The sequence below is a fragment of the Ixodes scapularis genome, unplaced genomic scaffold, assembly GCF_016920785.2.
Source record: "Ixodes scapularis isolate PalLabHiFi unplaced genomic scaffold, ASM1692078v2 PGA_scaffold16__2_contigs__length_2301149, whole genome shotgun sequence".
NCBI classification, from domain to species: domain Eukaryota; kingdom Metazoa; phylum Arthropoda; class Arachnida; order Ixodida; family Ixodidae; genus Ixodes; species Ixodes scapularis.
In genome coordinates this window covers 948,063-1,020,151 of record NW_024609842.1, presented here as the reverse complement: position 1 = coordinate 1,020,151, position 72,089 = coordinate 948,063, and the positions used below count along the sequence as shown (strand labels likewise).

At 43.5% G+C, this 72,089-nt stretch overlaps 3 protein-coding genes across 3 annotated transcripts in view; all 3 read right to left on the bottom strand.

The window, feature by feature from the left end:
- The window catches only part of LOC115308514, an 11,568-nt gene extending 10,239 nt beyond the window's left edge, over positions 1-1,329 (bottom strand). The window contains exon 1 of the mRNA XM_029966442.2: positions 1,219-1,329. Within this exon, the coding sequence (XP_029822302.2) occupies positions 1,219-1,329 (111 nt within the window). The remainder of the gene's footprint in view (positions 1-1,218) is intronic.
- Positions 1,330-13,915: 12,586 nt separating this feature from the next.
- On the bottom strand, positions 13,916-15,016 carry LOC121835641 (the record flags this gene model as incomplete). Its single annotated transcript, XM_042290068.1, has 1 exon — positions 13,916-15,016. A coding segment is annotated over one exon (1,101 nt), but the record flags the coding sequence as incomplete, so codon positions are not given.
- Positions 15,017-35,073: 20,057 nt separating this feature from the next.
- LOC120842530 lies at positions 35,074-45,874 on the bottom strand. Its single transcript, XM_040213662.1, has 5 exons — positions 45,764-45,874; positions 44,316-44,470; positions 42,413-42,486; positions 39,954-40,031; positions 35,074-35,207 (listed from the first exon to the last, which is right to left on the bottom strand). The coding sequence occupies exons 1-5, from the start codon at positions 45,872-45,874 to the stop codon at positions 35,074-35,076; spliced, it is 552 nt and encodes a 183-aa protein (XP_040069596.1).
- Between the last annotated feature and the right edge of the window lie 26,215 nt (positions 45,875-72,089).

The window sequence follows — 72,089 nt, the reverse complement described above, 5'->3', positions numbered from 1 at the left end:
GGCTCCTGAGGACACAATATAACTCTGTATTGCTTGTATAAAACTTAGAAAAGAGGCGGTACATGGCGAGATCAGAACAGCTTTCTCCGAATACACGTAAATGTACAGGGCGTTTGATTCTTAATCCGAGCAGAGTTAGTATTACAAGAAAACACTCCCTGAAAGATTTACGCAGGTGAGTTATACAACCAGGGGGGCATAGTATCCAGGTCCAATATTCACCACAAGCCGAATACCTATCTAGATGTTCTTAATTAAATTCTAAATTGGTGGAAACAAGCATATGGTTCTTATTAAAAACATGCTGAGTGTCATCTAGAGCACCTAAATCAAATTTTTAAACAGCCGGAAGTACGTGGGAAGCGCGTGGGTGCACCAAAGTCACCTATCGCGCAACAGCCGCCAAGCTGGCGCTGGAAAAACGCGGATTATCAGATTATCATCGCAGTTGTTCTGCCACTAGCATCACGCCAGTTTGGTGCCACCCCCCCCCCCCCCCCCCCCCGCCAACCCGCAATTCCCACGTGCCTCAAATTGTCTAGAATTGAATAATTTGGTGGTTGTGGAAGACGCTCAGCAAATTTCTAATTGTAACCTTATGTTTATCTTAACCCATGTAGAAGTTAATTGGTATAGTTCAGTTAATTATCCCACTTATCGTAAGGATTAGCCATCTATATTATTATGTCCCCCTGGCAGCATAACTTACGTGCACAAACAGCATTAAACTACCATTCACAGATGTTTTGAAATAAAGCAGGTGGTATTAAAATCAAGAGGTCCATATTTTTTACAAGAATATACTTCAAGTTGTCGACTTCTTAGTCATCTTATTGCACCCGAAACACATTAACTGCTAGAATTTTTATTTCATAAAGGTGACTTCAATTCTATTTACAGCGTCAATTTAGGCATACCAAATAACAGGCTGAAGTTGACCGAGCTGGTACATAATGCAAAAGTAACCGGTCAGCTAGAACGATTAGCACAAAACACACGCAGTTGATAGTCAGCAGTGTGTATGTCTCTGTTTCTCCAGCCTGTGTTTTGTCCATATTGTTCTAGCTGACCGTTTACTTTTGCATTAGGAATACGATTAGTGCAACAAGTTACTATGTGCTCACGGGCGAAGTAAATTTCGCAACAAATGGTTTAATGAATATTCGCTTTAATTTATTTCGTATTAACGAGCGAGAAACTGCGTGTACCTCCACATACCTTTGATACGTCTTGGTAAATTTGGAGCTTAGGATTAAGCTCCGGGTAGTTCGGCGTTGCGCTACACCCCAGAAGAATCTGGAGGGCGGTCAAAGCAAAGACAGGCGACATCGTAATACCCCTTAAAACGCTGCGAAGTGTATAACGCCATGGGGCTGCGGTGGTGCTCTTTTTATAGCTAATGTCTAAAGGGAACTTGTAATTTAATTTTGTTTGATGCGCACCTGGAGTTTATTGTCTTGCCTTTCCGGTCGCAAAGAAAACAACTCGATATATTAAAATGACAGCCAAAAGGCATATTATTCATATTGGTAACATTACTCCGAGAGCTGTTCCCGTATGTCTCTGTGAACGATATAAATATATATATTAAAAAAAAACAAAAAAAAAAAAACGTAGCTTGCACAACGACCCGCATGGGAGCCGGTAAACTTGGGACTCACGCTGCTAGAGGATTACAACTTTGGTGTTTGCCTCCTCCTTCGTTAGGAAAGGACTGATGGACAAGCTTTTTCTTTAAATGCATTAGTAAATCAAGATAACGTTGCCAGGACAATTTCAATTAGTTGCCTGGAGACCAACCGATAAATTTGAATTACAATGTCGAGCGACTGGTCAGCAAACGCTTCAGGCTTGGCGGTATATCTTGGTCTGCTTCTGCCTTTCTCTCAATTCCCTTCTCTAATCCGCCATTAAAATTGCTCTCTGCTGATGATGGTACAGCGCTAGTCGCAATTTATGTACAGCTCCCAGTATTTTGACAAAAATATAATTGAGCGTCGTGCGCTCAATGATTACAAATCACTTCTGCGAAAACTACTTACCCCACAGGAAAAGACGTATATGTTGTAGTAGTTTATGCCGAAGGCCACAATGAGAAAACTTATTCCCGTTGATTATAATTGGGTCATTGTCAACATCAGTAATACATTTTTAAATATTAAAACGCCACCCCCAATCCCAAACTTTTTTAAGTCCGGCCGTGGATTGTCCGCATACTTTAGGGGGAAATAGACACCACGGGACTAAACGTCACGTGACCTAGACACCAAATGGCAAATTTGGTGTCACATTACATATATGTAAATCTAGTTTGCTCCTAAATTTAGCAAAAAATACACGTCTTGTGACCTAATCCTAATATCAAATTCCCCTCTAAATTTAGCGGGAAAATCAGCATCACATGACCTATGTGATGTTTCAACTATATTTAGTGGGGAAGTTGACATCACATGGGGACCTCTAGACCAATGCAGTTTCCCCCGCTAAATTTAACGGCAGAAATTGACGTTACGTGGGCTGATCCCTTAGCAAAAACTAAGACGTTTGAAATATACCACATTCTAATTTGAGTGTATTTGAAGTTTAGTTCATAATTGTAAGTACACAATAAATAGACCGAAAATATACACTTGTTTTTTTTTTACTTAGTACTAAAACATATTTCTGAAAATCTTTTAAAAATATGTTTATTTACACTACATTTGAAGTTCTATTCATGCGTTTTGAAATATGTAAATACTAAATTAGTAGGCCCGAAATACCTTTCACATATACTTTCTAAAATATGTATTTATTTCATGCAAAATATACTCCAACCCTAATAAAAATGCAGCGATGAAAAATATGTGCAGAATACTCTTAAAATACCTGGAAATTGTAAACACTGTTGTGTTATGCTCTAAGTATCTCTTGAGTGCAATACTTTGGTAGTCTGACTTAAACGACCAAAGTATTGAAAAGCTCGCCTATCAGAAGTTCACTTCAAGCAGATTTGGAGTACACTGAAGCGCCTAAACACAACATTTGGTTAGTTTGTCAATTGAGTTCAATTGAAAAAAAAATTAGATTTACCAAAAATATAAATCCTTGCCCCTCAAAATGCCATTTGTGCACTAAAAAGTGCACAAATGGCATCTTGAGGGGCAAGGAATTATATTTTTCGTATATCTAAAATTTTTTTCTGATTAATATTTATGATATATTTTCAATACCTTTCACACGTATTTCGAATGGGGACAAAATAATACAGAATGAATGCAAAATAAATATTCGTATTCAATATATTTCAAGTTCGTTTTGAGTACGGCCTCTTTTTGCTAAGGGATACCATGCGACCTATACAACAACTTAGTTTTCCCTTTCCCTATCCCACTCTTCCCTTCCCATGTTTTATCTCCACATTCATCCCTTCTGTGTCCCAGGCCCCCTTGCACGAACGTTCACCGCTTGGAAGCTCCAGGCTGACTGAACTGCACCACGATTTATGCACGTCGAACTCTACTTTTTGCAGAAGCTCTTGGTAGCGTCTTTCTGCATGCTGGCCTCTGCCAGTCAGTCCCTCCTGAGTTCCTACCGAAGTATTTTTTGAAACAAGGCACCTCAGCTGTAGGTTTGAAATGCGCTAAATCACCTGTAAACAAGAATTAGGTATGTATGTAGATGGCGGGCCTTACCGCCCCTTTTCCCCCACTATTTTTCTACTTTCCAACCAATTAAGAAATAATATGACATAAGCTGGCGTGTAAACAAGGTTCGTAAGCCGGCGGGAGCGAGGGGCTTTACCGTTCTCCACCGTCACAGGATAACGCCGACCCGTGGAAAAGCCAAGGAGAAACATCAAGCAAGGAAAAAAACTCCGTATTGAAAATAACCCTTCAGCCCGTCAAATCCCTTGAGCCCAACACACCCCTCGGCACTTCAAACCGTTTTTGCCCTCCAACTCCTCAGATCCTTCAGACCCTTCAGCCCTTGCGACCCCCACAGCCTTTCAACCCTAGACACCCAAATGACTGTGAACTATAGACCAAAATCTACGTTCTTTCAAACGCCATTCGTATTTTATTTTTTCTATTGAGTTTTACAGTCAGAAAGGCAATAAAATCCACCGTATACTTTAACATGGGCGCAAACAGCTGTAGACAGAACAAGGTTAAATATACACACATCTACGAATAAAAACAAATAAAACATGTCCCGTCTTTTAGCATTAGATCCGTTGTACTGTTTTCGTTCACAAACAGAAACTATACCATAAAACAACGAAGAAAAGCTGAACAGAACATGTCCCGTCTTTCGGCATTACACCCAATGTATTGTTTTCGTTCACAAACAGGAAATGTGCCGTAGAAACACAAATTGGCTATTTAATTAATGAGTATCGATTTTCTCCTTGACTCTAAAGCAGCCAAAACGCGCCAAAAAGTCATAATTTGAATCAAACTTTATTAAACCGCGAGAGCACATCACTACGCGAACCGCAGCATACAGCTTGCGGAGGACGACAGCCCCAACATCAGGCCACTGAAGGGAGTCGAACCTGCTCTTGCCGCTCGTTTGAAGGGAGTCGAACCTGAAGGGAGTCGAACCTGCTCTTGTGCCGCTCGTTTGAAAACGCATTGCGTACGGCGTGCTCCGGCTTCCAGTCTTTAGCCGCTGTTTTTCCAACGTGGTATGCATTCAATCCACTACTTGCATGAGACCGCACTGTGCATATGCACATCTCATCTGCAGAGCGAACTCACGCGCTCGCTCTGCAGAACAACAGCTGCACTTGGGCTCCGAAGAATTGCCTTTTTTGCCATCTTACGCTCACTAACACCCACGTGCTGGACACAAGAAGTTAAGCGGCTACCCCAATAAGTTTTTCAAAGCCTCCACAACAATTTCTAGCTCCGTTCAGAACTTTGACGCCCCCCCCCCCTCCCCCCCTAACCTAACCTAACAGGAGGGGCCCCGACTGCAGTAACTTAGCAAGGAACCTTTTCGCTAGGGGGGGGGGGGGGGGAGGAGTGGAGTGGAGTGGACAAAGGTGGTTGGGCCGTCCATAGATTTGGGTACGAAGGAGTTCAAGATGCATGTCTATATTCGCTTCGTTCGATTTGCCTGCAGCTCCTGCACCGTTTCACAAAAGCGTTGGGTGGTGTACATCCGGTCGTGTATGAATGCACACACCGGAACTACACTGCCCTACGCTTTTGCAGGAGGTGCAGGTCAACCAAACGAAGCTATTCTAGGTCTGTTTTTTTCGGTCAGATGGCGCGAGCGCGTCTTGAGGATGGTAGCGTCTCAGAGACGGGACCAGAAAGCCGGCGCTGTAGCGTCAGTTAAGGCACGATGTAGAATCGAATATCAAGCATCTGTCAGCTTCTGACTAGGCGTGCTAAGAGTGACTGGGAAAAGAGTAAATAAAAAAAAGTATACAAGTGGCAGCCTCAGCGTTCAACGGAAACGTTAAGCGTGCATTCCTTTCCGCTCCTTTGTTTTTATTTTTATAGCGTCCGTGATCTAGTTACAGGAGCATGATGGGATGCGAAGTAAACGAGACCTAAAAATATTATCTTGTGCTCGCCAGTAGCCCTACTAAATACAAGGTGTCACAAAAGATAATTTACACGGTCTTTTTTACGGCAAAAATAAACTAGGCATCGCAGAACGCTCATTCTCTGCCCAAAGGTAGCTCTAGAGGTCACAACCAGATCCCAAAGTTTCAGCCCGATCGAATAACTTAATCAAAAGTTATACCTGATTTTCTGAAAATTTCTATGGAAAAATGTCGACCGACAGAGTTTTCGAACACATGGGTCTCTATGGCAGCAGAAACTGAAAACGGGCAAAAATGGGCTCATTTTCCCATTGAAATTTTCAGAAAATCACTTATAACTTTTTATTAAGTTATCGGATCGGGCTGAAACTTTGGCATCTGGTTTTGACCTCTAGCTCTACCTTTGGCCGGAGAATGAGCGTTCGGCGTTGCATAGTTTATTTTTTCGGTAAAAAAGACTGTACATTTTCTTTTGTGACACCCTGTACTTGAAGGCCACAAGCCTATAAAGTTGGCTTGATTAATGTAGGGTGGGCAGGGTGGTTAAGCCCCATAAGCCTTTCCCATGGCTACACCATTGCTAAATGGGGGGGGGGGGGGAGGGGGGTGTCGAGATGTTCCTTGCTCCTTTGAAAGACTTGATGATTAACAGAGCGAACGAGACGAAGGACAAGAGAAGGCGTAGACAGAGAGAGCGCAGATTTTTCTACGTCTCCTCTTGTCGTTCGCCTCGTTCGCGCTGTTTGTAATCGCCAATATGCAAAAGTAACTGGCCCAAGTGTTCACCCTACTGCAGTGCCCGAACTCCTCATCGGCTGATCAGTGAGCTTCAACCCAAGAGACAACCCGTTCACTACCGACCCCAAGTAACCTTCACGCTGTGCCACGGCTCGATTTAGCACTCCGGATGTTTTGACTCTCTCTTAGTGTGGACCCAAAGGCACGACAACTCTGTTGGCAATCAGCTCGCCAAAGACGTTTAGTCGAAGGATAGTCGACATGCGATGTCTTGAACCGCGCCACGACGCAAGCATACGGCCAAGTTTTGCAGGCGATTTAGAGTAGCCAACGCCCGATCATGAAATCATGGCATAGCGCGAGCATACCGCGAAGCATGGTATTAGGATGTGAGCAATGAACCATGAAGCACACATTTACATTGGAATTCATTCATCACTTGCAAGCAGCTCAGGCTTCTTAAACTGTTCTGGCAGATGGGCAGCAGCCATCGTTAATCTCAAATATATAACGAATTAAAGAGAGTTGCTCTTCGATTAAAATGTATGCGTTGAATAAAACTGGTTAATACTTGGATTACATTATTAGCGCTTGGATTCAACTAGTGATCACTTAAATTGAATTGAAGCACCTAAAAATAAAATTCCAAAACGCTGAATTGTTTTTTTTTTTTGGCTGGCTATTGTTTTGGCTGGCTATTGGGTATTGTTGTGGGCGGGAAAACGTCGAAACTAAATGAAGTACTATTGTGAAGGCCAAGTGGCTCCGTGCCTGGCAACGCCAATTCACGTGCTCTGAAAGCAAAGCGGAAAAGAAACAAAGCATTGCGAGTGAAATGGTGCTTGTCACAACATTCTTCTTCGTGCGTCTATTGTTTTGGAGCATAACTAAAGATCTAGTTGACAGTTTGTGTCAATGACTCTTTTTCGAGTAGCAAGCGCAGTATGGCGGTTTGTCCGCTAACTACAGATAAGTGGCAGCCGATGAGGTCGCCGCTCGTCAAAACACATTGGCATTGTGGCGTTGTATCGGTTGTCATGCTTTTTATGCCCCATGCTACTGACACCCCGCAACAAAATTTCAAAAACGACGAAATGCGGAGAAAGATAGGGGCTGACAATGTTTGTCGTGCGGGATGGTGCCCTATGGAAATGAATACAGCGAGAAGCAAGGCAGGGGGAGAGGATGTTTTTCTCTCTTAAAAAATACATTACGCATCGCCAGATGCTTGAACGCCGGCCACATGCCCATATGTAAAGCTAGTGGTGGAGACCATTTGTAAAAGTTTTAGGTTTAACCGTTACCTTCCTTAAAGGAACTCATAAGTAATATTCTAAATCTTTCAATGCGACAATGAGGTTCATTGCTAGGTATCGACGTCCCCTCATCTTAATGTAGCCGTAGGCTTCTTCAGCAGTCATCGTTGTATTGAAAATTTACGAAAATCGCTAATAAATAATAAACGGTAACTACGAACAAACGTCGAATCGAAATAAATGACACATCACGTTACGGAGACTAAATACGAGCACTGCCAAAAGAATACTATAATGGGATACAGCGATCCAACCTAAACCAATATTAAAAGTCTACCACAAGCTTCTCAGCCAGGACATTCAGCTGATTTGTTGTTTGTCAAGCAACCTGCACCCCAAGGTCATACTAGTATTCCCTTCGTACATTCCTAATCTAGTTCCGCTTAGGTTACACTTAAGTTCAGCATAAGGCTGGCGTTCCACTAACTTTTACTGAACCGATGCAAATGTTCGGCAGATCAGACGGGTTTTTCTGGAACGCAAATTAATATGCGACTCTCTTCCACTTATCGGGTGTGTTGCGGAGAAGCCGAGGTTCCTTCTAAAACTAAACACGGGATGGTAGCGGATGAAGTCGAGGTTTCTGAAATTATAATTACAGGGGGGAAACTCAAGCCAAAACTATCTACTGGTCTCGATGGCATTCTCAGTTTTATTCGAAAAGGTTGTTGTAGCATATTCGCATCCGTTGTAAGATATAATTTTGATTTTCCTTTAAGGTCAAAGACATTTCCTGCCGCATGGAAAGCGGCTGATTTGTACCTGGCTTTAAATCAGGAGGCCGAACAGATAAAAGCAAAAATTATAGGCTTGTGTCATTCGTGTCTAACCTATCGGATGTTTTTCAAATTGTTTTTTGTAGACGACTGCATCGATTTTTCGAACAAATAATTAACCCTGCCCAGCATAGTTTCATAAAGGGCAGATCGGTAGAAAGAAACCTTTGCCAGTTTATGCAGTTTTCCGCTTCAACCATATAAAAGAAGACACAAGTCGATGTAATTTATATAGAGATGAAGAAAACTGTCGATATGGGCAATCATGAATTGTTTTAGTTAAGATGTCTGAATATATCGTAATGAAAGGTACAATTGTTTAGAAGTTATTTGTCGGGGCGCGCGAATTTCGCATGGATTCAAAGATTCATGTCTTCCCCATACGTTGCTACTTCTAGTGTTCCTCAAAGATCAAATCTTGGTCCCCTTTCATACATAATTTTTTTCCAACGATCGTTTAGACTGTATAAAGTTCACTCAGATGTCGCAGTATTATGAAGACGTAAAGAAATTCCACGAAATGGAGACCCCTGGAAATTGCTTGAAATTACAAAGTGATATTAATCAGGTCAGCGCGTGGTGCTCAAAGCATTGTCTTTTGTTCTATTCAAGAAACACCAACGTCATCACATTTAGCCAAAAATATGTTGTGCATACGTATTCTAACATGATGAACCAGTGTAAAATAGAACGAAAATCTGAATTTCGTGATCTCGTTGTGTTATGGGATTCAACCCTTCGAATGTAAGCACATGTCCATGCTCTGGTAACTTCATCATTGTGGATACTTGGCACGAGACTTTAAAAACCGGCGCACTGCAATAGTACTGAACAACTGTTTAACTGCTACGTCCGCTTGAGATTGGAATTTGCATAAACTACGTGGAATTCATTGGCTTTGTCTAGAGTTGAAGGCGTTGAAAGCATTGAAGGCGTGCAGAGACGCGTTATCCGTTTGATTTACGATTGACACCTCGTTGAAAAGTTTACTATGATTATAACTGGCTACTTTGTCAATTGAAATTGACCGCACCTGCTGAGAGAAGAGATGTTCGGGATTTGCTATTTTTCCATAAAGTATTGAACAACGAAGTAGCTTGCCTAGGTCTGCTAACCAATATAGGTATTCGCGTACCGTCCCGCTCCTTGAGATAAACTGAACGTTTTAGTGTTCCCATACATTCCAACCTCTCGCCTTTCACAAGAATTGTGACATTGATAACAGTTTTGCGTCACCTTCGAAAATATTTCTTTATACATTTGAGCGATTTAAAAAAAAAAACGAAAAAACGTAGTGGTAGCGAAAAAGACATAGGACTTGTACATTTCAATGTTGTCTTTGTATCTTCTTAATTGTAGTGTTCGCACTACTTGTTTCGTTGTGAATGTATTAAAGTGTAACACTGGTGAGGTGTTTAGCTGTTGGTGGGAATCTTCAACTCAAGAATAAATAAAATAAATAAGTAAACAAATAAAAACAATAATTTAGAGCTTTCCACTTCAAGTGCAAAAAGTTTTCCATTGAAAATTGCATACGTTTTAGTCGCCTGCTATATGGGCGAATCTTCGTCATATTGTATTAAAATATATAAATATTAATTTTATTTCGTTATAGCAGATTTGAGCTGTACTTTCTGTAATACAACTAATACATTGAAAAGCAAACTGCTGAAACTTTCAAATATGGAAAAGGATTTGAACAAACTGAGAAAGGGAACTCGCCAAACTGACGGTTTAACTGTCGAGACTCCTCAAATAAAAAGCAAACTCTACAAATTGAATATATATATATATATATTGTAAGATGGAGATAGCGATAGCTTTCGGTCAGGGCGCAGGCTGGATTCGAATATCCCGGTCGTGCCACGAGCAGCCCGCGATCAGTCCTTACGATGATGATCGTTGTAATGATGAGGGCGATGAATTTCGTTATGATGGTGTGTATTGTGACGATGAAAGAAGATGATGTCCTCGTGAGATTTGTCGCTCTTAGGAAAAGGCGACATCCTGGCGTCGTGAAGAGGTTATTGTGGTTCGGGTGGTGGGTAGTAGTTTTTGAGTCGGCTGACATGTACAATGTCGCGATTGCGGCGACGGCGGTCTTGGGGGACCTGTAAGGGTTCCACGATGTAGTTGACTGGTGATGTGCGATCGAGTATTCAACACGGACCGAGGTATTTGTCGAGAAGTTTTTGGGTCAATCCAATGTGGCGCTGTGGGACTGACAGCCAGATCAAGTCTCCAGTCTCGAAAGAAATATATCTCGGTGATGGTTATCATAGCGGCGTTTCTGATCATCTTGGGCGCGAGTAGTTTGGAGGCGCGCTAGTTGCCGGCATTCCTCAGCGTATGAAGCCATGTCAGAGACGCTCTGATGTTCGGTGAAGTCAGACCGGTAGGGTAAGACGGTGTCAAGTGTGCACGTTGCTTCTCTGCCAAAAAGAAGAAAAAACGGAGGAAAACCGGTCGTGGTGTGAGTGCTGGTATTGTACGCGAATGTAATGAATGGTAGGACTTTGTCCCAGTTTGTTTGATGGAGGTCTGTATACATAGCGAGCATGTCTACGAGTGTTTTATTGAGCTTTTCGGTTAAGCCATTCGTTTGAGGATGGTAGGCCGATGTGGTACGATGAATAACATTGCAAGCTTGCAGGAGTTCTTGCACAAGGGTGGATAAGAATACGCGGCCACGATCGCTAAGCAACGTCTGGGGGGCTTCGTGCCGTAGTAAGATGTTGGTGAGGAAAAAATGGGCAACGTGATCTGCTGTGGCATTAGGTAGGGCGCATGTTTCTGCATAGCGAGTAAAGTGGTCGCTCGCTACTAAGATCCAGCGGTTGCCAGAAGCCGAAGCATGGAGGGGCCCAATAAAGTCAATCCCAACTCTTTGGAAGGCACGCTCGGGGCACGGTAGTGGTTGTAATAAACCAGTAGGGGACTGAGGTGGGCGTTTGTGTCGCTGACAGTCGGGACAGGCTTGAACGAAGCTCTGCTTGCTGCGGTAGAGCCTAGGCCAGAAATAACGCTGGGAAATTCTGCGATAGGTTTTCAGGAAGCCAGCATGGCCACTTGTTGTTTCGGAGTGAAGTGAGTGAAGAACGTCGCCTCGTAGTTCTCGTGGGATACATAGTAACCAGCGATTTCCCTGTGGGAGGTAATTTCGTCTGTAAAGCAGACCGTCTCGGATTTGAAAGTGATGGACGGAGCGAAGGAAGGCACGATTCGAGGAGGTGTGAGTGTAGTTGAGGTGGTTCAAAATGCGGCTAGAATAGGGGTCCGATATTTGCTGGCTGGCGACACTGTGGAGACTTAACGGTAGGACGAAAAGTGGGTCTTCCACGTCAGAGGTATCGGTGAGTGGTAAATCCGGTAGTGGGCAGCGTGAAAGGCTGTCCGCATCTCCATGCTTCTTCCCAGACTTGTACAGCACGGTATAGTCGTACTCTTGGAGGCGCAACATCCACCTGCCAAGACGACCGGATGGATCTTTTAAGGATGATAGCCAGCAGAGGGCGTGATGATCAGTCACTACGTCGAAACGACGTCCGTATAAACACGGACGAAATTTCGTAATAGCCCACACGATGGCGAGTCCCTCTTTTTCTGTCGTAAATAATTTCTTTCTGGTTTGATTAGGGTTCTGCTGGCGTAGACGACGACGTAGGTGTCATAGTGTTGTTTTTTCTGAGTAAGGACTGCGCCCAACCCGAAACCACTAGCGTCAGTGTGAAGATCTGTCGGTGCGTTATTATCAAAATATCGCAGGATTGGGCCCGACGTTAATAGTTGTTTTAGTCGGTGGAATGAGTGTTCACAATCCGTGGTCCAGGCAAACGGTGTGTCCTTTTTAAGTAGACCGTGAAGAGGTGCTGCGATGCCTGCAAATCCGCGCACAAAGCGTCTGAAATAGGAGCAGAGGCCTAAGAAACTCCGAACATATTTTTTCATCTTGGGGTGGTGGGAAATCAGAAATGGCTCGAATTTTATCTGGATCTGGTCGGATTCCTTCGGGCGAAACGACATGACCGAGGATTAGAATTTGAGTACATCCGAAATGGCATTTTCGTGTGTTTAACTGTAGTCCTGCGTTTGCTACGCAATTCAAAACGGTGTTAATGCGAGATAGATGCTCTTCAAAAGTTCGTGAAAAATAACAACGTCGTCTAAGTAACAGAGGCAAATCTTCCATTTGAGACCACGAAGTACGTTGTCCATCAACCTTTTAAATGTAGCCGGCGCATTACATAAGCCAAAGGGCATTACGTTAAACTCAAATAGACCATCGGGTGTAGAGAATGCTGTCTTTTGTTTGTCATCTTCAGCCATAGGGACCTGCCAGTAGCCTGAGTTTAGGTCCATCGTTGAAAAATATTCGGCTCCCTGGAGGCAATCTAGCGTGTCATCAATTCGTGGCATCGGGTATACATATTTTTTGGTTATTCGGTTTAAACGGTGGTATTCCACGCAAAATCGAATAGTCCCGTCTTTTTTCTTTACCAAAACGACAGGAGATGCCCAGGGACTGCTTGACGGACGCACGACTCCTTTCCGATGCATCTCACTTACTTGATCGTTGATCATATTACGTTCGGCTAAGGAAACTCGGTACGGCCGCTGCCTTAGTGGTTGCTGCTCCCCGACGTCGATTCGGCGTTTAGTGGAAATCGCCTGGCCGGGGGCTAATTGACCAACACCGAAACATTTGCTGTATTTGTGAAGAATGGCGTAGAGCTTTTCCCTTTGGTCTTTGTGAAGGTTAGGATTGATAGTTTCAAGTAGATGAGGCGAACTAGGATAAGTCGTGGTTGTAATACCAGTGGTGTCGGTTTGCTGGGCCAGAGCGACTACTTGAAGTGTGTCAGATATTATTGCCGTTCCTAAGACAAGGCCTGGCGGTAAAGGACAATTAGAAAAAGACGAATTAGTGACCATGATCAACGCTTCCTTATTTACGAATGTAGCTAAACTGTATGGGGTGAGAAGCCCTGTTTTGGCAAACGTCGGTTTTGAAGGCGAAATTAAAACATCACTTTGAATCGGGTCCGACGAAGAAACTACTACACTCGTGGAGGAATAAGGAGGAATTACGGTGTTTTCTGCAACAAAGACCTTATAACTGTTACTGGGCTCAGGAAATGCAGGTGGAAGAACTTCGGATAATTCTATTGTGGAGTGGGAACAATTGATAATTGCTGAAGCCTTAGACAAAAAATCCCAACCCAAAATTATCTCGTGTGAACATGAGGCGAGAACGAAAAATTCAACAACATGGAAAACCCCGTCCCAAGAAAGGCGAGTTGTACACCTTGAAATGGGCATCAAATTTTGCTTACCAGCTGTCTGAAGGACAAGACCGGTACACGGGGTGGTTACTTTCTTGAGTCTTCTACAAAGATCATACCTCCTGACGCAAACAGCAGCACCGGTATCTACTAGAGCTTGAATACGTAAATCTTCAATGCACACTTCGACCATGTTGTTCGGAAAATGAGGGCTTTGAGATTGTGAAGGTGCTAGAGTTCTTGCCTCCTGAACCGCAGGTATCAGTTTCCCCTAGGGGTGGGGCTGACATTGCGGGGGAGCATTGGTGAAGAAGACCTACGGCGTGGCGATGGCGAGTGGTACCGCTCTGATGTACGAGGTCTGTCACGGTAGTCGTCACGGGGCGAGGGCGGCCTATAGGTGGACTCATGCTGGGGGGTCGAAAATGGACGATACGGGGCATCGTAGGTGATGGGACGGCGTCGGCAATATCTTGCAATGTGGCCCACCATGCCACAACTGAAGCAGACGGGACGTCCGTCAGGAGCCCTCCATTGCACTGATTTCGGGGCCTGAGGAAACGATGTTGGAGCTGCATATGGTAGAGGTGTGTGTACAGCTGGTCTACTCAATATCTCGGCATACGTTGGTCTTAAAGGTGGTGCGTTTAGGGAAGAAACGCATCCAACCGCAGCTGCGACCTCGTCCTGGATAATAGTCCGAATGCTTGCCGCAGGTAGTGGGGCTTGCGCTATCTGGGATGGTGGGGTGTCGTTCAAGGTCCCCAAGACGCGTGCTACCTCCTCGCGAACAGTGTCGCGAATGAAGTTCCGGAGGCTATCGCGAGTGCCGATGGTGTCTTCGTGAGGTGTGGTGAGACTCGCTATTTTGGGAGTCGGTACGACCCTAGCTGGAACGTGAAGTCGTTGATGCCTAATTTCTTGGAAGTTCTGGCACGCCTCGACGAGGTTTTCTACGGTTAGTGCGTTTTGAGTTGCCAGCAGCTGGAATGCATCTTCGCCGATTCCTTTCAGTATGTGATGCACTTTTTTCTTCTCGGGCATGTCGGAGTCAACGCGTCTCGTCAGTTTCAAGACGTCTTCAATGTAGGCCGTAAACGTTTCCTCGGGTTGTTGTACCCGCGTGGCCAGCTTGCGCTCGGCTGTGAGCTTACGCACCGCGGGTCTGCCGAAGACTTCCCTGATTTTCTGGGTGAACTCCGGCCATGTTGTCATGCAAGTCTCGTGGTTTTTGAACCACGTGTTGGCGACTTCCGACAGATAAAAGATGACGTTGGTTAGCTTGGTGGCGTCATCCCACTTGTTATGGCGGCTGGCCCTATCGTACGAGTCAAGCCAATCTTCCACGTCGTCGTCTCCAGCTCCGGAAAACCATTTCGGGCCTCTCTGGCGAAGGAAACCGGGACAGAAGGTTGTCTGTGGACTAACCTGTCCTGCCGCTGAGGTGGAGCCGTCAGCTGGTGGAGCGGTGGTCATAATGTGTCGGAGGGTCCGGCTTCGCAGCTCCAGTGCAGAGGGAACCTAGGCTTTGGGGCAGAAAAGCAGCTTGAGGTCTTCAATGAGGCTACCCCGCACCTCCACCACTTGTAAGATGGAGATAGTGATAGCTTTTGGAGAGGTTTATTATGAGACTGCTCAAGGCGCAGGCTGGATTCGAATATCCCGGTCGCGCCACGAGCAGCCCGCGATCAGTCCTCATGATGATGATCGTTGTAAAGATGAGGGCGATGAATTTCTTTATCATGTGTGTATCGTGACGATGAAAGAAGATGATGTCCTCGTGACATATGTATATATATTTATATATACATATGTATATATATATATATATATATATTAGCTCGCCCACCTGGTGGTTGAACCGATCGAAATGCCTGTTGAGCCGGCAAGACTGCTGGATGAACTGCTAAGCGGCTGGTGAAACCAAACTTGTAATCAAACTGAGGTACGGTAGAAGCCTGATATTTAGAAGAGCACGGGATATTCGCCCTATTTGCGTAAGTGGCCGATTGGCATCTGTCTCTAATCATGTTTGCAAAAAGAAAACTCAATCAGTCAACCAGTGTTTATTGCTGAATTTAAGTTAAACCACAGGACATCGCGCTGACGTGTTTAAATAATAATAATTATTATTATTTTCACAGCAGGCATCAGTATTTAAGTGACAGGTTCCTCTAAGCCATTATATGGTTGTACGACTGAACCGGGCAAGTTGGACAGGCCGAAAAAAGAGAATTTAACTTTCCCAAAACTTTGAACGAAGCCATCCTTTTAACATTGCTCTGCCAGTATAACTATATATATCCTCAGGAAGGGCATTAAAGACTACCAAAATATAAGAACGGCGCAGTCTTTTCCCATATCTATAGTCCGTTGCAACCTAAGAACGAAGGGCGATGGTAAAACGGGCAGGGAAAGAGGAAGGAGACGGAACGCTGGAGAAGAGAGGGGGAAACCTCCTTCTCTCTTTAGCGTTCCGTCTGCTTCCTCCTCTCGGGCCCGTCTTACCCTCGTCCTTCATTCTTAGGTTGCAACGGACTATAGTCACAAATCTCTGTACATTAAAGCGAAGAGAAACACGAAGAAGGCGTCCAGGCTTATGGAGCGTTTGAAAATTGTCATTCCAAAAATGTAGCAGCACTACTGTTTCCTTAAATAAATGAAGCAATCAAGGCACCTGCATATCACTAAACAAATTTTCAGTGGATGAGAAAATAGAATTATATACAACACTGCGCATGATTCCTCTGAGAATACTATCAATTTTAATCCGCGAGGACGTTGCGCAAAAGGCATGAATCGTAACTCCGTATCACAAAACGCTGTAAGCAAGTGCATGGACGATAATTTCTTATTAACCGTGAACGTTACAGACACTCATATTATACATCATGCAAGCCAATTTTCTCAGAGCGCCACATACGTGAGCCATGTGTTTATTCCAGGACATATCAAATTAAAAAATGAGTGCCATATATCTAGTGGAGTCTTCCCAGGCCACAGGCGTACAAGAGCATGGTTTACAAGCAGAACTGTGCACGCAAAAAGGAACATTAAAAAACCCGTTTTAAAGTATTTGAAAACAATTAATTTGGATATTAGGGGGTTAACCTTTATGCGATTAGAGTTATACCAATCCATTAGGTGGACAACATTTGATTGCATAATGTTTACAGCTTTGGGAAAGTCTACATGACGTGAAACAAGCAAAATATCATTCGCATATTGAAATAATCTACATTCATAATTAACAGATTACAAGTCATCAAAATAAATGTTAAGAAGCAAAGGAGACAACAGCGATCCCTGAGGAACACCGGTTTGAAAAAACTGCAAGGTACTGTTTTGGCCTTAAAATGACAGTCTTCAACTGGTCAGGACTCAGGCCCGACTCAATAAAAGTGTTCATCATGAAAACATCTTTAACATATGCAAAATTACGCTGAGGACTACCGGCAGTTATGCCATCTGCGCCAGGCGACCTGGTAGGTTTAATGCGGAAGGGCGAAGAGCACAAGTCATCTTCGTTCATTGGAAAGAAAAAAGGAGAGGTGTCATTATTTTCCATATCAGCCTCAGGTTCAAACATACATTGTGGGACACTAGTGGGATTTACAAAAAAAAAAAAGAATTTAAACATTCTGTTACATTCGTGAAGTTTTCACCGAAATTACACGTGATCAAGTCGTCCACAGTTCGCCTGCAATTCCAACCTTGCAGATAGTTAACAATAGACAGAGTCTCGGCAGAGCTGCCACGCGCCTTTGCAAACTTTCCCTTAAAATGTTGCCGTTTTGCGGAACGAATTAATGCGTTAGCTCTGCTTCTCGCGACACAGAACTCGGAACGAACTCGGCGACTATGGGACCATCAAACGTCTTTTTATTTAATGGCGGCGAGGACGTCCTCATTTAACCAAACACACTCGGGTGTCCGTTTTTTTTTTTTTTATCGTCACAGTACATTTGGATAAGCCGTTGAAGGATTTGGATGAAATGAGTCGGTCAAGTACTTTATTGTCCATGATTTGCATTATGTTTATTATCGCTATCTATCCTCGTCTCCGTAATCGTCCCAAACTTGCATGCAATAAAATAATGATCGGCTAGTTCTTAGGAGATAACTAAAAACATAACCACAGCATTTCGAGCTCCTACAAAAATATGGTCAATTGATAACGACACTAATTTATCTACTTAAATTCCTTCTGCCGTAGTAGCACTGATGACGCATTCCACGCCTTCACGAGCCAATATGTTGAGATAATCACATACCTCAAATATATACTGCTTCGCTACCCTGCTTCACAGCAGGCACGTTTCTTTCACAGAAACCACAATACGCCCACCTCCATTTTTGATCGCGAAAATCAGAAGGATTTCAAGGCCTTCAGTTTGAATTGGTTCCATCAGTCCTCAGATATATTATACTTTCGTCTAGTACAAAAACGTCCGTATTTACCACCACATCCTTCGTCAAAACTTTAAAGAGGTCCCAATATTTTCTTAAGCTTCGTATATTCACGTGCATTACCATGAAAATCTGTTGCTTAATATTTAGCCGTTTTGTTAACGGCACTGAAATACTCGCATTGTTGAAAAAGAGCTGTTACTCCTCTAGCGCATGCTTCCGACGGCGTCCACAGTGTTCACTCGAATAAGTGGCGCGCCTTCCTTCTTTTTTTTTTTGCAAAAACCTTCCCCCCCCCCCCCCCTGACCCAGTCAAATTTAAAATGTACTTCCTTCGCCTTTTTTCTGGTCATCCAGAAAAGTTCTCTCTTTAGACGAGTAATTTTTTCATTAAAATAAACCTTTGGTAGGTCTCCCGGTTTGTTAAGCGTCCGCAGCAAATCACGGCAACCCATATACGCTCTCCAGACCCTCGTGGATGAAAACCTTATTATGATAGCAGGCACGAAGTCGCGCTTTGACGATAGCCTGTGAATAGCAAAAAGGACAGTTTCTAGAAAATGAGGAAGGTTGAATTTCGCTGCGAGCTCGGCAATGACCGTTTATAAATATTCGTCACTGGTGTGTAGAATCCAGTTGATTTCCCAGTTCGTCGAGCAACTGCGTTGTTCCATGTAATATGCGTCGCTACGAATTTGCTGAATAATACACTCTTGGTATTTAAGAGTAGCGGCTACCCCCGCTAGTTCGACTTTCCCTTTTTCAACGTTTTCCCCATTTGTCGTTGATTTGCTGAGTTCCCAGTGATATTTTGTTGTGCGGTCATCCACTGTCTCGAAGTTTTTTTGAACTGCCTCCTGAAGATTTCGCACGTCAGGCTTCAGTGTTAACAGTGCGTCAACCTTAGCTGGGAGCGTAAGCAGTGAGCCGACACTTGCCCTCATAGGCAATAAAATGTCTAAATTGGCCACTACTGCGCTGAACTGGGTTTCCGAAGGGGAGTCGCTCTCAGGATCTTTAGCCACGCTTGCCGACGCAGATGCAGAATCAGCAGAATGGCAAGTGCGGCAACGCCATTTCGCTCTTTTCTCAGCACCCATTGTGGCGTAGGTGGACTCTGACTTCCCGGCAGGACCCCAGGTGGTAAATGGTCTTACACTCCACACAAACGATGTATCTGCCATCAGCCGAAACATCTTTAACACATACGAGGCACTCACTCGGGGCCTCCATGATCAATTGAAAAATGACACGTTATATCGGAGGGCAAAACAAAAAAAAAAAGCAAAGAAAATCGGGAAGGTATGTGTCTTCTCACCTGTACAAAGAAACTGTCATAAATGTTCGGTCGCAGAAGCCGCTGCCGACTGCAAGGGTGCGCGTCTTTTCCACAGTCTTATCTTTTGAAAATAGCGCAGCAAAGGGCGTCACGAAGCGGCATGTAGGCGACGAGGGAGCTGGTCAGCGGCGCAGCAATTGCGAGGGCCAAGGTGATGACGAGCCAGGATCAGACCAGCCCAGAAAGTGAACGGAGCGGAGCACGCTCGAAAGCAGCTCGGGCTTGTGAAGAGTAGGTTTCGTTAGCTTCCGCCAAACAAATCGTCAACAAATAATAATAATAATAATAATAATAATAATAATAATATTAATAATAAAGCATTTAGTGTCTAGTAAAGCGTCCAGGAACATCCATTGGTCTTCGTGCTGGCGCAGTTCAATAAAGCGCGCATATACACAAACACGCCCGCGTGCGTGCGCGTACGCATGCACGCTGACGCGCACACACACACAAGCACATACGCACACGAGCACGCACACACAAGCACGCGCGCGTATCCACACGTGCGCACACAGACACACACACATAAGCGCACGCACGCAAATATGACAAAGGAAACAGGGCTTCACATGGTTTCAGTTTCACACATAAAAATAAAAACTCAAGTTGAGATAATAATTGAGATTCATGAATTGTTGTTATCTTTTTTTAACGTTATGATTGTAGTGATATGAATCCTACCAATATAATATTGGTTTGCTTAGTTTTGCATTCAAAAATAATAAGAAGATACTCTTGAATGCTGCGGAAGACCATCGCTATTGTCAATCAACTTCCGTTGAGCTGCTGTTGGATAGCCGTTAGAGTACCGGAGGCTTCGGCAATCGCCTTCCTTTTTAGCTTTTAGCTGTTTAAGGGGGCACACCCCCTAGGGGGGTCAACTTTTGAACCCTTGTCTTAAATTTAATGAAATTTACAGGGTAGGCTGGGGGTCATGTTAGAGGGTGTATAACAAAATTTCAGGTCTGTCGGTTAAATGAGAAGGAAATAAGAGTAGCTTCTATCAGCAACACGCCTACGTTGTTTAGTTAATCTATCGTCAGAAAACTATTTCGATATTCAAGATTTTTATTTGCTAGATATGTAGCAGAATGCCTAGAGGGTGCGGCTATGGAATGTTTTTTCTAAAAAGTAATTCATTTTTATAAACTCATTTTTTACAAAAGACATCCGTAAAGTGACAAAAGAGTTCCATAGCCGCACTCCTTATTAAATTTCAGTCAGGAAAAGGGAAGAATGAGCTTTCCCTGTTTTGCCATTATCAAACGATAGATTGACTAAAATGAAATTTATACCAAAAAGTGGAACGGAGAAAAATGTGTTCAAAGTGCTCCAAACCCTACCTTTTCTATAGCTTTGGTGGACAGAAAATAATTTATAAAAAATTAACTATACAGTGAAAATTAATGAAACTTTTTGGGAATTCTCTCTAGATGTTGGTGGATGTAAAGATGTCATTTTTCAAAATCAACTTTTTTTGCAGAAATTTTTTTTTCTGGGCAGTGTCTCCCCTTAAGCGGATATTTTAGATATCTTCTCTACGAATACCTTCTTCAATAATGGCAAGCAATGATCGAGAGCTGGGAGACGCGGCGTTATGCCAACGACAGTATGTTGTGAAGAGCCATGGACGACTGGTCCAAAAGCCGGGGAGCAAGTTTCTTTTGTTTCTGGGAACCGTACCGCTGTTTCAAGTTTGTCGTGTACTGTGTGCTTGCTAAGCTATACTTCATCCTTAATACGCTTCTTCCCGGTGTTATTTTGTTATATGAAAAGAGCGTACCTTCTCCAAAACCTGTGATCAGATATATTCGCGTGCGGCGTAACCATTGGACTGTTCAGAGCGCCGTGCGACTACGCTCGTTTGACGACGCTTTTGCGGAGCGTTCGAGTGCCGCCTGACGGCAGTTCAAGCATTCAGTCGCCATCTGAAAGTGTTAATCACAGGTCATGCTAGTTGTGACGTGTGGTCCGAACAGCCTCTCACCGACGATTTGTTTCATAGAGCGTGAGCGAGAAGAACTTTACGGATGCTAGCAGCATGTTTTCTTGCCTACGGTTATGCATGTATCGTAGAGACGCGCGGTCCCTTCACGTTTACCGAAGGGGCACGCTATCCAATTTTACGATTGTGGAACGTAAAGGATATGAGATTGGATGTCCCGTTTTTTGGTGGCCGCGAAAGCCGCTACAAAACACAGAGCAGCTAGAAAAGCCGAAACATGAAACACGTCGAAAAAAAATAACAGGTACGCAATATCAAACCTCAATCCTCGATAGAGCTAAATGCTATCAATGTACCAACTCGCCGAGTAATCCATTATTTCAAAGAAGAATAGCCAAATGTAATACATCGAATAAATGTTAACTATTACTTGGTTCCACATTCGTAATTGATACAGTGCAGCCTCAAGCAGCACCAAAAAGTGACATTCGATCGGCCGACAGTTGACCAGTATCTGGACAGCTTGGCCACAGGCAAATTCTTGGCCACCAGAGACATAAACAAGGCTGGCAAGAGTCCGGCTACAAGCTAGCTGTTTTCAGCTTGGCCGCCGGAGACACTAACACTGCCGGCAAGTGTTGCTGATTTTCAGCTTGGCCACAGGAGACAGAAACGCGGTCGCCAAATGTCTCGCCATCAGTGCTGATAATGCCACGCCCGTCGGCGAGCGAGCGCGTGCGTGGCTGAGTATTTTCCGCGCTTGACTTGCGTGCGGAGCCCCAGGGTTCGATGCCTGGGAGTTACTCAGCGTTTATTTACTCTTTTAGTTTAATGTTCTGGTGAATTCGAGAACATTGTTGTTTATTTTTGGTACGAACGTTCTACGGGTCGAACCTTCTACGCCGATTATTCCAGAAGCTTACGCGTGTAGATAAGGGGCTTCGCGTGGCGAGACAAAGGCGGTTTCTCACCAGTGCTCGGTACTGCAGTTTCGCCGACATCGACGCCTGCGACGCTAACGTTCTTCTATTTTGCTTTGGGCACAAGTTCGCCCTATTAAACGTTGAGTTTCTCCAGTTAACTCACCGCCTCATTCTTTTTCTTTCGTGACAATATTCAGCTTGGCCCCCGGAGAGATAAACACGGCCAGAACGTGTATGGCCACAAGTGTTGATTTTCATTTGACAGCAGGGACACCCATAATCGAAACTTTCATCGCGCTGGCGAAACTTTGGCATGACGACGGTCAGCAAGAAAAGCATCATGAGCGAATGATTGGCAGCGTTGCAGTACGCGCATGGCACAAACACTGTTAGAGCAAGCGAGCGATCACCGTTTTATTCTGTTTTTTTCTTTACAACTCAAAAACTATTGTCTTAACTACCACAATAGCGCAATATTTTTATTTGGAACACTACCAGAAGTGAAAAAAATATGGTGCCCGTCACTGTTCTTCGAAAATAAAATACGAAAACAGCGCCGATGTCATCTTCGCGATGACTATATCGCTCAGCCGCTGCGCGACACTCTTTGCGGGAATACGATCCATCGACGATTATTCCGTTACTGCTCTATATATTCACTTCCCACCTGGCTAGTTGGTCTGACTAAACAATTTTGATTCGAGGGGGACAATACCACCAAAATCATTGACAATGACAGAACGTTTCTTTCGAACGCCCTTTCTCCAGCACGCGCGCCATGTCTTCTGCCGAGGTTTGGCTGCGTGCGCGCGCTTGAGGTTCATAAACAGAGCCTCGTATATACTGACGAAGCCTGGCAGATCGCCACGAGAAGCGGCCGCCGACATGAAAAATGTGAAGCGGCAGACAAGGAATGAGAGGAGAGCCATGTGCCTGGCGCTCCGCTGCGGTGAGACGCCGAAACACGCTTCTCCCGAGCGAACAAGTGTGTTTTTTGTCATCGCCGCTGCAGAAGCTGTAAGTTGGCTTCCAGGTTCCCGAAGAGATGGCTTTCAAGTCTCTATGCTACCAGATCCTCGCGCTCCAATAGTGCGATTGGGGACTCTATGGCTCCGTCGCCGAACGACCTCAGTGTTTTTCTTTTTCTTTTCTTAAGTCTTTATACGTAGTTACGCTGTTTAATATGTAATATCGCATGTCTCCGCATTTGATAGCTTCAGCAGTTTTATGCCCAATTTTTTGAGTGACACAATATAGCCGCCATATCTTCGCGTTTAGCCATTAGAGGTATGGAATGGGGGAGCTCGGTCGTTTAAGAAGTAGAAATGGGCCCACTGTCTCCATTCCGATGAGTTGAAAGGAATGAAATTGCAGAAAATTCTCATTCCCAGGAATAGAATTGGAATGAAATGGTTGTGCCCATTCTGTAATACATTGATCCCGATTTACATTTCCATGTGCACGCGGCTTCCCAGCTGTGCTTTTTCGTAAAAAAAAAAAAAAAAAGAAACTTGGCTGAATCTGTGACGATTAATGTCGAAGAATAATTGATTCTTATAATGACTACATTTCTCAATCTAGAGAGTAGACTACTTATTGCAAGCGCAAGTACTCATGTTTCCTTGTCAAAAAAAAAATCTACATAAACATTAACCGATACTAAAATAGACGAGATTACGAATTTCGCAAAGAAAAAAAAAAGCACATATTTGAATATTTTGGCGTAACATGAACGAGTTGAGTACTGTGTGTGGAACATAAACGAGTATCATACCAAGTACTACGAAAATATAATTCTTATTTGGGCAGTGCTCACGCACCCTTGTTTTACATTAAACAATTTTTTCAAGGAATATGAGCGTCATCTCAAAGTAAATATGTCGGGCAGAGTGGTAAATACTGAAAAGACAAAATGGAAAGCTAGGTTGGACATTGATTATGATAGTTTTTCCGGACAAATACTGTGTTTCATTGTTGAGGCCTCCCAGCAGCGGTCGCTTATCACTGGGTTGCTTTATTTCACTAATTACAGCGGGTGAAGAACTCGTACCCAGTTCGTGGTCTCGACAAAAAAAAAACTTTAACCTTTTATTTAGACTTGCTCTATGCCGAGTGCAGAACGGTTTAAGCAATTTAACAAAACGGAGCATGTTGTTGGTACCAAAATACCGAGACAGCTCATTTTCCAGAAAAAGAAAAGAATACTGTAAGTATTTTTATATTCGTATAGAATGTCATTGCTAATTAAATAAATATTCTGAAAATTTCCAAGCAATATGTTATATAAAGCTTTTCTCGCGTACAACAAATATGTTTGTATTAATTGAACTTAGGAAAGCGGTTTGTAATACATGTTGTGACAAAATGCGGCTCTGCCGCCCTTCAGACAACCATTGGTAATCATATGTTGACGCTAAAATACCCTGATTTTTAGATCGGATAAATTAATTATAAACGTCCCGAATAAAACCAGAATATATGTTAAATTTTTTAGTTATCATGACTCTTGTAAATAAAGAACATATAAAGTAGCTGATTGCTTCATTTCTTCCCCAAAAACATATTAGCCATATGTTTCATATAGAGAGGAACGATGTCCATGGTGTAAAAATGCAAAATCGCGTTTACATAACAAATATATACAACTCTCACCGCTGCCTCGATCCCCTCGATTTCCTCTGTGCACGCGCCTCTTTTTCCGGACTTCCTCGTCTTCAGTCCTTTTTCACGCGCACATTCCTCCTCTTCGTCTGCAATATTTAGCGCCATACTTTATATTTGTGTGCTTCAGAAGTATTATAAATACCAATATTGTGTATGTTATTTTTGTTTTCTTTTCTGTTGTAGCGGTGGCAGATGCTTGTTAATTGTAATATCTTATTTACATTTTTCTTAGCCTACCTACTCAACTAGAAAAAAATATAGTTTGAATATTAATATAAATTTCACCTTTAATTCGAACATTCTTTTTCGTAAATTTATCCCACTAAAAAGTTTGCTGTGACGCGGTCGTCTTCCTTATGCAGTTTTGTCCAGCGTTGTAAGGTATGCAGAAAACTGACAGTTTTTTTTTTGCAGCCGAATAATGGCACAAGGAACGCAAATAAGCAATAAGCATGGCTATTAAAAGAGCTAGTCCAGTTATTAGTGCTGATATAAACACTATGCAACTTTGAGAAGCCAAAAAGTAAAATTAGAAAATGAAACAAGAAATAATGGTGACATGTGGAGTTACCAATAGAGTAGTCGAGGTTCAGACTCGATGGCTCTTTTGCCTGCGAAAAATGCGAGAAATCTTGGACTAAGACCAGTCCTCCCGTAGCGTGATCAGACAATTCACGCTATATCCTTCCAATCGAAAATATCATTAAAAAAAGTCGCTATGCGAGCAAACAAAAAAAAAAAAAAAGAGAGTTAATTTTTTTTTTTGGTAGGAGGCAGTTTCCAGGAGAAAATCTCGTCCATATTGTAGCGGTCAATTGAAGAGCCCGAGCTGGGAAGGCCGCTCGCTTAAGATCGAAACTGCGGTAGGGTTCAGAAAATGCCCCATTTCACCTGCCGGAAATTTATAGGCACACCCGTTGCGCTACGTTGCACAAGTGTTTTCAACGGTCCAGCCGCGGATTCGACCTTTAGCGAATTCTCTCCTGCCTACGCTTTTCCCACGAGCATTACGTCATGGAGTAATTATTCGGCTGCCGCCAGGAGAACGCTCTGACGAGATAAGGCACGGTTTGCATGTTTCTGTTAAGATTCGTGAGCAGGTACTTACTGGCCTCATCTTAACATTTGCATGTAAGATGAGTTTGATTTATTTCTCGTGAAGTTTTCTTTCTTTGCCACTATGTGTCCCCTACACAGTATCTGGTAAACCGATAATATGGTCCCTTACCATACACAGTACGCGTAAACCGATAATATTGAATGGCAAAGTGCGAGTTGAATGAGAGCTTTGCTTAATTTAAAATTAGTAATTATCAAATGGTTCGTAGAGGCGGCCGCGAAGCCCTCTATGGAGGCGTTATTTTGTTGAGCACTACATTTTTGTTTTAATCAACCTGCCCAATTGCGTGAGAAAAACTGATGAAAAAGAATCCGAAGTGCGAAATATTATTAGTACGCTTTCGGAGTTTTACTTTGTCTATGGCACAGTCGTGGTGTACCATTTTTAATCTAAAATATCACTCTATTGAAGATATCAACTCTTGAGCGTACAGAGTAGAACTATGTATGTTCGGTCTGTTTTTCAGATCGTGTTTATCACAAAACACATATGGACTAGAAGAGCGGGTCACCTCATTTTACAAATTTTACCGTTCCGCTCACTTTATTTCAGGTTATAAAAATGACTGATAGTAGCAAGGCAGGACCTATAATTAAGCTCGTTAACTCGCTATCCATCTGCGCAGAAAACCTGTCGCAATTATTCATACGGGCGAAATTGGCTCGCCTTTTGGAGCAAAACAACTTTACTACAAACAATTATTGTTCCTTTAGAATGATTCTGCGCGTTTTCAAATAGGCTTGAGGCCGAAAAACAGTCGAATCTGACAAGTAATGAGTTAATTGGTTCGCGTTTCAGTTACAATGCTCGTGTAAGCTATGGGCTAAATAGAGGGTGTTTCCGGAAACGAAGGCAAAAGGGCCCCTGCGAAGGCTGCACATCGCACAGACGCACTACTAGATACATTAACATTAAAATGTTGACTTTGACGAACGTGTTGGGACAGATGTAACAGTAAGAAAGCACAAAACAAACAGATGGACGAGAACAGACATGTACTTTTGTTCTTGACATGTACAAGCTTTCAGTTTACAAAGACATATTTTTGACGCCACCGAAGTCTGCATCAACAACCGTCGGTGGGGAAGGGGGGAACGAGCAAGAGGGAGAAAAGAAGTGGAGAAGGTTGAGAGGCAAGAAAAGGGGGAGGGAAGGGAAGATAGCGTTTCCGCATGCGAAGCGGATTGACGGCCGAAGGCCGAGGGGGGGTCTTGTTGTTCAAGGTTGTGCAATTGGAGTCCGAGAAAACGCCGGCCTCAGAAACACCAGTTCTCGTTTTGTCAACGAGAGGGATGGAGAAGCAATGTTTTTCTTGGTGGTAGTCATCCTATAAGCTTCAATTATCTCCCTCCCATATCGCCCCCGTGCCCCCCAACCCCTTCGGTCTCGTTGAACAATGGCGTGCATGCCTGGCACTCCTTACCGTGAACTATAATAGGATCCAATGACCCCTCTGGATGTGACGCGCATTCAATGTGGTGTTCTCGGAGGCGATCATTTATGCATCGGCCTGTTTGGCCGATATATTCGGCACCGCAGGTCAAAGGAATCGAGTAGACTTTTTCTTTTGCGCATCGAACGAATTGAGAGCCGTGTTTTTTTGCACATGCTTGGGGGGGGGGGGGGGGGGGGGGGGCGGAACTGGCGTTGTAAACCAGTTTGCACATGGAACCCAGTTTGAACCTGCATTTGAAAATGACCTTGGTGCCAAAGCGGGACACGAGAGACTTGACCGGGTGCGCCATGTTATGCATGTAGAGAATGTAGGTTCTCGTCCATCTGTTTGTTTTGTGCTTTCTTACTGTTGCATTAAAATGTTATATGGCAATATTCCGATATTCCAATGTCTTAAAAGGTGTCTTAAAACTGAGTGTCTTAAGGGTGTCTTAAAACTGGCACCGATGTCAAAAAAGAAAACCTGACGTAACAGTCCGGATGCTTTATTACCTAGACTCATCTATGCGCGATGCGTGGCGGCGCACGGGCGTTGCGCGTTTTGAACATGGGGGTGGAATTTCTTGGGCATAGAAGCTTTCCGATAACAGACTGAAACCCAGAAACGCCTCCGATTTTGGCATTCTTTAGGAACGTCGTAAAATGCTGCGTGTGCCATATAACCTTTTAATGTGGGTGTATCTAGTAGTGGTCGCTTTTGCACAACAATATTCTAATTAAAACTCTACCTTTAAATCAATAATTATCAATGTATTTTCTAAAAATATACTACTTACCCGAATATATTGAAAGGCAATAACTTCCCGTAATGGTTTCTTTAACACACACAACCACGGGATCAACTTTGTCTCCGCGATGCTTAGATTTCGCTGGAGCGATTTTGCTGCCATTTCCTGAAACAACCTGTTTATTTGTTTCATAAAACAAATAAAGTGCCGCACACTTTCAAGTGGCATACACTATGGTTTTTGACAGTTGAAGGCCAAATTGGGTCCTAAAAATTATTAACGTGCAAAATAAATATAGTTTTATGTATTTTAACCTACACCCGATTTGCACCCGTTGCGTCGTTTTAAGGTTTATATTCATTTTGACACGTGCAGTAACTGGGGGTGCTATTTATTTGGAGAGGAGGTATGGTGACTTGAAACCTGAAATATTCTGCTTCCACCACGTGTGCGACTTGGCAAAGAAACTATGCTGATAACAACCTACAAAGGGTTATATATATCATGTATGTTTCGGCGTGTTGACTGAACTATTTTTTTTCCTTTCGAGATGCAATTTATAGAAACAAACAATGCCGCGAACATTGGAGAGAAACAAACCAAATTCAAGTATATAACACTTCTTTAAAAGTTTATGTTGGCGCGACTTAAAAAGAGTTTCCCGAAACTGTCCGGCGAGGTTGATCGCGGTAATATTCTAAACCATTTTAGAGGATAAATCACGGTCTTTAACGACGCAGTTGCTTTATTTGTTATTGCGAGCAGCATACACCCCACACGAAAGGCTGCACAGAGATCGTGGCCGCGCAAAACGACGGCTGGACTAATCCGTGACAAAAGGGCAAACCGCAAGGAAAAGACATGGACAAAGCAAAAGTGCACACCAGGACAAGTGCTTTCTTTAAAATGAACATATAAAAGACAACTTCGAGGACGATTAAGCTTCGCCTTTAAGAGTGAAACGGGATAGGCTTATCCGGCCCCGTTTGCATCGCCTTCTCATTCGCTTCTCAGTCTCTTCCTGTCAGTGAGCAGGTAGTATGTTCGATATGGCGAGTCAGTAGGGTGTCTGGTTCGCAAGCGAAGAGTCGTGTCTTCGAATTCTGCAAAAAATTCTTCAAATCTTCCTTTTACTCTCTAAAGCGAAATCATTCGAGACATGTGGCGACCTTTGATGCGCACTACACGTCATGTGTTTTAATCACTTTTATTACACGCGTCACGTAATGTTTCAGGTGAGCGTTGAGGGTTGTTTTGATAATCCCGCGCGAAGGGATTATGACGTCATGACTCTATCGACCAATCAGGAGTTTCCCGTCACGATGCCACCGACGCCAACACTGGCTTTTACGCGACACAAGCTCCTTAACGCTACGCTTTAGAAAAAGCAAAATTGGCAAAAAACAAACGCGTCTTACATCCATGCTCGGCAGATGTGCATATTAAAAAAAGTTATCAAAGTTCTCCACAGTTGCCGTTGGCGCAGAACCTTGCATCATACAACATAGGCTTTGAAAGTCAATATCTCTGCTGTGTAAATGTAGCGAGGTTTGCCTGACGCACTTTCAATCCCCTTTTTTAATCGCACATTTTTTTAACACTACCCTAGTCATTCGGTTTCGGTCCTTGCCCGCAATGTCAACATTTTTGAGGATGGGTCGACACCCAAAGCCACCCACAGCTCGTGTTTAGTGTTGCCAATGTTGATCTTATTTTATTTTCAGTAAAGAGTTAGTTATTGTCCTGTGTGCACTTTTACTCTGTCTTTATTTTTGGGCCCTGTTTGCACTTTTGTCATCATGAACCAACTAGCCCACATCGCCTATCTAAATCAGTGAGCCGCTGTAATGGAAGGAATCTCGAAGTGCACTGAAGGTGGAGCGAAGACACCTTCACTGCCTTACTAGGTGGAGATGGAGGGGCACATGTGCATTAATAGACGCCCATAAGCCCTCAACGAGACTCATGAAGGCGGATAGAGGGCTGAAAAAGTTAAGTGCTAAAAGAGTTATTTCTGCGCTCTGGCCGTCTCTAAGGACAACGCGTAGCCCGTAGCAACCGATGCTTTCAGCAAAAATAAAAAAAAACTGGTACACGTCAGCCAGAAGTAAGAAATCGTCTTCTCTAAAGGCGACCCCGCCTGTTTACTTTCGAAGCTTAGTTATGATATTTGAATTGAGAGCTCTTCGACATCCATCAGGAGAGCACAACTCACGCCTGTCCAGGACCGGGCAGAGCCAACTACATGGTATTGTCTTGTCTGGGACTACACGGATAGACTAAATCCTGCAAAAGTACAGCCTTTCATGGGGAGCCGGTCAGCTTACTGAAAGCCTTTAAAAAAGTGAAAGCCGTTTACCACTCCCTGTAACGCCGAATTGGAGCGCAGCTCTTGAGGAGGAGGGAAGTGTACTGAGGGCCACGGTTTCTCGGTGGTCACGTGACATGGGGGAAAGGGTCACACATGACCCCCCCCCCCCGAGGGCACGTGACCTTGTTGGGGTCACGTGACCTCAGGGGAGGGGGTCCACGTGGAGGGGGAGACGTGCCCCCCCGAAGTCACGTGACCTCGGAAGGGGGTCACGTGACCCCCAGGTCACGTGACCAATATTTCCCCGCTAGATTTAGCGGGGAAAATTTTCCGCTAGATCTAGCGGGGAAGTTTTTCCGCTAGATTTAGCGGGGAAATTTTTCTGCTAGGTTTAGCGGGGAAATTTTTCCGCTAGATTTAGCGGGGAAATTTTTTCCGCTATTTAGCTGGAAAAATTTTCCGCTAGATTTAGCGGGGAAATTTTTCCGCTAGATTTAGCGGGGAAATTTTTTCCGCTAAATTTAGCGGGGAAAATTTTCCGCTAGATTTAGCGCGGAAATTTTCCCGCTAGATTTAGCGGAAAAAATTCCGCTAGATTTAGCAAGGAAATTTTCCCGCTAGATTTAGCGGGGAAAATTCCGCTAGATTTAGCAGGGAAATTTTCCCGCTAGATTTAGCGGGGAAATTTTTTCCGCTAGATTTAGCGGGGAAAATTTTTCGCTAGATTTGGCGGGAAAATTTTCCGCTAGAAGCGGGGAAAATTTTCCGCTAGATTTAGCGGGGAAATTTTCCCGCTAGATTTAGCGGGGAAATTTTTTCCGCTAGATTTAGCGGGGAAAATTCCACTATTTAGCAAGGACATTTTCCCGCTGGGAAATTTTCCCGCTAGATTTAGCGGGGAAATTTTTCGGCTAGATTTAGCGGGGAAATTTACCCATAATGCACCGCGCGGTGACGCCGACGCCGACGGCGACGGCGACGGCGACGCCGCTCAAGCCGGGAACGGGCGCCTAAGAGCTGCGCTCTAAAAGTAACGGCTGGTTCTCGTTTTCAATAATTGCCGATTATAACCTTATAGTCAGTCACACCGGCCACGTCAGTTGCATCGCCAATTTAATGAAGCACAAGATTATCAATCACCTTTTGTGGTATCTGGATAATACAAACGCACTTCGAGAAAGCGACATTTTCCTCGTGTCTACAACGAAAGAAGACTTAATTTTCTTAATTATATAAACTTGCTTTTACAGCAATCATGCTTACTAAATATATTTTCGTTTTATAACGTTTGGTTTTATTCGTAAATTAACGTTTATGTACACCAGGCAATTGAATGCGATAAGACGAACTTCAACAGAGGTATGAAATACACTAGCTCTCTCATTGACATCAATAAGAAACAAAATCGGCAGTAATAGAAAGTCCTGAGGCACGCCGCTATTGACTGGAAGAAATGCCAACGATTAGAATAATGTAAATCATTTTAATTGTGATTTAAATCAGCACTGAAATGCTGGACCACTAGAATTTTTAGCATGTTTGCCTATATCATCTACATTGCTCTGCATGCGAGAAATCTTAATTTATTTGCACGCTCAACGCTAAGACCCACCTATATTAGTCGGCCATTTCGTCAGAAACACGCCGTTTCGTATTCCACACTGCAGCCGTGAACACAAGTATCCTGCGATTGCCAACCGCATGACTTTAAGAAAAGGCCGTAGTTCTTAACATTTTAGTAAAAAAAAAAAAAAAAAACCGAGACTAAGGCATTGACAGACGACGTCAGGGAAAAGAAGGAGAACGTCTCAAACACAACTAAACCATTGTTGAGGACAGAACCCTTTATATAGGGTTGAAAAGAAAAAGAAAAAAGGGAAACCTTCTTTACATCACCTCTCTCAACATAAGATACGACACCGCACCTCTAACGATTGGGTCAAACCAGCTGACGACACCAAAAATGATACATGAAAAAAAAAGAACACGCAGGAAAACCCCAGACTGCACTGGACCCTTCACTGAGGAAGTTAGCTATAAAACTAAAAAAAAAAAAAAAATATTTTTAGGTCTAACATTACTACTAGAGATTTAGAAAGCACTTCCATTCCGCTTCTAAAGACAAAGAGGGCTTGTCAACTGAATACTTATGCTTCGTTATCGCGATTGACTCTTTCAGGAGTCGCTTGTGGTCGTTTCTCCCCGTTAGATTTGTGGTCGTCGAGTTCCATTAGTGGCATGCTATTCTTAGATTCCTGAATATGCTTGGATACCTCGGAATATGGATATTTGTTTTTAACACATCGCTTATGTTCGTTTAGTCTATCATTAGGACAACGCTTCGTTTGACCTACATAACACGGGATGAGGACGATTCGTCACATGAGCACTCGTCACAGAACGATTGGTCACAGGACGATGCGTCACATAGGAACATTTGTCACAGGATGACTCGTCATGCGGGCCACTGGTCACATCGATCGGGCAGGGGACGTTAGTAAATCGGAAATTTCAACAACTGCCCACATTCCCTGATGAGGAGTTTCACGACTTCCCACTCTCACATATACCAATGGATAGGAAAACTAATCTTACAATACACCCCCGCTTTTACTTTCATTGTATCACGAGTCTTCAGCAGGTTGATCTCAGTTGCTGGCTTGAACGAGCAATAATCCGACTCGCAGCAACATCAGTTTTTACTTTTGCCTTGCATACACCTATTCGACAAAATCAATAATTATCAGAATTCTATCTGCTGACTGTGTACGAGTACCCCTCGTGCAGCATCATGGCTCTACCCTACTCTGTTGCGATAACCTCCATTATTTTGAATGTAGTTTGAGTTCAAAAATAGTTGCTCTTATATAGCCTCCGCATTCACCGTTCGGGACGGACCCAGAAGCTAAAACGTTTGTTAAAATTCTTTGACCTTGAGAAGCGAAAGACATGCTAGGGTAAGAGGTGACCCACTTTGTTAGGCCGAACCAACATTCAGTGTTCGGGACCGAACCAGAAGCTAAAACATTTGTTACGAATTCTTCGCCTTTCAGAAGCCAAACACATACTGAGATATGAGGTGAGCCTCTTTGTCCGCCCAAACCAAATTGAACAACACAATTTTGGGTGGACGAACTATTGTAGGACCGGTTGGCCACGTGACGAGTCATCCTACGACGAATGTTCCTGTGTGACGAATCGCCCTGTGACCAATCGTCCTGTGACGAGTGTGCATGTGACGAATGGACCGTATCTCTATAACACAAACCCGAATCAAAAGGTATCTTAACGGTAATTTGATTATATTTGCAAATTTGCTTCAGCTGTCATGAGATCACATCACTACTTGAACATCACGTCATGCACAGTATAATGATAGCTTAGACCAAAAGTGAAAGGCGACAATTTTCTGTTCCATACTCTAGTTCGCGGACGACACACGCTGTAAAAGCTAATATTTTACGTGGTGCAGACTCACTCTATGTGCGTTCTATACAAGGATTTAATTTTTCCATATTGCTTATTTTGACGTGTCAAAATATGTGAATGACAGAGCATGTCATATATAAATTTTGCTTGATTAAAGCGTTTTTGAAAGCTATTAAAACAACCCTCTCTCGTGATATGCTTTGTACAATATTTGTGTTTTTTTTTTCTGTGCGGATAAGGCGCTAGGTGCGGTATATGCGCCGGGTGCGAGCTGTGTACGAAAATTGCTAGAAAAAGTTTTTGTTTATTTCTAAATGAGATTTTCCACCGCGAACTGTACACCGGATGATGATTATAGATTAGAAACTACCTACATCTGGCGTCTTGCTGCAATTTCAAAATTTTATTTTAACCAGCCGTTTATCGTAAATGAAATGCCAGCAACTTCAGTAGCAACTTCAGTAGCAACTTCGGCTTTAAGAGGGAGATATAAACAGAGGGAGATAAAAGACGGAGTATATTGGAGAAATTAATTCCGGCCTTGACGTTGTCTTACACTGAGAACGCAGAAGAGTGATTGTGTTTTTCAGGTTACGTTACTACGTTAGCTTGAAATTAAACACACTTGTGGCTGTAAAGTATTTTTATCAGGTAGGTAGCCTATTCTTACCAAAACCAGTCAACACAAAAATGTACAAATGCACACACGAATGATTATTTGAACATTTTTATTAGTCATTGTGCACAACTCAACTTTAGACTATTTTCCACTATTTTCCACTATTTTGACAAAATAATCAAGAAAATGTCGAGTAAGAGATTGAAAAAAGTTATAATTCGTTTAGCTTTCATAAACAAAAACTTACATTTGTGTTACTGTTGCCAAAAAGAAGAAGATAGTGGCGTTAACTTTATTTAAACTACTCCATTCTTGAGGCATTAAAGGATACTCCGTTCGATTTTTCTTACTTATGCCTTTTGACTCAATGTCATCAGCGTCGCTCAAGTTGATATGAGCAATCATCACTGGTTTCCTAGTTGAGCGAAGTTGACTTTTAAGGGACATACACATAAAAAAAGTTGATGGTGTTTTCGTCAGTATTGGTTCTTGCAGCTGTTGTCTGATATCTGATACTTGTATGTACCGCAGAGCAGGTCGTAAATGAAATCGCAGCAGGTGGCACTTTTTCCAAGCTGGTCTTCGGGAACGGAGACACTGCATGCATCTTCTGCGTGGTTCAAAGGCATGTGTTAGAAACCCTCCTTGAATCTATTTTAAAGACGTAAACTGCGGTTGTTTTATTCCCTTTAGAAACAAAAGTTGCATGATTCGTGTAATGAGAGTCTTCACCTCCTCTAAACATACGGCGTTACACCCACGCTTGTTCGAGAACAAAGGAAAGTAGAAAAAAATATGTCAACTTCACATAAACAAAGTTAGTGAAGGCATCAAACTCCATTCACGTCTTTATTCCCATCTGTTCCCCCTCTCTCTGCTGAACAACCTCCTAAATGTAGTTCATTGGACGAATCAAAATGTGCGCCTTTTATGTTCTGTCTTGAATTGTATTATGCTCGCCCTTTCTTTTACAACACTTTTTCGGGGTAGCGAATCTGTTAAGCTAAAGTATTGTGAATTCTGTTTTCGCCCCCCCCTCCCCCACCCTAAATATTTGTAGCAGTGTTTCATAAAACTTTTATGAGTTGCACTGTTTAAATGACAACCAAAACAGTATTTGATGGTTCCTAAGAAATATTCACTTGAGGGATGTCTCAGGCATATGCTACAAATGGGGCCACTGTTGGGGATACAATCGTAAAAAGAACGCTACCTTAGGCAAAACGCTAAAGAGCAAAATCGTCATTTTAGCATAGTTACGTTTGTGAGCAAAAAGTGAGATGTCACTTCATAAGCGCACTCTGGTTTGCCGTGATAGCGCCCCAACGGTGGCGTGGGTGTGATGCCGCGCGAAGTCGTCGCTCTCTTGTTCTTTGAGCCCGCTGCCTGCAGCGATCGTATTCCGAATCGTTGTCGCTCTCAGTCCAGAGTAAAAGTTTGTTTGTCTAATCGTTGGGAAACCTACCCGCTTTGCGATTCTGAACGTGTGTTCTCACGAGATTTAACCCGTCGGAATAACATGAGTCCAATACTGTCCGCAGCAAATACGGTAACGCACCGTCATGGTATTTATTTTTATATGCGTCTGTTTCCGGTGAGGTGGTTCTTTAATCTGCTTCCATGATGTGACTGTGTACGTCTACAAGGAAACTGATATACCTGCGTCAATCGGGTCAAATATACACTGCATTATAATTACATTTTGAACTAATCTTCTTACACAAGTTGATAATCACGTAGAATTAGAATCACTACCTAACAGGATGTACATTAAAAGTTTATTATTTTGCTACTGTGATGAAATTATTTTGCAATTACTTCCGTTTTCGTGCTACCCCATTTAATGATATGATCGTACTTTTCGCCATCGAAGTGAAGTTGTAAGTTTTTCCCACGACACAGAGGAATTTGTATACTATGTAGTACATATTGACCAACTCAACTCTGTGACGTCACGCCACTGCGGTGGCGCTGCTGTCTGCACTGTGCCTGCGCAGATGCTTCGCCTCACGCGAATCTGATTTCTGCGTACGCGCAGTGCCCACTCCCGCTGTGGGTAAACACGCGGGCTTGCTTGTAAAAAGTGTATTGATCAATACGGAACCCTACCTTCGCCATATATTGGGATTTCGATCCACCTATTTTCAACTGGCGTAATGGGAAGATTAGTTTATAGCATGATTAATGACAGTTACTTTATAAACCCTTAAACAAAAGGCTCAAGGTACACCTAAGAACTTCTTATCAGTTGCGAATGCGAAAGCGTGCGTGCCGTTCTTCCGCTCCCGTGTTTCTTTGGCGGCGTATTTGCGACGGCCGTGCGAGAACTCTCCCAGCTCTTCCCGCAGCTCTGAACTTGGACGCTTCGTGTTACATTCGCGCTCGGAGCACGGACACTCAGCGCCGTGTTTCGGCGGTCGCTGAAACTGACCTGCGCAGCAGCCAATGAGAGCCTCGTCGACGCTCGCCAGCCGAAGGGACCGACGGCGAAATTAATTGTCTGTACTCCACGCCTTTGGGATCAAGAAAGCTAGGTGCCGTTGTCTCGGCTTTCTCGAGGTTTCATAGCTGGGAGCTGGCTTCACTTGAAGAAAGGATTTAAGGTGCCATTTTTCGCGTTTCATACAGATGACGTCGGCTCGCTCCGTGGGAGAGTTAATGCATCTGCATTAATAATGAAGGTCTTAGTATTTTTTTCCTTCTCAGTGCGTAAAAGTTAAGCTGCTTTTACAGTAACGTTTATATCCCAACACCGAATCGGATCCGCAGGGGTTCTTCGTCACATTCGCGTAAAACTAAACGGAATTCAAACCAATCATGTTTGCACACCTCGCAAATCTGGTTCAACCGACAGCGTGAATAAAACGCAAGAGCAATGCAACAATGATTGTCAGCGCTGAAATAGTGAAATACAAGTTATACCCAAAGTGAGACATACGTCCCTGTAAAATATTCAATCGAAACAACGAAATTATTATGTGTGCCATTCCTCTTCATCCTAAGAATAAAGGACTTTGCACTTCTACGCGGCACCTTTTATGTTCCCCTGTGCGTAATGTGGCTCTTAATGTTGGTCAGCTGTGCGCAAACGGTTATGGCTTATGCTTTGTAATTCACACGAGTTGGCAAAAACCCTACCGAAAAACACAGTATAACTTTTCCCTATCCGGATTAAGGAACTGGAAATCTGCTTCTGGAAACTCGAAATTCAAATTGCAGACAAAGAAATGATTTATAAAAACCTAAAATCCAGACACAATGTAGATAGATTTCCAGTTCCATATTCCAGATAGCGAAAAGTTATATTGGATTTTTCGGTAGGGAAGGCAGGGAGTCAGGTGCTTAGCGTCTTTATGTGTCTCAATGCTTTTGTAAAACTAAGCCAGCGTTACTCAATCATAAAAGCAATATTCGTTTTAGTAGGATTCATAAATTTAAATTCAAAATTGTTTCAAAATTGCGAAAATTGCCATCATTCAATTAAAGCAATTTCATTTCTACTGAAATTTGTAAATTACTAATGGACAACGTTCAACAGTCACAGGAGTGTATGAAATTGACATGAGAAGTAGTCCTCGCCACTTTTTATCGAGTAGCGTTTCACTTCATAGTGGAATGAGGGTGCATAGCAGCGAAGAGAAGGTCGCGGCTGTTCCCGTGGCTTTCAAAAGCGCATGAAGTGGTTGTGTGCTTTCCATTGTCGTCCATAGTGTAGAAGGTTACGCACAGACTGTATCACGAAGCGTGGTGTGTTGCACGGTGCTCAGCTTAGCTGACATTTGTTTAAAGAGCTTACTACAGCCGATCCGGCCTATGCCGGGATTGCGAAAACTAATTAATTTGTACGGCTACTTGTTTTTATTAACGCAATTGAAGTGACTAAAACGATAAAAAAAATTCGTCACTGTAGGGATATTTTTGTACTGATTTGCTCAATTACCAACGCAGTATTTCAGGTAACAGATTTTTCAAAGTTTCGCTTTCTGCCTACTAAATACTCTTGCTGTATGTCGAGTCGTCCAAGTGGCGCCGCGGTGTGGTCCCTTAGGAACAATGCCGCGGCGGCACTTGTTTTGCGCACGCCTTTTAGAATGCATATAAATTATTGATTCAAAAACACAAACCCGTTTTGCGTGATGCTGTGTACGTTTTTTCTGTCGTCAAGTGGCTCGGGACGTTCAGTATGACAAATTCACTCAGCTGGCCTGCACACTAACTCGTCTCACATGAAGGCTTAGATACAGAGCGTGTAATTTTATTTTGAACTTATTTATTAAAAGTAGTCAAAAAAGATACACAAGCAGGTTTGTCTAGGTGAATCATACGGTCAGGGGTACAGAATCTAAGGGCTGATCATTACAAGTTTCATAATTACCCAAGATTTGTTCAATAAAATAAATAATAAAAATAAACCAATGGTTACAAGCACAAACTTGCTGCGCCTCATCAAAACCAGTAAACAAAACGTTCTAATGGTTTGGTGGAAATAAGACGCGCGGATGTGTGCCTAACTAATTACATGTCGTGCAACGTACAAAAGGCTAGTGGTGCAAACCACACTGATAAAATATTATCCTCCGCGTTTTTGCACCGCGAGCCTTGCGCCTGTCGCAAGAGTTGTAACTTGAACGCACCTCCGCGCTTCTTTCTTAAGTTTGCTGATTTATTGGTTTGCGATGACGCTCACCAAGCTTTAATTAGAACGATAAGGTCATTTGCATTTATTTAAATTGTTAATTTACAAACGATTTCTAATTATCACTATGAATATTACACATGGAATCTCCCCCCCCCCCCCCCCCCGCGTAAAATGACCCCCTAGCCAAATTACTCACGTGCAGATACCGAAGTAGTTATGATTATAATGCAATTAAATGCAAAGGTGCAAGCGAGCTGGACAGTAATGATGAAAATAATCCCTGGAGAAGGGGAACAAGGGGGACAAAGGACAAACATAAATCTCCAAACACAGCTAGGTGCTTCACCCTTGTTGGTGTACGACTGGTGGCGGCTGATAAAACCCGTTTGCTCTACTGACGTCTAACCCCTGCTAAGCTCAGTTGGTAGAGCGCTCCACCTGTTATGGAGAGGTCCCGGGTTCGATACCCGGACCAGGCGGATTTTTTCGGTCGCGCACCAGTCACCTAGCTGTGTTTGGAGATTTATGTTTGTCCTTTGTCCCCCTTGTTCCCCTTCTCCAGGGATTATTTTCATCACCGAAGTAGTGTACTTTTCACGGTATATTTTAAAGGAATAGGTTGGAATTAAGATATAATCCTGTACACAAAGATTGATTCGCATGTTCCATGCAGCGCAGATACTGAAATCAAACCCCTACATTAAAAAGTTGTCGTACCATTGACGTAGATGTTCCTGGTGACTGCGCATGTTTTCACATCCAGAAAAGAGATGTACACAGGAAGCGTGATATTTTCTGCAATATACGGGTTGAGAAGAGCTTATTTTATATTCACCATATAAATTGTTTTTGTTTTCTTTTTTTAGCTCAAAGTATTGTTTCCAACAAAGCCATGAAAGCTAAACTTATGCTGTTTTGCAGACGGGTTATACGGCCACGGGGACATAGGATGGGTGCTAATCGCAATGATCAGTCGGCTACTTAAATAAAACTTGTTGGTTAACTTTTAATGAGTAAAAATGATCATAAATGTTTAATTAGAACTTTGCTGAGCGTCATCAAAAAACAGAAAATCAGTTTTCAGGCAGGCATTTAGAGCGTGAAAGGCACAGCTGTGCTCTTAAGTTACCACAGGTGTAGGATAAGCAAGGCGACCGGTGCGACAAGGCGCCCGAGTGATTTCTCTGTCTTTTATCATAGCCCCAACTTGGTAACTGTTGCACCAGTGGTAGACATAGCGCACTACTGCGCTTCCCACGCGCTCAAGCTGTATATCAAATCTATTATTTTATTGGTTTCGGATGACGGTCAGCAAGTTTCTAACTGGAACCATATGTCTAATATTACTAATTTAAATGTTAATTAAAAATTACTTAATTAGCCGACTGATCGTTACGATTAGTCGCATGTACTATGTCCCCCTGGCCGTATAGCTCAGCTTCACAAACCGCATAAATGTAGCTTCCACGGCTTTTTCTAAACATATCTGAAAAGATTAAACCAAAAAAAGCCTGTATATTAGGCGAGCCCAAAGCAAAACACTTACTCAGAAATAAAATGCATCTTCTATGGCAGATTTTCTACTAAATGTAAGCATAATTCAGATAGGCCTGAAGAAAATCACTTATTTTAATGCATGTTAGATGTTCAGCTAACGCTAGTATTGTATAGCAAATTAAAGCAGACAGCAACCACATTAAACCCGATCCCCAGTAATGCTGTTAAAGGTTAAAAGGTTGACAGTCACTGTGCTCTTTCTATCCTCCAATCAGAGCAAGCAATTTCGTGTGCTTGCTCTGATGCCCTTCCCGATGCACGAGACACTTTTCATTTTTTCTGTTCCTTAAATAACATGCTCAAAAGGACTCATTTCGGTTGACCTACTTTTAGTGAGGGTACATTGCGCGACCCTCTTAAAGCAAAAATGTAATCGGCGTTTTGTTTTTTTTTTTAATTTTATGTGGCAGGCACCATACTCTAACCCTCATGTGAGTGCACCCAACGAAAATATTCCACCCCAAAAAAATCAGCAACAACGTTCCCATTCCAAGAAGAAGAAAAAAAGAAAAAAGAAAACGACAATCGCTTATTGGAGGTTGCAGTTTTGAGCTGTGTACACTCGATCCCACGATTAACTTTAAGTACTATCGCAGCCGACGCTGCAGTTCAAGGGAGCGAATCAAGATGAGCGAAAAGTGCATAACCACAGCTTTCGTTGTCTTTATAGGGTCGCTATCACAAGCCAAACCAATCACACAGACCAAAAAAAACGCAACGATGTCCTTTTGCCGCTTCTTCCTTGGCTCCAGCGGATCAAAGCGTCGGCTGTTCTTGGACTTGAGAGAAAAACCGAAGCGGTCTTGAATTTGAATAGAAACACTCAAATCGTCTTCATTTGTCAATTTGGTGCACGGAGGTTGCAGCAAATCGTTTTCAGAGTACCGCTGACGTCACGCTCCTTCCGAAGACCGCTACTTCATTACCACAGTTTTCGGAATGTCCACTCTCTCGCATCTGCAGTGCCTATAAAATCTATGTCCAAATCCTTTTGCTATGTTCAAAAAAGGTCAGAAGAAGTGACGACTGGTGTCTGTGCGGAGGAATATGCCTGGTAAGCTTGCAATTTCACGCGTTGACCATACGAGCGACCCGCGCTTAGCGGCCGAAAGATCTCGGTATGAGGCAGCAACTTGTCGGAGGTTTTTCGTGCATTCTCGCGTTTAGTTATATCTTGGTAAAAAACAAACCTGATATCCAGATTCACGGGATAAAAATACTCTAGAATTCATCTCAAACACTTTTTTTACAAGAACCTATTAAGCTTACATGTAAAGTAAAGAGAATCCGAACAGAGACAATTGCAAGCACGGCGCCCAGACTGGTGCCCCATGAGTGCAAGCACGCGCAGCTTGCTCCTAAACATAGCTTTGGCAAGCATGAAATTGCACGGGCTTGTCCGGACGCGCCGAGCGATGGCGGTGGCCAGTGGCCTTGCTTGCAGTCGACTATATTATAGGCATACACAGAAGCACCTTGGTTGTTTTGTGGTTCAAGTTTCAACTTTCAGTGGCGTAGACAACGGCGCTAACCGAACCTCGCAGACACATTAAAATAACTCTGTTATACTTGGTTTTACTCAAAAACTATCTAGAGGTTCATAATCGGCGAATACTCACGGCCGTCGGGATGAATGTTTACCACATTCTTGGCAGTATATCCTTCAGTGGACCCTAGCGTCACCCGCTCCTTACTAAAGAAAAGCCAGATATATTAAAACATGAATGAAATTATGAAATGATAATCATCCGTAGAGTGAAACACGAAAGTTGTAGTTTTTACAAACGTCAGCGTTTTCCCATTAAATATAACGTCTTTCGCCTTTCAATTTGGATATGGCAAGGTGCATATTCATTACAGTGTCCTAATTATATTTATATACTTTTTTTTACATTTCAGTCAGCATATTTATTTTATTCAGCGGCTCAATGAAATATTTTAATATTCATTCATAATAATGACTTGGTGGTAATTGTTGACTTTACATTCCTGACAAAAGTTGTAGTTCGTTAATTGCGTAATGCTGACGTCAGCTAAATTTCAGTATTGTTTTATGATCCCAAAATAGAACTTTCATTAACTAGTCAGTTGCTTCGTATCAGTTGACGTTTTAGTTGAAAAATTCCTTACTCGTTACAAGCATTTAATTTCATTTTTTTAGAAACAGAATAGTAATATAAAGGATATTGTACGGAATCGCTTTTCCCACCCAAGCATGAGCGTCGTCGCCATTTCGACTATGCTTAGTGATTGCGTTTTGGGTGCGCATACTATTTTTGAAAAATATCGTGAGAGCTAAACACCCAAAATATAACTTCCATTGCTCTCGCGATGCGCGAGAAATTCGGAAAGACAGGGTATCCTTGGCGTGTGTCAATCCCCCCCCCCCCCCTCTTTCCCCTCTGTATTGTGGGGATTGGATTTGATCTTGTTCAGAAGATGGTAGCAATTCTCATTTTTGAGTGCGGAATCCCCTTACTATGCTAGAGTGAATCTTGATAAAAAAACAACTATACCCAAATCCTTTAAAAGAACACACAACATCGACGACACCAACGTTACTAAAACACTCAGTTGGGAAACTCCCATAGAGACAGCTTTGAAAAAGTGGCCCCAATCTGTCTCCGAGCACCGAGCTAATGACGAACACGACGCCACCATTTCTCCCGCAGCGGCCACTTGAGAAACTGCACGTGACTTCTATTTTGGCTTTTAGAACAGATATGGCGGTAGAGGCAGTGGAGGTTACAGGCGTGCCACCCCCGTCTCCCCGGCGGACGCGCCGCGTTCAACTAGTGAAGTTAAAATGCACCTAGGGCGGGACGCGCTACCTGAAAGGCCCGCTGAGGCATGGTTGTATAAAAACAATATTAATTGTGCCGCAAAACCCTGCAAACTAAGGATTTTAAAAACATAACGCGCCCCTCTTTTTGTACTAATCTCCAATAAATTTCATACAAAAAGAGTCTTTTTCGTGTGTTTTTACGCAAAAACAGGCTTTCAAAAAGCTCGAGGTGACCACAGTACAGACAAATGATAAAGATGGCGCTGTTGTCGCATTTAGCTCGGTCTCGGTGGACGCCAGCGGCCCAGGTTTCGACGGCGAGTTTCCCAACTGAGTGTTTTAGTAACGTTGGATGACACCCTTATTTTCTTCTTCTGGTCTCCGGCGAAGGGACATTATTCATATGAATTGGGAATTCCGATGACTTGAACAATAAAATGGCTATACTTTGTTCGCTCCTCTGCAAACTGCTCACTTGAAGATTATAAGCCACAGGGTGCGTTGGGGCAAAGACGAAGTTGGTGTTGTGTAGATTCTCCGAAAAATAAAACGAGGAACCGTAACTCGTTACACAGACAGAAAGTAAATGAATCACGTTACCTCTTACTTGCCTCCACGGCAAACTAAATGTATTTCTTTGTCGCAAAAAAAGCTATTTAGCCGCAAGGAGCGTGCCACTCACACTGTGCTAGTTATTCGCGTGTTAGAGAGATCAACGCAACACAGGATTGACTTACGCTGAATTGTTTTCTCCGTACTGAGCGAAGGTTCGATATTGTCCATCCTTTTCCGACTTCAAATAATTGTGCTTTAAACACTTGGATGTTCCAAATGCCGGGTCCTTCTCATAGTTTCTGTACAACACGTACCAGGTCTGAGCTAGCGGGAACGCCTGTACGCGTAGGTGGCCGTTTCAATAACAAAACCTTGGTTCAGTACTCGGAAGAAATAACCTTCCTGCTGTAGGCTCGTTAGGACACAATATTACACTGTATTGGTTGTATAAAACTTAGAAAAGAGGCGGTACATGTCAAGATCAGAAAAGCTTTCGCCGAATACACGTTAATGTACAGGGTGTTTGATTTTTAATCCGAGCAGAGTTATTACTACAAGAAAACACTCCCTGAAAGTTTCATCAATGCGGTTTATGCAGGTGAGTTATACGACAAGGTTGGCATAGTACACAGGGCCAATGCTTTCGATAGATAAGCCGAACTCATATCTAGATGTTCTTAATTAAATTCTAAATTGGTGGAAATAAACATATACCTCTTATTAAAAACATGCTGAGCGTCATCTAAAAACCCTAAATAAAGATTCGAACAACTTGAAGTACGTGGGAAGCGCGTGGGTGCACCGTAGTCACTTTGCGCGCAACAGGCGTCAAGCTGGCGCTGGGAAAACATGGATTATCAGATTATCCTCCAAGTCTTTCTGCCACTGGCATCGCGCCCTGTTTGGTGTCACCCCCCCCCCCCCCCCTGCAATTTCACGTGCCTCAAATTGTTCTAGCATTGATTAATTTGGTGGTTCTAGAATACGCTCCGCAAGTTTCTAATTGTAACCTTATGTTTATTTCAACTGATATAGAAGTTAATTGAATATTTTAGTTAATTATCCCAGTAATCGCGAGGGTTAGCCATCTATATTATGTCCCCCTGGCAACATAACTTACCTGCACAAACAGCATTAACCTACCTTTCACAGATGTTTTAAAATAAAGCAGGTGGTAGTAAAATCAAGTGCTTCATATTTCTTACAGGAAAATACTTCAAGTTGTCAAGATCTTAGTCATCTTACTGCACCCTAAACACATTAACTGCTAGAACTTTTCTTTGATAAAGGTGACTTCAACTCAGTTTACAGCGTCAATTTAGGAATACAAAATAACAGGCTGAAGTTGACCGAGTTGGTACATAATGCAAAAGTAAACGGTAAGCTAGAACGATAAGGACAAAACACAGACAGTTGATAGTCAGAGGTGTGCATGTCTCTGTTTCTCCATGCCTGTGTTTTGTCCCTACTGTTCTAGCTGACCGTTTACTTTTGCATTTGGAATGCGCTTAGTGCAACAAGTAACTATGTGCTCATGGGCGAAGTAAGTTTCTTTACAAATATTTTATTGACTATTCACTTCAATTAATTTCCTATTAACCAGCGAGAAACTGCGTGTACCTCCACATACCTTTGATGCGTCTTGGTAAATTTGGAGCTTAGGATCAAGCTCCGGATAATTCGGCGTTGCGCTACATCCCAGAAGAATCTGGAGGGCGGTCAAAGTAAAGACAGGCGACATCGTGTACCCCTTAAAACGCTGCGAAGTGTATAACGCCATGGGGCGGCGGTGGTGTTCTTTTTATAGCTAATGTCTAAAGGGAACTTGTAATTTAATTTTGTTTGATGCGCACCTGGAGTTTTTTGTCGTGCGTTTCCGGTCGCAATAAAAACAACATATATATTAAATAACAGCCACCAGGCATATTATTCATATTGGTAACATTACTCCGAAAGCTGTTCCCCTATGTCTCTGTGAACGAAATAAATATATATATTAAAAAATAAAAAAAACGCAGCTTGTACAACGACCCGCATGTGAGCCGGTAAACTTGGGACTCACGCTGCTAGAGGATTACAACTTTGGTGTTTGCCTCCTCCTTCGTTAGGAAAGGACTGATGGACAAGCTTTTTCTTTAAATGCATTGGTGAATGAAGATAACGTTGCCAGGACAATTTCAGTTAGTTACCTGGAGACCAACCGATAAATTTGAATTACAATGTCGAGCGACTGGTCAGCAAACGCTTCTGGCTTGGCGGTATCTCTTGGTCTGCTTCTGCTTCTCTCTAAATTCTGTTCTGTAATCCGTCATTAAAATTGCTCTCTGCTTATGATGGTACAGCGCTAGTCGCAATTTATGTACACCTCCCACTATTTTGACAAAAATATAATTGAGCGTCGTGCGCTCAATGATTACAAATCACTTCTGCGAGAACTACTTACCGCACAGGAAAAGACGTATATCCTGTAGTAGTTTATGCCGAAGGGCACAATAAGAAAAATTATTCGCGTTGAATTTAATTGGGTCATTGTCAACATCAGTAATACATTTTTAATTATTAAAACGGCACCCCCAATCCCAAACTTTTGTAAGTCTGTCCGTGCATTGTCCGCATACTTTAGGGGGGAAATAGACACCACGGGACGAACCGTCACCCGACCTAGACACCAAAAGGGGAAATTTGGTGTCACATTACATATATGTGTAAAAAATACACGTCTTGTGACCTAATCCTACATTCAAATTCCCCTCTAAATTTAGCGGGAAAATCAGCATCACATGACCTATGTGATGTTTCAACTATATTTAGTGGGGAAGTTCACATAACATGGGGGGGGGGGACCTATAGACCATTGCAGTTTCCCCGCTAGATTTAACGGCAGTAATTGATGTTACGTGAGCTGATACCATGTGACCTATACAACAATTTGGATTTTCCGCTAAATTTAGCTGGGTAATATACGTCACGCGACATACAATTCCCTTTCCCTATCCCACTCTTTCCTTCCCATGTTTAATATCTCCATTCATCCCTTCTGCGTCCCAGGCCCTCTTGCACGAACATTCACCGCTTCGAAGCTCCAGGCTGACTGAACTGCATCGCGATTTATACACGTCGAACTCTACTTTTTGCAGAAGATCTTGGTACCGTCTGTCTGCATGCTGGCCTGTGCAATTCAGTCCCTCCTGAGTTCCTACCGAAGTATTTTTTGGAACAAGGCACCTCGGCTGTAGGTGTGAAATGCGCAAAATCACCTGTAAACAAGACTTAGGAATGTATTTAGATGGCGGGCCTCACCGCCCTTTTTCCCCAGTATTTTTTTGCTTTCCAATCAATTAAGAAATAATACGACATTAGCTGGCGTGTAAACAAGCTTAATAAGCCGGTGGGAGTGAGGGCCTTTACCGTTCTCTACCATCACACGATATCGCCAACCCGTGGAAAAGCCAAGGAGAAACATAAAACAAGGAAACAAACTCCGTATTGAAAATAACCCTTCAGCCCTTCAAACCCCTTGAGCCCGAGACACCCCTCGGCACCTCAAACCAGTTTGGCTTTTCAACTCTTCAGAACCTTCAGACCCTTCAGCTCTTGCGACCCCCACAGCCTTCAACCGTAAACGCCCAAACGACTTAACTATAAACCAAAATCTACGTTCTTTAAAAGGCCGTTCGTATTTTATTTTATCTATTGAGTCTTACAGTCAGAAAGGCAACAAAATCCAACGTATACTTAAACATGGGCGCACACAGCTGTAGACAGAACGCTGTTAAAAAAACAAATCTACGAATAAAAACAAATAACACATGTCCCGTCTTTTAGCATTACATCCATTGTACTGTATTCGTTCACAAACAGGAACTGTACCATAAAACAACGAAGAAAAGCTGAACAGAACATGTCCCGTTTTTCGGCATTACACCCAATGTATTGTTTTAGTTCACAAACAGGAACTGTGCCGTAGAAACACAAATTGGTTATTTAATTAATGAGTGTCCATTTTCTCCATGACTATAAAGCAGCCAAAGCGCGCCAAAAAGTCTTCATTTATATCAAACTTTATTAAACCACGAGAGCACATCACTACGCGAACCGCAGCATGCTGCTTGCGGAGGACGACAGCCCCAACATCACGCCACTGAAGCGAGTCGAACCAGCTCGTGTGCCGCTCGTTTGAGAACGCATTGAGTACGGCGTTGCTATGGACGTCCCAACCAACCATACAGCGGCTGAAGACTTGAAGCCGGAGCGGCTTCAAGTCTTCAGCCGCTGTTTTTGCAACGTAGTATGCATTCAATCCACCACTTGTATGAGACCGCACTGTGCATATGCACATCTCATCTGCAGAGCGAACTCGCGCGCTCGCTCTGCAGAACAACAGCTGCCCTTGGGCTCCGAAGAATTGTCTTTTTTGCCATCTTACGCTCACTAACACCCACATGCTGGATACAACAAGTTCAGCGGCCCCGCCAATACGTTTTTCGGAGCCTCCACAACAATTTGTAGCTCCATTTAGAACTTTGACGCCTCTCACCCCTCCCCCCCTCTCCAATCCTAACCTAACCTAACCTAACCTAACCTAACCTAACAGCAGGGGCCCCGAGCGCAGTAACTTAGCAAGGAACGTTTTCGCTAGGGAGGGGAGGAGTGGAGTGGAGTGAAGTGGTTGGGACGTCCATAGCTTTTGGTGCGAGGGCGGGGGGGGGGGGGGGGGGGGGGGGGGTTTAAGATGCATGTCTATATTCGCTTCGTTCGATTTGCCTGCAGCTCCTGCACCGTTTCACAAAAGCGTGGGGTGGTGTACTTCCGGTCGTGTGTGAATGCACACACCGGAGCTACACTGCCGTACGCTTTTCTGCCCCAGTGCAGGAGGTGCAGGTCAACCAAACGAAGCTATTGTAGGCCTGTTTCTTTCGGTCAGATGGCGCAAGTGCGTCTTGAGGATGGTAGCGCATCAGAGACGTGACCAGAAAGCTGGCGCTGTAGCATCAGTTAATGCATGATGTAGAATCCAATGCAAGTATCTGTCAGCGTCTGACTAGGCGTGCTAAGAGTGACTGGAAAAAGAGTAAATAAACAAAAATGTACAAGTGGCGTCCTCAGCGTTCTGCGGAAACGTTAAGCGTGCATTCCTTTCCGCTCATTTGTTTTCATTTTTTTAGCGTCCGTGATCTACTCACAGGAGCATGATGGCATACAAAGCAAACCAGACCTAAAAATATTATCTTGTGCTTGCCAGTAGCGCTACTAAATACAGGGTGTAACAAAAGATAATTTACACGGTCTTTTTTACGGCAAAAAATAAACTAGGCATCGCAGAACGCTCATTCTCCGCCCAAATGTAGCACTGGAGGACACAACCAGATGCCAAAGTTTCAGCCCGATCCGATAACTTCATCAAAAGTTATAACTTCGGAAAATTTCAATGAGAAAATCGCGGCCGACGGAGTTTTCAAACACATGGGGCCACCAGAAACCAAGAACGGGCAAAAATGGGCTCCATTTCCCCATTGAAATTTTCAGAAAATCACTTATAACTTTTGATTAAGTTATCGGATCGGGCTGAAACATTGGGATCTGGTTGCTCTGTCTGCTTGTGACTTCTAGCTCTACTTTTATTCGGAGAAGGAGCGTTCGCCGGTGGCTAGTTTATTTTTGCGGTAAAAAAGAACGTGTAAATTTTCTTTCGTGACACCTTGTACTTGAAGGCTACAAGCCTATAAAGTCGGCTTGATTAATTTAGGGTGAGGAGGGTGGTGAAGCCCCATAAGCCTTTCCCATGGCTACACCACTGCTCAAGGACGGGTGTTCCGACACGGTCCTCGCTCCTTTCAAAGACTTGATGATTAAAAGAGCGAACGAGACGAAGGACAAGAGGAGGCGTAGACAGAGAGAGCGCAGATGTTTCTACGTCTCCTCTTGTCGTTCGCCTCGTTCGCGCTGATTGTTATCGCCAATATGCAAAAGTAACTCGCCCAAGTATTCACCCTACTGCAGTGCCTTTCAGAGACGCCCAAACTCCTCATCGGCCTATCAATGAGCTTTAACCCAAGAGACAACCCGTTCACTACCGGCCCCAAGTAACCTTTACGCTGTGCCACGGCTCAGTTTAGAGCTGCGGATGTTTTGACTCTCTGTTAGGGTGGACCCAAAGGCACGACAACTCGGTTGGCAATCAGCTCGCCAAACGACGTTTAGTCGAAGGATAGTCGACATGCGATGTCTTGAACCGCGCCACGACGCAAGCATACGGCCAAGTTTTTGCAGGCGATTTAGAGTAGTCAACGCCCGATCATGAAATCATGGCATAGCGCGAGCATACCGCGAAGCATGGTATTAGGAAATGAGAAAGCAATCATGAAGCAGGCATTTGCATTGGAAATCATTCATTACTTGCAAGCACCTCAGGCTTCTTAAACTGTGCTGGCAGATGAGCAGCAGTCTTCGTTAAATCACATATATAAGCGAATTAAAGTAAGTTGCTCTTCGGTCAAAATGCATGGCGTTGGAATTAAATCGGTTATTACTTGGATTACATTATTAGTGCTTGATTTCAACTAATGACCACTTGAATTAAATTAGAGCACATAAAATAAAATTCGAAATCGCTCAATTCTATTTTTTTTTTTTGGGGGGGGGGGGGGGGGGGGCTGGCATTAGGATTGTTGTGGGTGGGAAAACCTCGGAACTAAATGCAGTACCACTGTAAATACCAAGTGCTCGTGCCTGGAGACGCCAATTCACGTGCTTTGAAGCAAAGCGGAAAAGAAACAAAGCATTGCGACTGAAATGGTGCTTGTCACAACATTCTTCTTCGTGCGTCTATTGTTTTGGAGCATAATTAAAGATCTAGTCGTCAGTTTGTGTCACTGAATCTTTTTCGAGTAACAAGCGCCGTATGGCGGTTTTTCCGCTAACGACAAGGCAGCCGAAGAGGTCCTCGCTCGTCTAAACACATTGACATTGTCGCGTTGTATCGGTTGTCATTGCTTTTTATGCCCCATGCTACCGATACCCCGCAAAAAATTTTCAAAATCGACGAAGTACGGAGGAAGATAGGGGCTGGCAATGTTCGTCGTGCGGGATGGTGCCCTATGGAAATGGAGACAGCGAGAAGCAAGGCAAAGAGAGAGGATGTTTTTCTCTTAAAAAATACACCACGCATCGCTGGATGCTTGGATTCCGCCCACATGCCCATATGTAAAGCTAGTGGTGGAGACCAATTGCAAAAGTTTTGGATTTAACCCTTACGTTTCTTAAAGGAACTCATAAGTAATGTTCTAAACATTTCAATAGGAAAATTATGTTCATTGCTGGGTATTGACGTCCCCTCTTCTTAATGTAGCCGTAGGCTTCTTCGGCAGTCATCGTTGTATTAAAATTTACGAAAATCGCTTATAAATATTAAACGGTAACAACGAACAAACGTCGAATCGAAATAAATGGCATGGCAATTTACGGAGACTAAATATGAGCACTGCCAAAAGAATACTATAATGGGATACAGCGATCCAACCTAAACCAGTATTAAAAGTCTACCACAAGCTTCTCAGCCCGGACATTCAGCTGATTTGTTGTTTGTCAAGCAACCTGGCACCAAACGTCATAGTAGTATTCCCTTCGTACGTTCCTAATCTAGTTCCGCTTAGGTTATTCTTTAGTGCCGCATAAGGCTGGCGTTCCAGTAATAAGTAGTTCCAGTAACCGATGCAAATGGTCGGCAGATTATACGGGTTTATTTGGAACGCAAATTAATATCGGACTCTCGGAAGCCGAGATTCCTTCTAAAAGTAAAGGCGGGATGGTAGCGGATGAAGTCGAGATTTCTGAAATTATAAATACAGGGAGGAAACTTAAGCAAAAACTATCTACTGGTCTCGAAGGCATTCTCAGTTTTATTCCAAAAGGTTGCTGTAGCATATCCGCATCCGTTGTAAGATTTTTTTTTATTTGCCTTTACGGTCAAAGACATTTCCTGCCGCATGGAAAGCCGCTGCTTTGTACCTGTTTTAAATCGGGAGGCCGAACGGATGAAAACATTAATTGTAGGCCTGTGTGATTGATGTCTATCCGATGGAAAGTTTTTGAAATGGTTGTTTGTCCACGACTGCATTGCTTTTCTGATCACAGAATTGACCCTGCCCAGTATGGTTTCGTAAAGGGCAGATCGGTAGAAACAAACCTTTGCCAGTTTAGACAGTTTTCCGCTCCAAACCATATAAAACAAAGAGAAGTTGGTGTAACTTATATAGACATGACGAAAACTTTCGATATGAGCAATCATGAATTGCCTTTAGTTAACATGTCTGATTATGGCGTAGGTGAGAGGCATAATTGTTTAGAAGTTATTTCTCGGGGCGCGCAAATTTCGCACGCATTCAAGGTGTCATGTGTTCCCCATAAGTCGCTACTTATAGTGTGCCTCAGGGATCAAATCTTAGTCCCCTTTCATACATATTTTTTTCCAACGATCGTTTCGCCTGTATAAAGTTTTCTCAGATGTCGCGGTATTCTGACGAGGTAAAAATACTCCACAAAATTGAGACCCCTGGAGATCGCTTGCACTTATTACAAAGTTATATTAATCAGGTCAGCGCCCGGTGCTCAAAACTTTGTCTTAAGTTATATTCAAGAAACACCAACGTCATCACATTTAGCCAAAAATATGTTGTGCATGCATATTCTAACATGCTGAACTAGTGTAAAATAGAACGAAAATCTGAAATGAAAGCACATGTCAATGCTCTAGTTACTTCATCATTGATGCTTGGCATGATGTCCAGAATTACACGAGACTTTAAAAACCCGCGCGCTGCAGTTGTACTGAATAACTGTTTAACTGCTACGTCCACTTGAGATCGGAATTCATTGGCTCTGCCAACTATTCATTCATGGCTTTGTCAACTAAAACATCAACTACGTGGAATTCATTGGCTTTGTCTAGACTAGAGCATTGAATGCGTGCACAGACGCGTTATCCGTTTGATTTACGATCGACACCTCGTTGAAAAGTTTACTATGATTATAACTGACTACTTTGTAAATTGAAAATGACCACACCTGCTGAAAGAAGAGATGTTCGGGATTTGTTATTTCTGCATAAAGTATTGAAGAACGAAGTAGTTTGCCCAAAGCCCGTTTGCTCCAAGCGCTAACCGCGGCTAAAGTTAGCCGCAGTACCTAGGAGAGGGATTTTGAAATCACGTGACTGGCTCGGTAGCGATGCGGGGAAACATGCGGTGCCCCGATGAGTGAGCGCCGCTCGCTTTAAAGCTATGTCGTTGTAGCTGCAATATTGGCTGCGTTAGTAAGCAACAAATGGAGCAGGAGGCTTTCGCTTTGCCTTATCTTTCTTAAATCGCAAAGCACGAGCAGTGACCTCGCCTCATTTTTTAGACAGTCTTTCGATTCTGGCCATTCCTAAACATAAATCAACGCGATAATTGTCGGCATGGCAACGTCTTTGGAAAGTGGATTGGCTTGACTCAGTCGGCCGGGTATTGATAGCACACAAAAACAGACAGCGTCCCAATAAACCTTTTTTTCTAAATTTCCGAAGCAGCAAGGTGCATTCTACGAGTGTAGTTACACGCATTGCAAGTGCTGGCGTCTGCAGTAATAATTGTTCTAAAGCAAAACGTCTAAAGCAAATGTTGCCTTGCACGCACGTTCGTCAAAGGCCTATTGTGATTATTTAATTCGAATCTTTTATGAGAAGGAGGCCAGCGCGCGCGGAGCGTAGAATTACACTTCCAGCGTTCTTCTCAATCTTATGGAGAATTTAAAAAAAAAGGTCTATTGGCACGCTGTCTTCTTTTGTGTGCTATCTATACCCGGCCGATTGAGTCAAGGCAATCCACTTTCCAAAGACGTTTCCATGCCTACAATTATCGCGTTCATTTAGGCGTAGGAATGGCCAGAGTCGAAAGACTATCTAAAAAATGCGGTGAGGTAATTGCTCATGATTTGCGATTTAAGTAAGCTAAGGCAAAGCGAAAGCCCCCTGCACCATTCGTTGCTGACAACCGCGCCCGATACATATCAGTTCCAAAGCGAGCGGCCCTCACTCAACGGGGCACCGCCATGTTTCCCGGCATCCCTACGGAGCCAGTCACGTGATTTCAAAACCCTCTCCTAGGTACTGCGGCTGACTTTAGCCGCGGTGAGCGCTTCGAGCAAACGGGACCAGGTCTGCTAACCGATATAGGCATTCGCGTACCGTCCCGCTGCTTGAGATACACTGAACGTTTTAGTGTTCCCATACATTCCAACCTCTCGCCTATCACAATAATAGTAACCTTGTATAACAGTTTTGCGTAACCTTCGAAAATATGTCTACGATATTAAAAACATAGTTGTAGCGAAAATGACATAGGACTCCTACATTTCAATGTTGTCTTTGCGCTTCTTTATTGTAGTGTTCGCACTACTTGTTTCGTTGTGAATGTATTAAAGAGTAACACTGGCGAGGCATTTAGCCGTTGGTGGGAATCTTCAACTAGAGAATCAATAAATTAAATTACTAGAAACAATATTTTAGAGCTTTCCACTTCAAGTGCAAACGTTTTCCATTGAATATTACATACGTTTTTGTCGCCCGCTATACGGACAAATCTTCGTCATATAATATTAAGATATATATATATCAATATTAATCGGTTATATCAGATTTGAGTTGTAGATTCTGTAATTCAACTGAAAAATTGGAAATCAAACTGCTGAAGCCTTCAAATATGAAAATGGAATTGAACAAACTGAGAAAGGAAACTCGCCAAACTGACGGCTTAACTGTCGAGAATCCTCAAGTAAAAAGCAAACTGGACAAACTGAAGAAAATATATATATATATATATATATATATATTAGCTCGCCCAACTGGTGGTTGAACCGATCGTAATGCTTGTTGAGCCGGTGAAACTGCTGGATGAACTAGTAAGCGGCTTGTGACACCAAACTGCTAATCAAACTGAGGTACGTTAGAAGCCTGATATTTAGAAGAGCACGGGATGTTCGACCTATTTGCGTAGGTGGCCGATTGGTATCTGTCACAAATCTTAACCGACAAAAAAGAAAACTTAATCAGTCAACCAGTGTTAAGTGCTGAATCTAGTATGATTCACAGGACATCGCGCTGTCATGCTTAAATTGTCATAAATATTATTATTATTGTCACAGCAGGCATCAGCACATAAGCGACAGGTTCCTCTAAGCCGTTATATGGTTGTACGACTGAACCGGGCAAGTTGAACAAGCGGAAAAAGAGAACCATAATCATTTACACTTACAAGAAATCTTTCAATAAACACCCCCAAAACAAAACGAATCTTAGCAACAACAAAGCTAACAAACAAAAACATGAACAAAACCTTGCAAAGACCAGCATTTCGCAATTTAACTTTCAAAAATATTTGAACAAAGCCATTTTTTTAATATTGCGCTGCCAGTATACCTGTATATATCCCCAAGACGAACATTAAAGTCATCTGAAACATAAAAACGGCGCAGTCTTTTCCCACATCTAGTCACACATCTCTCTACATTAAAGCTTAGAGAAGCACGAAGAAATCGTGTAGCCTTACAAAGCGCTTTAAAATTGTCTTTCCAAAAATGTCGGAGCACTACTGTTTCCTTAAATAAACGAAGCAATGAAGGAATCTGCGTGTAACTAAACAAACTTTTAGTGGATGAGAAAGTAGAATTATATGCAACACTGCGCAAGATTCCTTTCAGAATACTATCAATTTTAACCCGCGAGGAGACTGTGCAAAAGGCATGAATCGTAACTCCGTATCTCAAAACGCTCTAAGGAAATACAACGGCAATAATTTTTTTTTTTAAGAGTGAAAGGTACAAACACTTTTGTATTACACATAATGCAAGCCACTTTTCTTAGAGCCCAACATACGTGAGCTATGTGTTTATTCCAGGATATATCAAATTAAAAAATGAGTCCCATATATCTAGTGGAGTCTTTCCATGGCTCAGGCGTACAAGAGGAGGTTTTACAAGTTGAACTTTACAAGCAAAAAGGAACATAAAAAAACCCGGCTTTAAAAAATTTGAAAACAAATAAGTTGGGTTTTTAGGGGGTTAACCTTTATCTGATTAGAATTATACCATTCCATTAGGTGGACAACATTTGATTGCACAATGTTTAGAGCTTTGGGAAAGTCTACAGGACGTGAAACAAGTAAAGTATCATCCGAATATTCAAATAACCTATATTCATAAATAACAGTTTACAAGTCATTAACATAAATGTTAATAAACAAAGGAGACAACGACGATCCCAGAGGGACACCGGTTTGTAAAAACTGCAAGGTACTGTTTACCTTGTTTACAGAGACGTCCTATGCCCCTCTGTCCAACAGATTCGCTAACTATGAATGGAAACAACCACGGAAACCGAATTTCCATAGCTTTTTTAGTAAACGTTCGTGGTTTACCGTATGAAACGCTTTACTAACATCTGAGATTACCGCACAAGAGAACATGTTACCTTAAATGCCAAATATATCTCATCAGCCACATCTTCCAAAGGTTGCTGTGTACTACTTCCACAAACAAAGTCGCACTACCTGCTAGATAACAGTGAGCACTTCTCAAGTAAAATTATTGACAATGTGAAAAATGTGTTTCTCAAAATTTGGTCCAAGCACGGGTAGAATCGAGATTGGGCGGTAATTTTTTTATATTTTTTAGATTGGCCACCCTTAAATATGGGCCTAACAACAGCAGTTTAACTGGCCAGGAATTAAGCTGTTCATCCTGAAAACTTAAACATATTCAAAATTACGCTGAAGACTACCGGCATTTATGCCATCTGTGCCAGGCGACCGGGTATGTTTAATGCTGAAGGGCAAAGAGCGCAAGTCATCTTCGTTCATTGGAAAGAGAAAAGCAGAGGTCTCATTATTTTCTATATCTACCTCAGGCTCAAACGTACATTGTGGGACGCTGGTGGGATTTACAAAAAAAGAATTGAAATTTTCCGTTACATCCGTGAAGTTTTCAGCGCAATTACACTTTATCACGTTGTCCACAGTTCGCCTACAATTCCATCCTTGCAGATATTCAACAATAAGCCAAGTATCCGCAGAGCTGCTATGCGCCTTTGCAAACTTTCCCTTAAAATGTTGTCGTTCTGCGGAACGAAGTAATGCGTTAGCTCTGTTTCTCACTACACGGAACTCGGAACGTAATTCGTCCCGGTGCTCGGCAACTATGAGACCATCGAACGTCTTTTTATTTAAGGGCGGCGAGGACGTTCTCAATTAACCAGACACACTGGGGTCTCCGTTTTTTTTTTATTGTCACAGTAGGTTTGAATAAGCCGTTGAATGATTTGATAAGCTCTACGAATTTTGCGTGAACATTGAATTCAGAAACTGACTCGCGGAATGACCTAGAGTAAAAGGAAGAAATGAGTTGGTCAAGTACTTCATTGTCTATGATTTTCATTTTATGTTTATTATCGCCACCTATCCTTGCCTCCGTGATCGTCCCAAACTGGCATGCAGTAAAACAATGATCGGCTAGATCTTGGGAGATAACTGAAGACATAACCACATCATTTCGAGCTCCTACACAAATATGGTCAAGTGATAACGACACTAATTTATCTACTAAAATTCCTTCTGCCGTAGTAGCATTGACGACGCATTCCACGCCTTCACGAGCCAATATGTTGAGATAATCAAATACCTCAGATATACCCTGCTTCGCTACCGTGCTTCACAGCAGCCACATGTCTTTCACAGAGACCTCAATACACCCACCCCCATTTTTGATCGCGAAAATCAGAAGGATTTCAAGCCCTTCAGTTTTAATAGGTTCCATCAGTACTCAGATATATTATACTTTCGGTTAGTACGAAAACATCCGTATTTACCACCAAATTCTTAGTCAAAACTTTAGAGAGGTCCCAATATTTGATTATGCCTCGTATATTCACGTGTATTGCCATGGAAAGATGTTGCTTAATATTTAGCCATTTTTTTAAGGACTCTGAAATACTCGCACTGTTGAAAAAGAGCTGTTATTCCTCTATCGCATGCTTCCAACGTCGTCCACAGTGTTCACTCGAATAAGTGGCGCGCCTTCCTCATTTTTCGCGAAACCCTGGCCCCCCTTGACCCAGTCAAATTTAAAGTGTACTTCCTTGGCCTTTTTTCTGGTCACCCAGAAAAGTTCTCTGTTTAGACGTGTAAGGTCTTCATTAAAATAAAACTTTGGTAGATCTTCCGGTTTGTTAAGCGTACGCAGCAAATCACGGCAACCCAACTACGCTTCCCAGACCCTCGCGGATGAAAACCTTATTATTATAGCAGGCACGACGTCGCGCTCTGACGATAGCCTGTGAATAGCAAGAAGGACAGTTTCCAGGAAATGAGGAAGGTTCAATTTCGCTGCGAGCTCGGCAATGACCGTTTATAAATATTCGTCCCTGGTGTGTGGCATATTCCGTTGATTTCCCAGTTCGTGGAGCAACTGCGTTGTTCCATGTAATTTACGTCACTACGAATTTGCTGACTCTTGGTTTTTCACAGTAGCGGCAACCCCCGCTAGTTCGACTTTCCCTTTTTCAACGTTCTCCCCATTTGTCGTTGATTTGCTGAGTTCCCAGTGATATTTTGTTGTGCGGTCATCTGCTGTCTCTTGGAGTTTTTTAACTGCCTCGTGAAGATTTCGCACGGCAGGCTTCAGTGTTAACAGTGCGTCAACCTTACCTGGGAGCGTAAGCAGTGTGCCGACACTTGCCCTCATAGGCAATAAAACGTCCAAATTGGCCACCACTGCGCTGAACTGGGTTTCCGAAGGGGAGTCGCCCTCAGGAACTCTAGCCACGCTTGCCGGCGCAGATGCAAAATCAGCAGAACGGCAAGTGCGGCAACGCCATTTCGCTCTTTTCTCAGCACCCACTGTGGTGTAGGTAGACTCTTTAACTCCCCGGCAGGACCCCAGGTGGCAAGTGCGCTTACACTCCACACAAACCATGTATTTGCCATCAGGCGAAACATCTTTAAAACTAACGAGGCACCCGTCTTCTCCGGGCTCCGCAAACCCCAGAGAACTGTACGCGACTGTACGTGATCCTGGTATAAACATCGCCGCGCTCCGTCGGCCCGCCGCAGCACGTCCGCCAAGAGATCGGTTCGCTCGAGTCTCGTTCTCCGAGCGGCACGCCCGTTTCTGCTTCGAATATGGCTACAGCCGACATCGCCGCTTCGCAGCACACCAATAACTTTGCGTCCATCCTGAGCCAGGACATGAAAATCTCTCTAGAGCGAGACGACCAAGGTGGGAAATGGATCACCCCTGGAAAGCCCCGCAGATCTCGTCTTCCGGCCGACTTTGACCCCGAACTTCACGTAGTTATAGTGCATCTCCCAGTCCGTCCTGCTGGCGCAGCTGCGCTGCCTCTTGACAGTTTGCCGGCGTTCTCGCAAGCCACGCAGCACCCTGCTCATACATGTACCGACGTCTCGCTCCACCTCCGGCAAAATAACCGTCCTCCGCACCCATCACGAAGTGATCGTCAACTGGCTACTTCGCATCACCAATATCACCTTACAAAACACTTCCCCTCCCGTCCACTCCTACCTAGCCGCTCCAAACAACTCCTGCCGAGGTGTTATACGTGGAAATGCCTCGGAGGCCACCCCCGACGAGATCATCAATGATCTGGAGTCTTATCAAGGTGACATCCTTCACGCAAGGCGAGTAGGCACTACAGGTTCAGCCATCATCACCTTCATCGGAACCCATGTCCCTTACACAGTGTACTACCGCCGCCTTGAATTTCGCTGCCGTCCCCACAAACCTCGAGCCCATCATTGCGACAGCTGTGTCGAGTACGGACACCGCACTCTGGCTCCCGGGCAACCAGCGACGCTGCCCCCGTGTTCCACCACCCTGGCCCGCCCAGACGAACCCCATCGCTGTACTCCCTGGTTTGCGTTGCTCCAACTCGCAGTGTGGTTCTCAAACAGGGCACTTGGTCCCAAATAAGCTGCTGCACCTTCACTCACTCCATGAGACGCATCCCTGAACAGTTCTAGGGGCATGTAAAGCCTGGATGCAGGATTCGGTTTATGGCAGTCACCTTGTCAATTGCTACAGCGGAGCACACTGCTTACAGAAAGGATCGTGCTAAGTACTGTAGGGGTGTGCTGGTCGTGGTACCTTTTCTACTACCCTTTTGTCGACGCCACGACCTGGAGCTGGAACCTCTCACAAGCATGGCAAGGGGCTGCTATACTGTGCATGCTACCTGGCTTCCGTGAAAGCTGAGTCCTATGACCTGCCCAGCGAGCCACTGGTGTTCATTAACACGATTTAATTAAATGTGTGCATACTAGACGTCTTCAGGTTGAGTCGCTCTGAGTGCAGTGTATACCATGGAACCATTTCCAGTGGCCCCAAATAGTCGACAGTTCGACGGTACAGTGTGCTCAGTCCACACCTTCTCAACATGTTTATTAATCGTGATCCCTACAATCAACTCCACTGCTGTTACGGACGAACTGATACTGGTGGCGCCTATCAGGTGGCCCCAGAAACCACCAGGGTTTGCAGAACAACATCGACAAGGTCTACTATAAACAGCCAGCTATGCTTCTTCGCACAGCCTGACAACAGTTTTGTTCAAAACGTGCGGAACACTGGGTTTTGTACTTAGCGTGTCCAGTAGACCAGGCCATAACAAACTTAGGTGCCTTTCGCCAGTGGCGTATCAACTTGGTTTTGAGGGGGGGGGCAAACTAAACCTCCTTCCCCTCCCCTCCACCCCCCCCCCCCCCGGGGCCGAGGAGCGATGCCTTTGGTATCCTTTGGGCGCTGCCAGCCAGTGTTTGCCCTGCCCAGTGGTGGCTGTTTTAGGGGGGGGGGGGGGGGGGGGCAAAACACATGACTTGCCCCCCCCCCCCCCCACTCTAAGAACTGGGGGAAGAGCGCCCCCCTTGACCCCCCGGTTGGTACGCCCACGCCTTTCACAGCCCTGGTCCTGCCACACCTAGAGTATCGCCACTCCATATGAGACTCCTGTGAGGTTGATCTTGTAAGATCAGTTGAAAGTGTTCATCGAAGGGCAACTATACTTCGTTTCAGCTTCGGTCCAGACGCAGCCAAAGCTACAAGCGCGAGCTCCGGGCTTTCAGCATCCCTGCCAAGCACGCGCGCTCGTGCAGTGCAAGCACTGTTCTGGGCCACATGCTCGCGCTTGTAGCATCGGCTGCGTCTGGACCGAAGGTGAAACGAAGTATATACACTATTCTTCGGCAGCCAAGCTCACTCCGGATCACTCACTGCTTTGACAGTGGCTAGAATTCTGGCTCTTCACTGGACGACCAGAGTTGATCTCAAGTGTGGCCCTCCAGCGGGTTGTCTTATTATGCCTCCTAAACAGCGTTGTGGAACTGCAAGTTCATGAGACAGCACTGAAGGGAGTTGTTTGCAAGAATTGTGCTGGTGCCTTTCAACCATTTCGTACTGTAGAGCAACAGCCTTCCTTCTTGGCGTGGTCTTCACTGTTCTGGCAATCCTTTTATTTCCACTCACGCAGAACCCCCCTAACAATCGTCACAAGCTCGGAAACATCTGTAGACAGGAAACTCGCTACCTTCACTCCCACTGAGGTAGAGCAGTGCCTATGTGCTTTAACGTGAATTGCAGACTTTTACTTGATTTCTATTTTGTGTTTCCCCCCACTTTTATTTGTTCCTTTTGCAGGGTACTGCGGGTTTCTTGGTATAGTCTTTGGCCTCTTTACTATAACAAATTGCTCTTAGCAGGATTAGACGATAAAAGCACTTCTAACGCTTTTATTCTCTACTATGGTACTCTTTGGCACACAACTGTACTATTTTATTCAACCTAACGAAAAACGGGTTTTATGTCGGTTAACTAAGAAACGGACACACTGTCCGTCAGAATTACAACAAAGTGTTTGTAAAATTACGGAAATTTTTTACAGTGTATGCTGCGCATACAAGATAATGGAATTCCTGAAAATCACATGTTCTGTGATAGAAACTAGCATCCCCGGAAGATTGTTGCAGTCCACAATAGACAATTTGCTATTTTCCCAAGCGCCCCGGCCCGGGCGCGAGTAATTGTGGGAGAGATTGTCCCTCGTCTGGGCGCTCTGCCTTGAGATCGCACTGCCGTGTCGCTTGCCTCCTCTTAATCCTCTGTTTTTCGATTTCATTACCTGTTTTTATCTGTTCAAGTGTACTTTTTATTGCTTCTAAGTGTTTCTATTCTCTTCTGCGAGCGATATTTCTTGTATATATATAGTTGTCACAGAATTCAATAACTATTGTTGTCTTTCAACGGTTATGGTGTTGTCCGTTCCCATGTTTGTGAATGAGGTGCGCGAGCGCCAAGGACAGGAGCGCGGGCTTAGGATTTTTGTTTTTGTGCGAGATCGGAGGAAGAGAAAAAAAAAGACGGGATCCCGGGCGCGCAAGGGTGGTGGAACAAACCGCGGAGCAAGGTTGCGACGGTGTGGATGGTCGGCGCTGAGCAGGTCCGCGGCGGTATTGTTGCTCGACCACAGAGAAAGTATTCGACGGAGACGGGTGTGAGTGCTTGCGAGTGAGTGCTGTGCGTCACTACAACACCCAAGCCATCACGGCTTCTCGACCCCGACTGGCGGCGCAACGAACCGGACCCCCACCGGCACCTTGGGACTCTGACTCGGCTCTCCCCCTCCAAAACTGTATGAAAACCTCGATTTGACTTTTGATATATTTTCTTTTCATTCCTTCTTTAGACTGTGTGTACGTCCTGTGCGCCCTTCCCTTACTTTTGAATTATTTTGTATTAAATACTGTTCTTAACGTCGGCATGCTTTGCTCTCAATTCCTCCCGCCTCTCAGGATGTCTACCGTCAAGGTGTGGTCCTAGCACCTGGACAGCGGTCCCAGTCAAATTCCATATTTGTTTGTTTAAATGGGATCTTTAACATCCGAACCTGTGACAATAGTATTTGTGTGTTTATTTTTCCTTTTTCGTCGGGAGTGCCGACGGACAACAGGCCGCTTCGCGCGTCGTTCCCCGGGTGAGTACTACCCTTGATACCGATTCCTATCGCGCTGTCAGCTGTTCCTTTTTGTTCAATTTGACCCGCGTACAGTCGAGACGAGCCGTTTATGAACACCCGCGCACATGTCATAGGGATACGCAGAGCTCTGAATCAACAATCGCGGCGCGAGAGCCGAGTGCGCTGTGATTTGGCCGCCCGCGCTCGCTCCGTTGACTCGCACTGTTGCGTATGCCTTCGAGTGCCGCTTGCTTGACCAAGATACAGCACGCCTCTTTGTCGTCGCTAATCATTTGTCCGAAGGCCTGCGAAACCGTAACACCGTTCGGCATATCCAACGCTGCGGCGCCTGACAACTGCACGCAGCGGCGCGCAGTTGTCAGCACTTGAAAAGGGTGTTTGCAACTGACAACCGCTTAGCGGATAGATTAAGAAGGCATACCATAAGCGCATACAAACCGCGACGTTGGGCCACCGGCGCTTGCGAAAGGCTCGCTTAGCAACACGCAGTTGTCAGGCGCCGCAGCGTTGCATATGCCTCAGCTTCGCAAACATTCGGACAAATGATTCGCTGCGACAAAGCGGCGTGCTGTATGTTATTCAAGTAAGCGGCACTCGAAGGCATACGCTACAGTGCGAGTCAACGTAGCGAGCGCGGGCGGTCAAAGCGCACTCGGCTCTCGCGTCGCGATTGTTGATTCAGAGCTCTGCCTACCCCTATGACATGTGCGCTGGTATTCATAAGCGGCTCCTCTAGACTGCACGCGGGTCAAATTGAACCAAAATGAACAGCTAACAGCGCGATAGGAATCGATAGCAACGGTAGCACTCACCCGGGGAACGACGCGCGAAGCGGCGGGTTGTCCTGTCGGCACTCCTGTCGAAAAAGACAAGATGAAGACACCAAATACTATATATATACAAGAAATATCGCGCGCAGAAGAGAATAGAAACACCTAGAACCAATGAAAATACACTGGAATAGATAAAAATATTAATGGAATCGAAACACAGAGGATTAAGAAGAGGCAAGCGACAAGGCAATGCGACCTCAAGGCAAAGTGGCCAGGCGAGGGACAGTCTCTCCCACAATTCCTCGTGCGCGGGCCGGGGCGCTTGGGGGATTTCGCAAAAGGTCTATTGTGAGAAAAAGGAATGAGTTGTTAAATGGATTAGTTGAACCGGATATACGCTGAAAGTAGTAGGAGTTGACACGACGACCACGCAGGAGTTTGACGGAATAAACTTCTGATGGTGGAATGCTGGTGATAAGAATTGTGGATTAAGCAAAGAGTAAGAGTAGATAAGTCTAGGTTTGTTTTTATTGCAAATAGATCTCTAAAATTCTAATTTGACAAGATGTAGCAGGGTGCTCGATTTCGGACTGCTTCATTTCGTTTCACAGTGAAACGGATACTACTAAACTTTTATACAGCGCAGTGTCAAACAGCTTTTAAAATTCCAATTATTGTTTTCAGATATGTACAGGAAGTACATCCAGGACAATCCCTCTGTGAATGAGATAGCCGTCCTGGTCGACCTAAATCTCTCTCCCGACAAGAGAGTGGCTGCTGCCGTAGAGATGAGGGAATCTCGTCTCAAGAACATGAACAAGTACATTGCTGAAATGTGTAACGACCAGCAGAAGAAGTAAGTTGGGTGTATTATAGTGCCAGCATTCATTTGCATATAAATTTTACCCATAAAGTGTGGAAAGGAAGGGCCATGTATGTTCTATGTTAAAATCCTGACTTATGTATTATTGAGGATAATTTGACTGAAGAGTAGGATTTTATGATCACCTGCTCTGGTTGTAAACCTTTGGGTGCAGTGCAATCAAACAGATATGTTAGCACAGCATATCTGTTCCCGGTCTACACGTTTTCCTGCTAAAAATATCACTAGATCCAATTGGAATTTTAACTGGTTTTAATTAGAACCTATCGGTTTTAATAGGTTCGAATTGGAAGCACACTGGCCAACGGGTCTCACCAGTTGGAAAATATTTTCCAGTTGGAAACTTAATGGGTTTCAAAGGGTTCCCATTCGTTCTCATTGGTTCCCAGTACAGTGACCAATTGGTTGTCCTAAAGCCTAACTTGTACCAATAGGAAATTCCAATTGGAATCTAATGAGAATTTTCGACTGGATATGTTCAAAAGCACCAGTCCTGTTGAGCTCCCGTAGAAATATCTCCATTCGTTTGCCGTCTTTTGCGTTCGCCTTCCCATTGTTTCGTTCGAAAATCTGCCTACGCAGCCAGGCAACACTTTGGGTTGTGGAGTAGCCACGTTTGGCCCGAGTTGGAACGACTAAAGACTGTTAAAACATGCAAAATGTATATTTTGATTAATTCTTTCTCATGATTATGATGAAAGTTGTATTCTAGTCTCCCTGCATTTTTAATCTTTCTACCTCTCTATAAATGGTAAAAATGTACTACTTCAGGACAAAATATTCTAGAAGCAATTATGACTGTATTAACGGCGATGAAAACTGAATGTAATTGGTTGTATTTTTATTTTGGTCATAAGCTGTTATAACTTGGCTGTATGAGTAGCTATTACTGTTTTGGCAACGTTTATGATTGCGTTGATATTAATGCACTAGAACCCAGATAACAGTGAAAAGATGACAGGGTCCGTTTGTCGACAAACCAATGGAGAGGGAAGCGCATTGGGTAGAGAGGAGGAGAGTAGTGAAGGGCAAAGGCGAGAGGGAGGCGACATCACAGGGTTGAAGCCTATGAGCGCGCGGCGCGGGGAGTTAGAACGGGTGACGTCACGACGCAGCAGGCCGAGTGGTGGCGCACCAGTTGCTGGGGCGAGTGTGAACTGTGCGGAGTGTGTATGCCTTGTTTTGGAAAAAAATTAAAGGAGGACTCATTGGTCGATTTTTAGGAAATGCGTCAGCATAACCCTTGGGAAACGCTCCACGTGACCCTTTTTGGGAAGTGCTAACACTGACCCTGTAACGAAGCTATAAAGAGGCAGCAAAAAATAGAGGAAGCCAAAGAGTGAGCCAGGACAGAAAAGTGAAGGAGTCATCGTTAGCATTTCGCAGAGGGGGTTATGTGTGGAGCTCCCCAAGCGTCATGCAACACATTTCCTATTAAGTACAAATTTTCAGGGCTATGCATAAAAGATCAAGTCAAACGTGCTAAATTACCAATCCGGTTTCTATTCTGCTTTTGAACTTGCAGGGACAAACTTGCCCGGGCACTTTTCGTGCAGAAGAGTGAGGTAAGATCATTAAGACTTTAATTGCCAATTTCTCGTGAAGGGTTGGAAGAAGGATAATTTGGAGACAATGTCATAAAGCAGGATGGGGGGTCAAACTTGGGTTTCTTTAGATATGATGCATGCCTTAAGGTGCTTTAAAGGACCCCTCCAACAATATTAAAGCATCTGGTTTTTTTGCGCTTTCCGCCTTTTTAGCGGCTTGGGAGATGCTGGGAACGAAAACAAAACCACAAAATAATTGTGTTTCGTACGGTGGCGCTGTGCGGTGCTAAACGCAAGCGACTGTTGACGTGGAGTAACCTGTTTGTCAGTGACCAGAGTCATCAAGCGTTTCTCTCTGGGCATGGAACAATGTGTTCGATTGTGTTCACCCTCCTTATTCTGTATAACAGTTGTTTATGTTGAGTTTTGAGAGCGTTGAAATAAACAGAGTTTCAAAACTGTGTAAACAACGAGAACAGAACATAGTTCACTTGTCTCCCTGAGGAGCGGTGCCATGATCCCACCATTGGAGGTTCTTGATATGTCATTGAGTCTGTTTTATTGCTTGATTTTGTCATTTTGAAATTTTCATAACTTCTGGAATAATGAGAATTTTGGAATGAAAATTGTTCCTTAATGTTACTACATCTCTGAGGTCGGCCTCACCGCAAGTTTCGACCAGTAAAAAGATTGTTGGAGGGGCCCTCTAAATATTACACCGAAAAAGATATTTCTTTTTCCTAAAAGTTTTGGAGTCGAAATGACATATTTTTGGGCTTAAAGGTATGTCGCCATGTTTTAAAAAATCCTTTTAGATTTTGATCTTAAAACTTGTACATTATGTCTGCCTTCTGAGGGGCAGTTTCGCGAAGTCTTCAGGTGTTTTATCCAACTATAAATAAAACAAATAATACTTTTTAATAAAATCGCCCCAAATATCCCTGTTACACCAACAACCGTAACGCAATTCGGTCACAGGCATGGGAAATGGCTTGGCCGTAATGTAGATGTATGAGCGGGCTGTCCGATGAACTAGGACCTTTAGATTGTCGTAAGTGTGCTTAGCCAAAATACCAAAACTTCTGTCATTTTGGTTGGTCGTGCTTCAATTCAAGCATCATAACATCAATACTTATTTGTAATTTTCAAATATCCTAGTTGGTTGCACAATCTAATGTGTAGGGAAGATTTGTACCAAGTTGCATTAAAAATGTTTATTTATAATAATTTTACGGGCGTTCTCACTGCGAGAAACCTCAGCCAATCAAGTTTTGAGGAAAGCAAAACTCGTCCTCATTTTTTGAAGCTGTTATCCTTACCATGTCCAGAAATACAATCGCTCTACAGGCGTGAATGCGCAAATCCTTTCTATGTTAAGATAATTGTATAGCCCCTTTAAACCATCTCATCCTGTCCTGAAAATGTTTCTAATTACAGGAGCCCATCAGTGGTTCTTCAACCTCGGGGAGCTAAGTGAAGATTCAGTAAGTGCTATCACAACACTTTCTTTTAATACTAATCTTGCATCGTCCCTACCCTTAGCAAAAAGAGGCCGTACTTCAAACGAAGTTGAAATATATTTATTACGAATATTGATTTTGTTTTTGGTCTGTATTATTTTGGCCGCATTCGAAATACGCGCGTAATGTATTCAAAATAGATTATAAATATGAATCAAAAAATATTTTAGATATACCAAAAATATTATTCCTTCACACTCAAGATGCCATTTGTGCATTAAAACCGGTTACACAATTTTTTTTTTATTTTCGATTTTGTCAGCAAATGGTGTCCCTGTGGTATTTGAAGGCACTACTAAATACATCTCACAAAGCCACATTAGAAACGAACACAAACACAAACACCATGACGCACTGAACAGCTCATTCACAGTCCCGTTGACTGCTCTAGAGCCTTATATAGCCTACATATTGAAGGTAATAATTTTTTCGGTGACCACCTCTGCGTTTATTAAGGTTACAAGCATTCGATCTTCTCCTCGGGAGTCTGTCAAGGGGGAAACAGTGTTTTGAAGTTCGTGGACGATATCTCTTACTAAAAGGCATTGGTACAACTAATAACAATTCGGCATAGTCCCTTAAACAATATCCACACAAACGGCTCATAAAATACATGTTATTGCTTCTCTGCGTAGCACCACTCAGGGCGAAGCAAATTAAGACAGTTTCTTCACTTTAAGATACTGTAAACGACTTTATTTTCATGAGGACCTAATTCTCGCAAAGTTGGCGAATCGCCTACAATTCCGCAAAATAGGTCCCGTGAACAATTCCGGCAAAATGTAAAAACATTAAAATCTATATTGCGATCCCAGCACGTCGCGAAAATTAGAATTTGCGAATTATTCCAAAACTCCAACTTTGACCTAAATCGTAAAATATTGAGCCCGCGAAAAATAAATATTTTACAGTAGTTGTTTTGCCTTTCCTTTTTAGTAGTTGACTACTTAATATGGTAGTTAATGTCACTGTATTAAAGTCACTATTCACATCACGTACAATGGTGAGTATACACGTTCAGTGAACTAACATTGTGCTAACAAAACCACGCCAAACGTATCTGTTCACAGCACCTGCTGAAGCTTTCCAGCATCAGCAAATGTTGTGGTTGTAGTTCCCGAACCCCGTTTGTGATTGGTGTGCAAGGAACTGATCAGGTGTGTTCTTGATAGAAAAAAGGAAACAATAACATAAACTGGGCTGATTTATCAGTGCGATGCTGCGCAATTCAATTGCCAAACTAATCAAATGTATTTAGGCGCTTCAATGTACTCCATATCTGCTTGAAGTGAACTTCAGAAGGGGCGCTTTTAAATATTTTGGTAGTTTAAGTCAAACTACCAAAGTATTGCAGTTAAAAGGTACTTAGAGTATAACACGACAGTATTAACGACTTTCAGGTATTTTAAGAGTATTCTGCACGTATTCTTGATTGCTCCATTTTTTAGGGTTGTAGTATATTTTGCATGAATTAAATAAATATTTCAAGAAATATATGTGAAAGGTATTTTGTGCCTATTAATTTAGTATTTACATATTTCAAAACGCATGAAGGGAACTTCAAATGTAGTTTAAGTAAAGGTATTTTAAAATGATTTTTAGAAGTATATTTTAGTACTAAGTAACAAAAAAAGAAGTTTATATTTTCGGTATATTTTTCGTGTACTTAGAATTATGAATTGTATTTCAAATACACTCAAATTAGAATGTGGTATATTTCAAACGTATTAGTTTTCGCTAAGGGTAATGGATGATGCGAGTGGCACCTCTTGAGGCAAATGAGCTTGCTTTCTAGTCTCTTGGTGAATTTGGATGGTCAATGTTCAGCAAGCTAACACCGGGCACTAGGCAATAGCATTTGCACGATCAAAATCTTGCAAGCAAGCGCCATTCGGGTGGGCGTTCTTTGACCAGCGCAGGTATATTTCTGGCACTTTTTTTCACCCAAGCACCAAACAAATGTTACTGGTGGGTACCAGGCAATATCCGGTGTGATTGTAGCCAGATTACAAGAATAGATCAATGACGGAATTAAACTAATAAGACCTCAAGCTGTTTGTGGGCACATTAAGCAAACATAAATAAATGAATAAATAAACAGAAATATCAAACTGATCTGTAGTCATTCGGCAGCCACTGATCAAGCCAAATTAAGCCATTTTGAGTTGAGGCACACAGCATAAGCAAAAATGCTTTGAGAACCTCCCATCTTGCATAGTCGATGCCATGACTATCACCAGTTTTGTTTAGCAGAATGTTTTTTTATAGTAAGTAACCTTACTTTTGCCGAGTGCCACGTGCTCAGCTTCATCGTCACAGTTTTACATTAGCTACTTTAGTCCAACTGGCCACTCCTTGCAGTCTACCAACAAATAGTTTCGCCCTCCTAGACACCCCTTATCTTTAATTTATTTCAGACGGGTACCTTTACAGTTTGGCGAATCAGTTAAATACATATCAACAGCTTTCTGATTAAGACAGTTTGCTACACAGTGTGAAAAACAACTACCATTTTTTTATATTTACTACTGGTTCAGTCGGATGTAAGTGTGGCGAAATGGAAGAGGGCCAATTCTGTGTTCCAAACTGCGTGTACTCTCTTTTCTGGGTTCCCGAGTTGAGGTCAAAAATTGAACGGTACAGTAAGCGCTTTGTTTCAAGATACAGCGACCTGGGAATGCGCACAAAAAAAAAAAAAAGACAACACAAAAAAAACCAGAGGTTCTGCTTGTGGGGGGAGAGGCGAAACAAACCGCCCGTCTAGCATTTTGAAGGCCACAGTGGGCCTCCGACAGATTTCTGCCTGTGCTGCCAGTAAAATCTTACCAGTGGTTGGCCGCCAAAACTTGCCATTTGTGACGAGTCGGACTCAACACCAGCTCTTATTTTTCTTAAAGGTCGACGTACGGTTTGCACTTTTAAAGCGATAGCTTTATGGGCGACACTTTCCGGAGATTTTGAGCTCGTGGGCTGTCGTCGCAGCTATCAACAGCACACACGCGAGCTTTCTCCCCGTCCTTCCAGCATGAAGGACTGCCACTCACATTTACCTTCGCATGTGCGCACCCTCCTCCCCCTTTTTACACGGAGGTCTCCCACGAATAGAAAGGAGCTTACCCGCGCACATCCGCAGGCTTTCCACACGGCGCGCATGCAAACTGTACAAAAATTAACTGTTGGACTAGTTGGTTAAGCATCATAAACACTGACGCGCGAAGGACGAAGCACAAGGAAGAGAAGGGCACAAGACAAGCGCTTGTCCTGTGTCCTCTCTCTCGTTTTTCGCGGTTTAGTGTTTATTTATGTTTCGGGAGAGAGCTGTTCGCGGAGGAAAGATGCCGCGGGGGGTTACTGCTCCGCCACTTCAAAGGCGCTTAATCCGCCGAGGCCGTTGTCGAGTGCAGGCAGCTTGGCTAGCTTGGCCGCTCTGCGAAAAGTGCCGAGTTGGACACGGATGAACTAGCGCGCAGACAACGACTCCTGATAGCAGATGCCTCCTTCATATTGCCGCGCGCGCAGCTGGCGAAGTTGGCAGCGCGCGCGTGGCCTAACGGTTATCGCGTTTGCCTTCCACGCAGAAGGCCAGGGTTCGATTCCTGGCCGCCTAAATTTGAGAACCATGTTGGGCTCGTTCGAGGTCAGAATGTTCTACACGCCGAACCTTCTACGCCGATTATTCCAGAAGCCCACACGTGTACGTAAGGGGCTCCGCGTGGCGATTTGCAGTCAGTCTCGCCCCAGCGTTCGACTCTGCTGCCACGCCGATTTCGACACCCGCAACGCTATATCATTATCTTTTGTACTCTTTTATTTTTGGCACAAGTTCGCCACATTAAACGTTTATTTCTTCCTGTTTATTTGTTCTTTTTGGTCACCACCCGTGACATTTTGGTGGAGGTGCGGAGAGTTTGGCGAAGTCTCGAACAAAGCGCCTGTAGTAAGCACAGAGTCCGAGAAATCTTCTCACTGCCTTCTTGTCAGACGTCGGCGCAAATGCAGCTACGGCGCGGGTCTTCTCGAGGTCAGGTAGAACACCTTTGTTGTTCACGACGTGGCCGAGGAACTCTAGTTCCCCATAGGCGAACCGACACTTTGTTGGCTTGAGTGACAGGCCGGCGGTCTTGATGGCTTGAAGCACGGCTCGAAGTCGTCTAAGGTGTTCGT

Excerpts from the sequence above, each read along its gene's own strand:
- LOC120842530 (XM_040213662.1), bottom strand. The coding sequence starts at position 45,874 with ATGTCGCCTGTCTTTACTTTGACCGCCCTCCAGATTCTTCTGGGATGT. Across the intron at positions 42,487-44,315 it reads TACGGAGAAAACAATTCAGC|TAAGGAGCGGGTGACGCTAG; the intron begins GTAAGTCAATCC and ends GCTTTTCTTTAG. Across the intron at positions 40,032-42,412 it reads AAACATTCATCCCGACGGCC|AAAATATCACGCTTCCTGTG; the intron begins GTGAGTATTCGC and ends CGTATATTGCAG.